The sequence below is a fragment of the Lynx rufus genome, unplaced genomic scaffold, assembly GCF_022079265.1.
Source record: "Lynx rufus isolate CCGP_SWC_20201006 ecotype Redwood Valley unplaced genomic scaffold, mLynRuf1.p SCAF_2, whole genome shotgun sequence".
Taxonomy (NCBI): domain Eukaryota; kingdom Metazoa; phylum Chordata; class Mammalia; order Carnivora; family Felidae; genus Lynx; species Lynx rufus.
In genome coordinates this window covers 51,183,990-51,256,078 of record NW_025814834.1, presented here as the reverse complement: position 1 = coordinate 51,256,078, position 72,089 = coordinate 51,183,990, and the positions used below count along the sequence as shown (strand labels likewise).

The 72,089-nt window shown below is 38.9% G+C and overlaps 1 protein-coding gene across 1 annotated transcript; it reads right to left on the bottom strand.

Moving 5' to 3' along the window:
- Positions 1-31,584: 31,584 nt before the first annotated feature.
- On the bottom strand, positions 31,585-61,656 carry FRZB (frizzled related protein). Its single transcript, XM_047086033.1, has 6 exons — positions 61,179-61,656; positions 53,906-53,950; positions 39,988-40,053; positions 35,654-35,858; positions 35,216-35,279; positions 31,585-31,763 (listed from the first exon to the last, which is right to left on the bottom strand). Exons 1-6 carry the CDS (start codon positions 61,654-61,656, stop codon positions 31,647-31,649), a joined length of 975 nt encoding a protein of 324 aa, XP_046941989.1. The 3' UTR covers positions 31,585-31,646.
- Between the last annotated feature and the right edge of the window lie 10,433 nt (positions 61,657-72,089).

Genomic DNA, 72,089 nt, shown 5'->3' with positions numbered 1-72,089 from the left:
TTAGAGTTGGAGATTTTAACACTTTGCTGTTAGAAATGGACAGGGGTGCCTGGGTGGCTCAGTTGGTTGACCATCCGACTTTGGCTCAGGTCATGATCTCAGGCCTCGTGAGTTCAAGCCCTGCATTGGACTCTGTGCTAACAGCTCAGAGCCTGGAGCCTGCTTCGGATTCTGTACCTCCTTCTCTTCCTCCTCCTCTCCAGCTCACATTCTGTCTGTCTCTCTCTCTCTCAAAAATAAGCATCAAAAATTTTTTTAAAAAGAGAGAAATGGACAGACCCAGCAGAGAGAAAATCACTAATAGTAGAACTAAGCACCATCAATCAACTAAATATAATAAACATTTATAGACTATTTCATCCAATAACAACAGAATACACCTTCCAAGTTCACATGGAACATTCACCAAGAAGGAACATATTAAAGGTCATAAAACACACCTTAACAAATTTAAAGCAATATAAATCACACAATATCTTCTGTCATACCCCCAATGGAATTAAACTAGAAATTAGTCACAGAAAGATAACTGAAAAATTCTGAAATATATTAAAATTAAAGAACACACTTTTAAACAACACATGAGTGAAAGAAGCTATCTCAAGAGGAGTTTTTAAAATATTTTGAACTAAATGAAAATGCAAACACAACTTCATAAAATGTGTGTGATGCAGCAAAAGTAGTGGTTGGAAATTTATAGCATTGAATGTACACATTAAAAAAGAAGATCTACAAATCAATCATCTAAGCTTCTGCCTTAGGAAACTACAAAAGGAAGAGAAAATTAATTTTAAAATAATCAGAAGAAACATTAAAAATTCAAGCAGCAATCATTGAACACAAAATAAAGAAAATTTAAAATTCAAAAGCCAAATATGTTTGAAAATTTAATAAAGTTGATAAGCTTCCAACCTGACTAAAATAAAAAGAAAACCAAAATTAATAATATAAGAAATAAAAGAGGAAACATCACTACAGATCCTATGGAGATTAAAAGGATAATAAAGAATACTATCAATAACTTTTTGTCCACAAATTTGATAACCTAGAAATGGACCATTCCTTGAAAGACACAATCTACCAAAACTCACACAAGAGGAAATAAACTGCCTAGCCCTGTATCTATTCAAGAAATTGAATCAATAATTAATAATCAATAACCTTGCAACACAGATTACATCAGGCCCAGATAGGTTCACTGGTGAATTCTGCCAAACATGAAAGGAAAAAAAAATTATGCCATTTCTACAATCTCTTTTAGAAGATAGAAGCAGGGAAAACACTTTTCCAACTCATTCTGTGAGGCCAGCATTACCATAATACCAAACCAAAGACATTAGAAGAAAACTACAGACCAATGGGGCCCCTGGGTGGCTCAGTTGGTTAAGCATCTGACTTCGGCTCAGGTCATAATCTTGCGGTTTGTGAGTTCAAACCCCATGTTAGGCTCTGTGCTGACAGCTCAGAGCCTGGAGCCTACTTTGGAATCTGTGACTCTGTCTCTCTCTGCCCCTCCCCCACTCACACTCTGTCTCCTGTCTCTCAAAAAATAAATGTTAAAAAATATTTAAAAGAGAAAACTACACACCAATATTTCTCATGAACATAGATATAAAAATCCTCAGTAGAACATTAATAAATCAAATCCAACAATGTATAAAAAAGAATTATACACCATAACCCAATATGATTTATCCCAGGTAGGTTAGTTCAACATTCAAAAATCAAGTTAAGGATGAACATTAAAAGTTAAAGAAGTAAATGTGATCCATCACATCAAAGGCTAAAAAAGAAAAATCACAAGATCTTATCAATAGATGCAGGGGGAAAAAAAAGCATCTTAAACAATCTAACACCTATTCATGATAAAAAGTCTTGGTAAGCTAGGAATAGAGGGAAACCTCCTCAACCTCATTTTTAAAATTAGACAAAAAAATTATGGCTAACATTATACTCAACGGTGAGAAACTGAAAGCTTTCCTACTAAGATGAGGAGCAAGGCAAGGATTTCCCCTCTCACTACTGCTTTTCAACCCTGTAACGGAAGTCCTGGCGATGCAATAAGAAAAGGCAATTAAGACATACAGGTTGGGAAGGGAGAAATAAAACCACCTTCGTTTGCAGATGACATGATCATCTATGTAGAAAATCCTAAAAAATCAACAAATAATACCTCCTTATAGAAAGCTCACATAAGCAATTATAGCAAGGTTGCAGAATACTGGGTTACTATTCAAAAGTAAATCACTTTCCATATACCAGCAGTGAACAAGTCGAATTTGAAATAAAACACAATATCATCTATATTAACACTCCTAAAAATACTTAGGTATAAATACTTAGGTATAAATCTAACAAAATATACAGAAGATCTATAGGAGGAAAATGACAAAACAATGAAAAACTATACAACTATAAAACTTTATCCTTTTTTATCTGTCCTCTCTACATGTTCCAACCTCACTTTCACTCTTTTTGATCCTCTTCCACCTTCATTTTCCTCTACATATTATAGCCTCTAGCCATATTCACCTCATCTCAGCTCCTGAAAGACCATACCAATTTCTAGGTGTCTATGCCTTTGCACACACTATTCTAATAAGCTTTCATTAATTCTATTATTAGCTATTTAAAGGACTATAACAATGTTAATACAACCTTTTGTAAACTTAGAGAAGAAGAATACAAGTGAATTATATCAGGGCAATTTGAAGAACTCACTTTCAAAGGCGGGACTACCTTCTTTCCAAAACTGCTTTGTCAAGGTCACTGACAAACTATCCTATGGTCTCCATTTGCTTCTATTTTCTGCTCTCCATTTGCTTAACCTCTCAGTAGCACTGATGACTCTCTAGTAAAGCAAACTGCTCTCTGGCTTCGTTGACCCTACCTTCTCCTGTTCTGCTTCCTCACTGTCCCTGTCTCTAGTCCACCTGCTTCTCTCCTACCAAACCTCTAAACATCAGTGTAACACACGACTCCATCCTCAGTCCTTCTGTCCTCTGCTCTGCCTACATTCACTTGTTGCACAATCTTATACATTCCCAGGACTTCAAATACCATCTATTTGTCAATGGCTCTCTCGTTTAGGTCTCCAGCTCTCACTTCTCTACCAGGCTCCAGATTCATTTATCCAACCGCCTATTTGACATTTCCTTTTGGAGATCTTAAAGGTATTTCAGACTTTACATATTCAGAACAAAACTCTATCTCCCTTCCCCTCGCCCCAAATTCTTATTTCTCCCATGTTCTTTTTATCTCAGCAAAATGGCTTCACAGCTGCTCATGCTAAAAACCAGGAATAATCTTTGATGCCTATGTTCACTTCAGGTTCTATTGTCTAATTTGTCAGCACATCTTCTTAATGCTACTTCCCAAATATATCCTGCCTCCTCCTCCCTGGAAGAAAAGGAAATACTGTACTACTAGTTACAATTCTCAGCATCTCTTGCCTGTGTTACTGAACAGCCTCTTAACTGGACATCATGTTTGTACTCTTACCCTTCCACAATTTGTTATTTGTTGAGTAGAAGTAATCTTCATAAAGCATAATCAAATGTCATTCTCTGGCTGAAGAATCCCTCAATGGCAACCCATTTTATGTAGAATAAAATTAAACCTTTTCAGCGATTGAGAACAACTTTGATGCAACCCCTGCCAATTTCTCAACCTCCTCTGGCACTGGCCTCCCTCTTCTACACTACTCTCCAGCCACCCTGGCCTTCTTTCTGTCCTGTGAATTCCTCAGAATCATCCTCTCAACCTCTGGGCCTTTGCACTGTGTTTCTTCTGCCTAGAATACTTTGTCTTTCAGGTAGTTATGTAATTGGCTCCTTCTTGTCATTTAAATCTCAGTCTGAGTCTTACCTATAAAAGTCTGTTCTTGAAAATCTTGCTGCTCTTCTTTACAAGAACCCAGTCTAGTTTAGGTGATTGTGTGTACAGTGATTCTCTAAAATGAGACAGGAAGCACAGGGGTTTTTCTGTTTTTGTTTTTGTTTTCTTTAGAGACAGAGATGGGTTGGGGAAGGGGTAAAGAGGGGAGGAGAGGGAGAATCTTAAGCAGGCTCCATGCTCAGCACAGAGCCTGATGTGGGCTTGATCTCACAACCATGGGATCATGAATCGAAATCAAGAATCAGAGGCTTGGAACACATGGGTGGCTCAATCAGTTAAGCAGCTGACTTCAGCTTAGGTCATGATCTAGCAATTCACAAGTTAAAGCCCCATGTCAGGCTCTGTGCTGACAGCTCAGAGCCTGGAGCCTGCTTCAGGTTCTGTGTCTCCCTCTCTCTCTCTGCCCCTCTCCCACTTACATGTACTCTCTCTCTCTCTTTCTCTCTCTCTCAAAAAAAAATAAATAAAAATTTTAAATATTTTTAATTAAAAAACAAAGAATCAGAGGCCTAACCAACTGCACCACCCAGGCACCCCAGGAAACACAGTTTTAAAGAAAATGAGTTCAACTTATAACCTGCTGAGTTTGAGACAGGATGCTACCAAGCAGTTAAATAGATGGAACTCGTCTTTAGGAAAGAGGTATGGTTGAATATGTAATTCCCAGTGCATTGTTTGCAGCAGAATGAATGAAAGGTTTGCCTCAGGAGATCAGAAAAGAAATATTATAAAAGGACTAATCATAGAACATCATGAAATGCCACCCATTTTATTGATGAGCATAGGAAAAGTTACCAAAAGGCCCTGGGCGATAAGAAAGAATAAGAAAGCCATTGACAAATGGCGATGCAAAGCAAAGGAGAAAGAAGTTTCCAGAAGAATAAAGTGATAAACTTTTAATTTCATAGCAGAGTTTAAGTGGAACAAAAAGAGTTCATTGCTTTTGGAACTGAGAGGTCATTGATGGCTGGAGCATCAAGCCAAGTTGCAACAGATATGAGGTAAGAAGTGAAGTGAGGATCTTTGACTGCTTCTTTATGGAATGTTTGTCTTCTTTGTCAATTAGGCCCCATGATGTCAATTAGCCCAGTCTTTCCAGTATATTCCTGTTTTCTAGAACTCACTACAATGTTAGATACCTTGTCAGCACCCCTACCTTCAACAGTACTTACCTAATGAGTGAATTAAAGGGAGACATTGTGGGAGAAGAGAGAAGGGGGAAACGAAAGGGGGGCTGTGGAGAAAAAGATAAATGGAGACAGGAAGGGAAAAAAAAAAGAGAAAGCAAGACAAGGTAAGATACAGCAGTGAGTAGACAGGATCTAAAGGTTTTCAGTTTGGGAACATCTTGAGTATGGTTATATGTGGAGGCAAAAATAACCCATAGGGAGAGTGTTAAGACACAGGAAAGAGAAAAAGAGAAAGAAAGCTCTGTGAGAGGGTGGGAGGTAGGACCAGGAACTAGTCAAAGGATAAATTTTATATTGATAATCCAACAAAAATTAAGTCTCAGTGAAACTGGCAGAATGTCACTGATAAGTCACAAATGATCTGTACAGGATAACTTTCAATTATTTAATAATACTATTATCATTTTCTTATTGGCTTGATAATGCAATTATATAGCTAATATTAATATCAGAGTTTAAATTCTTGATTAAATCTTTAATAACCCAGTTAGAGTTTGTACTTGTTCCATTAGAATTTTAATTTTTTAGAAAAATTTCTTCTTTAGCTATAAAATGCATTACCTATGAAGGTGAGGTAGAAATAGGACCAAGAATAAGGAAAGGAAAATTTAATTTTCACATCAAATAAATGGCTGAATCTAAAAAAAAAAAAACAACTGTCATTTTGCTTTGCCAGTATCAGAACGAATAGAGAGAGACAGAAGAAAGAAATAAGGTTTGCTGTTTGTTATTTAAAAAAAAAATTTCCAGCCTAAGTCTCATCTATTTTAGTCAATGTCCTTTGAGGAATGTAAACTCCCCTCCACTTCCAGAAAAGAAAAAGAAACTAAGTAGTTACTAAACTCTACTGTGGTGTTGTAGTAATGTAGCCAAATTTCTTGTTTACCAAAATTCGACTGTCATAACATTCGTCCGGTATGTTCCTACCTAGAGAACAAGGCTCTACTGATTTCTTTGTGCTCTCTTAAACCTTATTTTGGCCTCACCCCTCAACCCAAGGAAAGAAATCGGAGTTTTCTCTAATTTGAATCTTAGTTGAAGACAGGCAAAGTGGATAAATTTATTTCATGCGTAACTAGGACACAACATGAGATTCTTCCTCTCTGTTTCATAGGATCCTTGTCAGGGTTGCCCTCTAGAGATCACCATTTTGTAAGAAGACTGTGAGGCTCAGGAAGTCAAAGGAACTTGGTTACATACCACTCAATAGCAACAAAATTAGGACTAGATCTCAGGTTTTGTGACTGCTAAACCAGTTCATTTCCTACTAACCATAGAGTGCCAAAAGCATTTGCAAATATTTGTGGATACGAAATTAACTGTGATACAAAGGTAAGGTGAATCCAATCCGATTCTTCTGAAGTAAATTTCAAACTCCACTTCTTTCCCACTCAATGTCACCCTCTTTCACTAATTCAGAAATCAGTGAACCTGTTCATTGATAACCAGAGACCATGTTCCCATTTTGCTTTTGGGTCATTCTATATCATTTATTAATGCTTCCTGTAGTGAGAATGGGCACTACAAACAAAGGGGAAGACTACCTTGGTCTGGTGAATTTGCAGAGTCTTTGAATCTAGATAGAACTTTGAGACAAATGGTCTATTGAGATTTTGTGATTTGTTTTTGTTTCATGTGTAGATTCTTGTCATATGAGCAATTGTGGGTGGGTACCATGTGCCACTCCATAAGCATCCCTGCCCCAACCCCAATGACCAAATCACAGCCTCTTCTGCACCCTCTAGATTCTCTCAACCCTCATGTATCTTGTCCCAGACTTGTGTCAATTCTGACAACTCCCCAGGGATAGCCTGCCTATGGTTGGAGCAGTCACCTCCACCTGAAGTACTCTGCCTATATAAGGCCTTCCTGGGCACCTCTTCATTCCCACCCACGCCATACACACACACAACTGAAGTGCAGGGGACTCTCACACCCCAAGATTTCTTTTGACCAAACGGAGATGGAGAGCCATTGGATAAATTTTTCCACATTTTCCTTCATCCCCATTATTGCCCAGAACACAGTTTTGCATAGACTTAAGCAAATCTCATTCTGCTTAGGCCCCAAAAGCTCAGTCTTTAGAGTCTTTGAAACCCCATTCCTTCTAATTCTTGTTTCTTGGGGAGTTGTCGAAGCTAGCTTGTTGTTGTTCTTCTAGAGAGGAGAATGAGGAAGGAAAAAAGTGTGGGGAATTCAATGCTTATAAAAGTGTGCCTCATAGTTCATCCGAGAGAGGGTGGCACTGATGTTAGGTGACACAATCACAAACCCTCTTGTTCTTATATTTCTGGGCACATTCAGAGAGACAGGGAGACCCCAATACACTTTTTTAAAGTTTCCCTTAAATCCTCTTACATCCATTATAGCTTCCCCTAGTTTTCTCCCCTCAAATTTCTCTGATAAAGCTTCTCTGAAAAAAAAAAATGTTACAGAGAGGGAAGGAGGCAAACAATAAGAGACTGTTAAATACTGAGAACAAACTGAAGGTTGATGGGGTGCAGGGGAGAGGAGAAAGTGGGTGATGGGCATTGAGGAGGGCACCTGTTAGGATGAGCACTGGGTGTTGTATGGAAACCAATTTGACAATAAATTATATTTAATATAAAAAATAAATAAAATCTGAATCTTAAAAAAGAAAAAAAAAAAGCTTCTCTGCCCAGGAAGTACTTCTCAAATTCAAACCTTCCCTCTCTTCAATTTTTATAACATTCTCACCTTTTTTTCCCCTTAAACTCCCTTTCCTCCACCTCCTTCCCTGTAGCACTGACTCTATCCCCTTCTCCAAAACTCCATTATGAACAACAGTAGCACTTCTAGATGTTTTCTAGGGCTGAAAATACCTTAGGATATGTAGAATGAATTCAGGATTCATATCAGAGCAGTGGTTTTTTCCAGTGTGATCCCTGAAGCAGCATCAAGAAGCATTGGAACTTGATAGAAAGGAAATTCTCAGAACTCACCCCAGACTTGGTCAGAAACCCTGGGAGGAGAGCCCAGAGACCTGTTTTCCCAAGCTCTTTGGGTGTTTCTGATGAGAGCGAAACTTTGAGGGTATAACAGTAAGCACTGTCACGTGGTTCTCATTGAATCCTCACTGTAGATCAGAATCACCTGGGGAACATTTACGACGTAGAGATTCCTGGGAGACTAACCTAAAAGGCAGATTTAGGTGGGCTCTGATGGGGCCCAGAGTTTACCCAGAGTAAAATCACCTGATTTTACCATTCAGCCAGGGTGCGACACCACTGCAGTATCTTCAAATAAGAAGTAAATAGGACAAGAATTTTTCTATTGTGGAGGGTTTGGGAGGTGGGGAGGTGTGGGGAGGGAGGATATGGTGCTAGTTTCCTGGTTTAAGTCCAACATGTTTAATACTTTTATAACGTTAACTCTAAAGTAGTCATTCACATGAGCATAGAGCACTACTGCCTGCCCAACTTTTTAAAACTTGTTTCAGTAAAATATATAAATGGTCTTTAGAATCTCTGAGCACATGTGGTAGAACTGCTTAAAGCAAGCAGCGCTGTTCGAGCAGCATGGACACCTAGCTGGACGACAGAGCCCTTGTGGTTCACGGAGGGCTGGCTGGGTGCCTTTCCCCTTAACAAATATAGCAGGGCCCTTTTGGTTTGCACCCTGGGCGACTGGCCTCCTCACACCCTCCTCTCTGCCCCCAATGCTTTGGAACACGACTGCAATTCTGCTAATGTCTTCAGACAAAGGCATCATTTTATTCCGTTTTTATTAATAGCAGCAAGTGTTGGAGACTTTGTAGACTGAACCCGGTGGGGAGACAAGTCAGAGACCGTGTGTGGATTTAAGCATTATGCCACCTCATCAGGCCATTTTCCACTTTCTTTTCATAAGGACCAAAATAGACAATGGGAAAAACACCAATTGCAATTTTCCAAATGGAAATGAGGCACTGCTGTGGGGGTTCACCAGGAAAGTTTATGTTTAGATAAAATAACACAATCACACAAATCTCTACCTTTTCTGGTATAATTTGCCCTCATTACCACCAGCTGATTGGATTGGGGAGGTTTCTTTTAAGTAATCATATGGCATGTAGTTGGAAGTGGTAGAAAAGATTGACCAACATATTCAAGTTTCAGTGTTTTCATCTTGGTTGCATGAATTACCTTGATTAGAAAATCAATTACAATTAGCCAAAAATCCAATGTGTTATCTGGTTACCCCAGGAACATTTACTTACCTACAGTTCAGCAAAAATCACCAAAAGGCATGTGGTATTTATAAGGAACTGGAATGCCAGCTTGTCTCTATGCCCAACAACAGTAAAATATTTTAAATATTTATTTTGTGCTTGCAAGAGGCTGAATGAGCATAAAGGAAATACATGAGACGGGCACTATGGGTATCCTCCAAGGGAAAACACATCTGTTCTGTTCACGATATTCTAAACACTTGCTGGGAATGGATACTCACTGCAAAAACTACCTGCTGAGAATTCCCTAAAACCTTGACTCTCGTCTTTGAAGTTATTTGCAAAACTCGGGGAAAACAAAAGTGGAAGGAAACACTGTGGAGGCAACTGGAATGCTGGTCCATGTTTGACGCATACTGTCATACACCTTTAAAAGTGTCACCAAGCTGTCAGTGTTTTTAGACATGTACTAGAGTGCTCACCTTGAACTTTCCCCCACACCCTCTTTTGTTTTTTTTTATTTTTTTTCATTTATTTGTTTTTGAGAGACAGAGAGAGCACAAGTGGGGAGGGGCAGAGAGAGGAGGAGACAGAATCCAAAGCAGGCTCCAGGCTCTGAGCTGTCAGTGCAGAGCCCGACGTGGGGCTCAAACTCACAAACTGTGAGATCATGACCTGAGCCAAAGTCGGACACTTAACCCACTGAGCCACCCAGGCACCCCTCCCCCTCACACTCTTGATGTGCAGAGCCTGAAAGTAGCTGGGCAAGAAGTGGACAAATTTGCACACAGTGATTCCAACCCCTTCTGAGCCGGCAGGTGACCAACCCCTGTCAGAGGACCCAGGAAGTCTTGACAAAAGGCCAAGCGGTAGGAAATCAAACACACACTGTGGTAGTAGAGAGACCAGATGAGGAGCATGGCCACTGCACCCAGCCCAGTCATCAAAGAGAGACAGAGCTTCTAGGCCACGATGGTGGCAGATTCCAGTCCTTGACCTGACCCAGAGAGGTGACCTCTGTGAGGAACCCTCTTGGCTGAAGTAGCACCAAGGTGGTGATCTTTGTTAGACATGTAAAAGCATCTGTAGTCAGATGGTTTGTTCTAGCCATCTTCTGAGGCATGACTGAGGGCCTGTGAACTCTAAGGGAGATGTTTTGTTTGACTTCTTAAAAAGGACCACTTATGCACAAGAAGCTCAAAGACTTGGTGCCCCCTACTCCCCTTTTGAATAATTATTACTAATAAAATTCTAGGTGTAAGGAGTGATAAAATAGTAAAAAATAGAATTTAAAATATGGTGGGCTTCAGATGCATAGATACAGACAGATTAGTGGTTAGCACAGGGGATGGGGAGTACAGGTGAAGGGGATTGAGAAGTACAAACTTCTAATTATAGAATAAATACAGCATGGGGATGCAATGTATAGTATGCACAATATAGTCAACAACATTTACTTGACTTTGTAAGGTGATAATGGTAACTAGACTTCTTGTGATCACTGCTCAATGTATCACTACATAGAACCCCTGAAACTACTATCATATTACATGTCGATTTCACCCCAGTAAATAAACATAAAAAGAAAAGAACAATGATGGATTTTTAGGAGCCTCTACTGAAGGTGAATGGCACTGTCACCCCTAGAAGATGAAACATGAACTTCAGCCTTAATCCTTAGCCCTTTTCTCAGCAGTCTGTTTATTAGATATATTGAGCCAAAATAAAAACTGGACTTTTTCTGCTCCAAAATTATATGATCGTTGAATACAACAAAATGATTTTCTGAATTTGGTAGAATTAAAGGGCCAAAAGCAGAACACAGAGGATGCAATGCTGGAGTGAATCCCAAAGGATGTGTGTAAACTAGTCAGGATAACAAAGGGCAGGATTACTTAGACCCAGAGAGGCTATAAAAGATAATATCCTGGGATCTTCATCAGAGAGATGTAAAAATATTTTGTGCCCACAAAAGTATCTTTTAATGCTGACTATATATTGTGTCACAAAAACAAAACCTACAGATTATAGTTTATAAGTTGAAAAATACAAATGTAGACATTCTGAAAATCATAAAAACAGGTAACACTGAACTTTTACTAGTGGCCAGGCAGCACGTTAAATGTTTTCCGTGAGTTGCCTCACTGGATTGTCTAGTGGTCCTGCTAGGTAAATAACGTTATTACGCCCCCACTTTAAATGAGAAAGCTGAAGTCTGGCAGACTTGATGCTGGATTTATGACCAGCTCCTGAACTCACCCTCGTGACCATGATTATACATTATTACATGGCCTCATCGATATCACTTTCTCCAAAGATAATCAACGTATTAAGATCCCCAAGAATATTTATCACCAAAGCACATAAAATACCAGAATTAACGTCTTGAGGATCCTGGGAAGATGGCGGCATAGGAGGATGCTGGGCTCTCCGCGCATCCTGCTGATCACTTAGATTCCACCTACACCTGCCTAAATAACCCAGAAAACCGCCAGAGGATTAGCAGAACGGAGTCTCTGGAGCCAAGCGCAGATGAGAAGTCCACGGAAGAGGGTAGAAAGGGCGGAGAGGCGGTGCCCACTCCATGGACTGGCGGGAGGGAGCCGGGGCGGAGGGGCGGCCCGCCGGCCAAGCAGAGCCCCCGAGTCTGGCTGGCAAAAGCAGAGGGGCCGGATGGAGTGTGTTCTGACAGCAAGTGGGACTTGACATCTGGAAGATTATAAGCTAACAGCTCTGCTCGGAGAACGGGAGGGCTGGAGGACAACGGGAGGGAGAGTTGTTGAGCCCCAGACAACAGAGCTCAGCTTGGCGGGGAACAAAGGTGCTCGCCAGCAGTATCTCCTTAGCCCATCCTCCAGCCAAAATCCCAAAGGGAACCAGTTCCTGCCAGGGAACTTGCTTGCACCGCGCAAACACCCAACGTGTGCTTCTGCAGATCCATCCCTCCGGCAGGTCTGACTCCCTCCCGGTGCCACAGGGCCCCTCCCAAAGCGGATCTCCGAAGGAAAAGCGAGCTGAGCCTGCCCCTCCTGCCCCTGCGCACCTTGCCGATCCACCCCAGCGAATACGCCAGATCCCCAGCACCACAAGCCTGGCAGTGTGCAAGTAGCCCACACAGGCCATGCCACCCCACAGTGAATCCCGCCCCTAGGAGAGGGGGAGAGAAGGTACACACCAGTCAGACTGTGGTCCCAGCGGTGGGCTGGGGGCAGACATCAGGTCTGACTGCGGCCCCACCCACCAACGCAAGTTATTCAAGACAGCACAGGGGAAGTGCCCCGCAGTCCCACACCACTCCAGGTACTATCCAAAATGATGAAACGGAAGAATTCCCCTCAGAAAAACGTCCAGGAAATAATGACAGCTAACGAACTGATCAAAAATTATTTAAACAATATAACAGAAAGTGAATTTTGAATAATAGTCATAAAATTAATCGCTGGGCTTGAAAACAGTATAAAGGACAGCAGAGAATCTCTTGCTACAGAGATCAAGGGACTAAGGAACAGCCAGGAGGAGCTAAAAAAAGTGCTATAAATGAGCTGCAAAATAAAATGGAGACAACTATGGCTCAGACTGAAGAGGCAGAGGAGAGAATAGGTGAACTAGAAGATAAAATTATGGAAAAAGAAGAAGCTGAGAAAAAGAGACATAAAAAAATCCAGGAATATGAGGGGAAAATTAGAGAACTAAGTGATGCACTAAAGAGAAATAATCTATGCATAATTGGTATTGCAGAGGAGGAAGAGAGAGAGAGAAAAGTGCTGAAGGTGTATTTGAAGAAATAATAGCTGAGAACTTCCCGGATCTGGGGAAGGAAAAAGGCATTGAAATCCAAGAGGCACAGAGAACTCCCTTCAGACGGAACTTGAATCGATCTTCTGCATGACATATTATAGTGAAACTGGCAAAATACAAGGATAAAGAGAAAATTCTGAAAACAGCTAGAGATAAACGTGCTCTAACATATAAAGGGAGACCTATAAGACTCGTGACCTATAGGTCACTATAAGACTCATGACTGATCTCTCTTTTGAAACTTGGCAGGCCAGAAAGAATTGGCACGAGATCTTCAGTGTGCTAAACAGAAAAAAATATGCAGACAAGAATCCTTTATCCAGCAAGTCTGTTATTTAGAATAGAAGGAGAGATAAATGTCTTCCCAGAATTAACGTCTTGGCACAAGTTGTAAAAGTGTATATCTGGGCTCTCAGATCTTTTTCACTTTTTTGCTTTTTGGGTTTTTTGTTTGTTTTGGTTCTTTTCTTTTTTTTTTAATGTTTATTTATTTTTGAGAGACACAGACTGTGAGCGGGGGAGGGGCAGAGAGACAGGGAGACACAGAATCTGAGGCAGGCTCCAGGCTCCGAACTGACAGCACAGAGCCCCGACACGGGATTCGAACTCACCGACCGAGAGATCATGACCTGAGCAAAGTCAGTCGCCCAACCAACTGAGCCACCCAGGCACCCCTTTCTAAAATTTTTTTAATGTTTATGTTTGTTTTGGTTCTTTACAATTTGGGGTGCTTTTTAACAATTTTTATTTACTTTGGGGGGGCAGGGTAAGGGGTAGAGAGGATCTGAAGCAGGTCCTGTGCTGACAGCAGAGAGCCCAATGCGGGGCTTGAACCCACGAACCAAACCGTGAGATCATGACCTGAGCCGAAGTTGGATGCTTAACCAACTGAGCCACCCAGGTGGCCCCAATTTTTGGTGCTTTTAATCCTTTATTTTTTCCTCTTCATTTTCCCCAAATCGTATGCAGACTGCCAGTTGTACTTTCTGAATCTATACGTTGGGCTTAGTAGAAATGGAAACCAGGAAAAAAAAGATGTTTTGATGTTCTAAACTTTTTTTTTAACCTCAGATTTTTTTATACAACTGTAATCATTATATATACAACTTTGAGTCCTGCTTTATTCACTCAAATTATAAGCATTTCTGACATTATTAAACACACTTACAAAAACATTTAATAGTTGATTCTATTCTCTCAGGTGGATAAATCATAGGTCTGTAACCAACTCACCATCATGTGACTAAAGCTACATTTGAAGTATAAAGGTTAACCTAAATCTCTAGAGACCTAGGAACTAATCACTGGGTACTGCTCTCAGAGTTGGTACCTAAAAGGCTATTGCAATCAGTGAATTATATAGCATGTCACACTTGATCAATTTTTACCATATTAACAGTAATTACACATTTCTCGAGTTTCAGAGAGAAAGCAAATAATTGACCACAGCTGGCAATATTTTATTTTACATGGAGCACCACAGCTGGAGGAATGCCAGCCTAACCTTGAACAGGGCTTTAATTGACTGCAAACATTTAGGGGCAATGTCTTATGCTGGCTAACTTCTTTGCTAACTTTCCATTTGGTATCTGAATATTTTCAAAAGTACACAGAGGAATCACATAGACTTCACTGAGGCCCAAGAAGAACCCAGGAGCCCAACTAGCTTTATTCCAAGAATGCAAAACAATCCTGATCATGTGGGATATATCATAGGCATTTCTAAATGCCTATGGAAATTGGAAACTCATTTGATCCCCTCAGGTTTTACAGCTGCTTCAAATCGGTAAGCAAGGACAGTCATTTCAGAGTAGATGTTTTGAATACCAGTAATTCTTGCCACAAGATTTTTATAAACAAGAATGAAATAAAAAATGAGAAGAGCAAAAAAGAAATAAAAACTTTTCCTACCATGTAGGTTTACAACCTCTTCCTGATAGTCACCATATTTTACTCGAGTTAACTGATTAAACACAAAAGTGTTCCATGAGGGAATGTGTGTGTGGTGCAGCTTTATTAATATCATGCTTATCCATTCCGCATTCGTAGCTGCAATAGTTTCGTTATTAGAAAGAAATGTCAAATCCATTCGAGCCTCACAATCCATAGAATTTGAATCAAGCTATTGTATGATTTCGATTTTAATTTTCCTAAATTTCCAGTGATTGGTTTTCACAAGGCACTGTAAGCAAAAGGGAAAAAAATGATCCTAGGAAATATTTTCTAGGATACATCCTTTACTAAATACATGATTTACTAAAAATAGAGACAGAAGCAAAGAACCCAGTCTTATGACAGCTGCTTTCTACTCGACAGAACAAAGGATGCTGCTGTCTACAGTAGAGGCACTTGCGGTCCACACTTGAAATAACAAAAATAATCCTTAAAAAATTAAAATAATACAGTATGGCATACCCTAACTTAAAACATAATTAGGGATCAATTGGAATCAGCTGATGAAAATATTTTCACTTATAATAAATAGCCATATACATATGTGAATATACACACATACACTTCCCAAACTCTAGCCTGCTATGATGTTGATTTTAAAATGGATAAATCAGCATTTTAGAGCTTGTATATATTTTCACTATTATTATTTACTTTCCATTTTATAATGTATGCTCACGATGTCTATTTGATGAACTATTTGAGTAGTCTTTATGCTTTTACTTTACGATGTCTATTTGATGAATTCGCACTTTTACTTTACTTTCAAAATCTTACTTTTCACAAAATGTTGACATTTGCCTTTAAATATGCTCCAAATTCCATGGGCCCATTTTTTGTGGCCCCTCCTGGATTAAGGTGGATGTCACTTCTGCACACACTGTACCACCAGGGAAGGGCAAGGGCTTTAGGGGCAAAAGAATCTGTAGGTATTTTATCCCAGAGATTGTTTTAATAACACTTCAAACTGTGATGTCACTTGGGGCTTAAAAAAATGTGTGAATAATTTTAAGAGGTAAAATAGATGTCAAAACTGTAAGCTCTTAGTAACAAGAGAATAACTTCACACAACTTTAAAATCTGGTAACTTAGGTTCGTGTTACCACGGCACATCTACTTGCCTGCAAATGCAACCTTTATTTTATGTTACTTTTTTTAAACTCAGCTTGCACACCCGCCGTCCCTTCCCTCCACGGGTGTCAAATGGAGTCGTTGTGTTGGTACAGTGTCTTTTGTACCATCAGGTATGGGAATTTAGTAACCTTTTCACCGCCACAATTAGAAATAACAAAGAGGTATGTATTCACTCAGTTTATAAATTCTTAGCATTAATAGTTGGCCCAGGACTGCTAAAGTTATTAGACTGGTTCATATCTGGTTCATTGTGTTACCGCCTTAGTAAAATAAGCATGCAGCTAGGATTCTCATGCTCAAGGCTAGACACCAGTTTATAGAGCAAAAGGCAACAGGGCAATTTAACTTTTAGTTAAGTGGTTTTCCATTAATTGGGCCACACATTCTTACAAGCACCACTGCACACAGTTTGGTTCTGAGAAGATTTGTAAGATTTTTGTGTGTCTTTCGTGCGTTCCAACATACAGCTTATACTTAATTTAGCAGATGACAGTTATACAAGACTTTTCTTAATTGCTTTTTATGCATAGTTGGAAGAAACAGCAGGCGGCCTTTAAGTGAAGATTTTGTGGAAATGGTAAGCCGAATGTGCCCCCTTTCCTGTGTTTACTGTTGACAATTCCATGAGCATGCCAGAGCAGCTTCGGGCCATAGAAGGCAGGGTCAACCAAACTGCATGCACAACTACTTTTATCGGTATATGCAACAGAAGGGTGAAATTAGTTGTGATGTATTTGCCTTGTGTACTTACAGCAGAACACGAGGGATGGGAAAGTCTAGCCAGTTTTCCCAAAGTTGAGTTAAATCTTGTGGAAAGTCACACATTTAAGCTATGTTGTTTTCCATTAGTGGCTGATGAAAAGTTATCCATTTTCTCAACTCTGCAAACTTTCACAAAACAATACTTGGTTGGCAACAGTAAAATAAAGACTTTCTTCCACCTCATATTCATTCAAGGTTTTCTTATTTAAAGGTCATCTTTTTTTTTTTTTTAACCAAAGGCAGGCAAACAAAGCTAAGTATCAAACAAGGGTATTTTGTGGGTGACATAGTCAACAACGGTATTTGGGCAGCCACAGCATACTCAATTGCTTAGCTGCTCATCGTAGTTCAAATGCAACTGGTGAGAGATAACCCCAAACGTGTGAATAACGACACACAGGTAAACTGATGGGACCGGGAGGGCAGAGTGCAAGAAGGTCTTGGGGTGGACTCTGGCTCTGTAAGAGTCAGTTCTGAGGCAATTCCCAGGCACAGGCTCCCTGTCCCGCTGGCACAGTCTTTCCCCGGAGCCCTTTGGCACCAGTGCCTGTGACAGCTCAGAGCTTACCGTGGCATCTCCAGGAATTGGGCCATGAGATGAGCCACGGCAGGAGGGATGGGTCCGTACGGCAGCCGCTTGGCATGTCCCAGCCAGAAGGAGGAAGGGATGGGTCACTTTGCAGAGTTCAGGCTTGGCACTGTGGACCTCCCGCATGATAACACTTCTTAACGACTTAGATTTGATTGTGGACATCGCTGTTGGCCGAGGACTGCAGAAAGGAGACTTCATAAGTGAACAGCTGTCCTGCCGACTGTTCCATCTGCCCTATTTCATTTACCTCCCAAAAATTTTACAAGGAGAAGAATTTGCCATGACATTTTCTTCCGGCGCTATCAGCAAGGTCTCTTGAATCATCCCATTATAATCCTAATCTAGTTTTTGCCTCTTTTTCTCTAAAATGTTTTTGTTTTATCATTAATGTAGGCCTTTAGGGCTTAACACTCTAATTTAGTCAAGCAACCGAAAAGTATTCTTTTCAACCCTTAAAGTGCTTATGTTGGCTCATCTGTTTTGCTTATCATTTTCTGCTACTTTCTTCATGCCTACCTTTTTTTCCCTGGATTAGATTTTTACTCAAATACTACCAAGCTTCAAAAGAAGTATTTCAGGAATTATATGTATGAGGGTAGTAGAGGTCAGAAATCCCATAAAGATAAGATACAAAAACTTCTAGGTCACTGACCCTTGTTAAAAACAGAAGAATCTGAAGAAAGCGGTCTGAAATAAGATGGAAACTCATTCATACAAAATCTGCTCATGGAAAATTTCTTATAGCGTCGACTGCTGAGTTGACTCTGGCATTCTTCACATTGCGTAGTTACAGATGTCATTTCCTACAAATCTTACCTTGTAGCCTAATAATCTCCTTCCTGAATTCCAAAGTTATTTCAATACCTGTGTATTTTTTAAAAGCTGAATGAATGAATGAAATTGTTTAAGAATAATACAACTTTCACTGCATTTGCAAGTACTGATTATGTATACTGATCTATATTCCATAAGGAAGAGGTAAAAAATTTTGGAAGGCCAGCATAACAAATTACTTTCCCCTTACAGTACAGTATCTGCTTCTCACACCTTGTTGAAATTGTCCCTAATGTGGCTGACACCATGCACAAATATGGTCTTGTCAGGATCCTAAACCCTCAGATTGTGTCTAATTATAATTGACACTTAGAACTTTTCAGCCAGATTAGCCAGCACTTCTGTTCCTTCCTTATTTGCAAAAATGTGAATTTAACTCTGGGAAAACATCTCCCAGCTGAAACCTAAAGTCAAGGTCTTAATCCACAGGCAAACACCATGTTTGGCCACATTTCATGTATGTTTTAAAAGCCTGGTCTGTTCATTGATTGGAATGATTCAGTGGTAGTCATATAATTGTTTCTCACAGGCCACTAAGAAATGTAAACTAACTCTGGTAACAAAGTTAAAGTCTGATTTATTAAGACGGCATACATATTTCACATACCTAACTCATTCCTGCACACTCAAATGGGATTAAATAATGCAGAATCACCTTTAACTCTGTAATCCTGCTTTGATATCACCTTCAAAGAGATTTCAACATTGACATATTTACACATATGAAACCATATCCATTATAATACTAATAAATGCCTTTCTAGATACTCCTAATACAACTTTTGTGATTATTGCAACCTTCTGGCAGTACTTTGGCCCAGACTCCAACATCTTTCAACAAGAATCCTGTATTTCCACATATAGTAACTTTTCAACTGAGCATTTCTACTTAATCTTGTTTAGATGCTTTGTCCTGTCTCATTTAAGTAAGTTATGGGATGAAGAACCACTAAAAAGAACAGAAATAGGAATCTTATATAGTTTGGAAATATGTTATTTATCAAATATGTGTTGGTGACTCCTGAATTTGTTATTTTAATTTATTATTTACTTGTTATTTGTTTGTTGTACTCCTGTATTTGTTATTTAAATTTGGTATATAGCTTTCTCCTAAATTCTGGACTATGTAGCTTACCACCTATTCAACATCTTCCAGTTGAGTCATAAGTATTTCAAACTCAATACAGCCAAATCAGAACTTTTATTTCCCCACAACCACCCACCCAATTTTCCTCTTTTCCTAGGCCCTCCTCGTCCTAGTAAATAAACCTATCAATGTGGCCCAAGTCAGAAAATTACTTGTTACCTTTGACTCTTGTCTCTTTCCAGCTCCATACATCCAACCATCAGCTAGTCCTATGGTTCCAAAATCTAATATGCATCTTAAGTCTGTCCACTTCCCTCCATAACCACCCTAATCCAAACCACCATCATCTTTCACCTGGAATATTGCAACAGGCTCCTTTCTCTAATCATGCTCCCAACCTCATACCAATCGTTCTTATAGAATCAGTCATCTTTTAAAAACAAATCTGATCGTGTTATTCTCCTGCTTTGAACATGCTAATGGTTTTGCATATCACATTGCATAAACCCAGCTGCATTATATGGCCACCACGACTCTCCATACATGCCCTGCTAACTTCTTTAACTTATTGCCCACCTCTCTCTCCATTCCCTATTCTACTACCTCCACAGGTCCTCCAATGGGGAAGGTAATTTCCAGCTTGAGAATTTTTTTTAAAATTTTTTTTTAACGTTTTTATTTATTTTTGAGAAGAGAGACAGAGCATGAAGGGGGGAGGGGCAGAGAGAGAAGGAGACACAGAATCGGAAGCAGGCTCCAGGCCCTGAGCCATCAGCCCAGAGCCCAACGAGGGGCTCGAACTCACGGACCGTGAGATCGTGACCTGAGCTGAAGTCGGACGCTTAACCGACTGCGCCACCCAGGCGCCCCAGCTTGAGAATTTTTGAATGACCCTGCAACCCCACTGGACTGCTAGCCCCAAGTCAAGCAGAGCAGGTTCCTTCTTATCCTGTTGGAATCAATTCAAATATTTCTTCCACAGAGAACATTTCCCTAACCACCAACCACTAATTCATATTTTTTGAGCCCTAAAACCTATGCAGTTTGGAAGAATCTATTTATGGAAAGTAATTTTTTTTTAATCTTAAATTTGCAAACTTTACAAAAACGCATGATCATGGGATGCCTCAGGACCTTGGGAGAGGCCAGGACATGTGAAGGATGCTGAAGCTTAGTCTTGTTAGCTTCACACTGATTCTACCTTTATGACTACCCTTGTTCAGCAGAAAGTCACCTACTCCCTGCCACCTCCCTCTCCACCTCCACCTGCACCCCTAATATTATTGCATCTTATTTTTCCTTTTAGCACTTCTCACGATATGTCACTTGCCTTATCTGCTTCCTGTATCCGATGGTACAACAGGACAGAGACCATGCCAGAATGCCCACCACCAAACAGCATCTGGCACAGTAGCACTCAGTAAAAATTTGCCTTTAAATGAATAAATGACAAAGTGTCCTTTAAGATTAACAGTGCTAGATCAATGTAAAGTACTAGATAAATTTAAATTTGCATGTTATTAAAGAAGGCTTGTTTTCCTTCTCTTTCTTCCCTTATAACCCATGGGGGAGGGGAAGGAAAAAAAAAAAAAAGAGGTTAGAGTGGGAGAGAGCCAAAGCATAAGAGACTGTTAAAAACTGAGAACAAACTGAGGGTTGATGGGGGGTGGGAGGGAGGGGAGGGTGGGTGATGGGTATTGAGGAGGGCACCTTTTGGGATGAGCACTGGGTGTTGTATGGAAACCAATTTGTCAATAAATTTCATATATATATATAAAAAATAAAAATAAAAATAAAAAGAATTTGTTTACAGCATCGCAAAATTCCTGGTGCAGAGGAAACAATTGTTATGGCCTTTTTATCTGCAACAAGCCTCAGGAATTTTTTTATGAATATACTTGTATTGTCAAATCGGTTTACACATACAACACCCAGTGGTCATCCCAGCAAGTGCTCTCCTCAGTGCTCATCACCCATTTTTCACTCTCCCCCACACCCCATCCACCCCTTAGTTTGTTCACCGTATTCAATAGTCTCTTGTGGTTTGCCTCCCTCCCTCTCTGTATCTATTTTTTCCCCTTCCCTTCCCTCATGGTCTTCTGTTCATTTTCTCAAGACCCACATATGGATGAAAACATATAACATCTGTCCTTCTCTGACTGGCTTATTTCACTCAGCATAATACCTTCCAGTTCCATCCACATTGCTGAAAATGGCATGATTTCATTCTTTCTCATTGCCAAGTAGTATTCCATTGAATATATAAACCACATCTTCATTATCCATTTATCAGTTGATGGACATTTAGACTCTTTCAATAATTTGGCTATTGTTGAAAGCACTGCTATAAACATTGGGGTACACGTGTCCCTATGCATTGGCACTCCTGTATCCCTTGGGTAAATTCCTAGTATTGCTATTGCTGGATCATTTTTGATTTTTTGAGGAACCTCCACACTGTTTTTCAGAGAGGCTGCACCAGTTTGCATTCCCACCAACAGTGCAAGACGGTTCCCGTTTCTCCACGTCCTCACCAGCATCTATAGTTTCCTCATTTGTTCATTTTAGCCACTCTGACCGGTGTGAGGTGGTATCTCAGTGTGGCTTTGATTTGTATTTCCCCGATGATGAGTGACGTTGAGCATCATCTGTCTGTTGGCCTTCTGGATGTCTTCTTTGGAAAAGTGTCTAATCATGTCTTCTTCCCATTTCTTAACTAGATTATTTGTTTTTCAAATGTGGAGTCTGGCAAGTTATTTATAGACTTTGGATACTAGCCCTTTATCTGATATGCCATTTGCAAATATCTTTTCCCATTCCATTGGTTGCCTTTTAGTTTTGTTGATTGTTTCCTTTGCAGTGCAGAAGCTTTTTATCTTGATGAGGTCCCAATAGTTCATTTTTGCTTTTAATTCCCTTGCCTTTGGGGATGTGTCAAGTAAGAAATTACTGTGGCTGCGGTCAAAGAGACTGTTGCCTGCTTTCTCCTCTAGGGTTTTAATGGTTTCCTATCTTACATTTAGGTCTTTTATCCATTTTGAGTTTATTTTTGTGTAGGGTATAAGAAGGTGGTCTAATTTCATCTTTCTGCATGTTGCTGTCCAGTTCTCCCAGCACCATTTGTTAAAGAGACTTTTTTCCATTGGATGCTCTTTCTTACCTTGTCAAAGGTTAGTTGGCCATACATATGTGGGTCCAATTCTGGATTCTCTATTCTATTCCATTGGTCTTTGTGTCTGTTTTTGTGCCAATACCATACTGTCGTGATGATTACAACTTTGTAGAAATCCTCAGGAATTTTTAAGACCACAACCTAATTTCCAGAGACAAAAAAAAAGGCAGTTTTCCAAGAGGGTTGGTTACCTGGGTCAAAATCACCATCCTCTGTGTTTTGGAGGAAGATCTCTCCCTCAACATGGCTTCTGACTATTTGACACTAAACAGGGGCCAGGGTATTAGCATTCTCCATGGAGCTCTGGACTTTTTCTAGGCTCAAGCCTATCTTTGCATACAGTTGCATGCCATTGTCTCATTTATTCATGAGGTTTTTTTAGTCAGCCTGGCCTCATCACACAAGACATTTTCCCACTGTCCAGGCTGTGGCTCTGAGAAAAGGATCAAGTCAAGGGCCTGTGGTTTGTCTCCAAGGAGGGCTAGCACCTGAACCCAGGCATATTTGAAGCTATCACATTCCTTCCTGAGTGGAAAGGAGAAGAGTAGGACTTCTAACGATACCAAGACTTATTAAGATAATATCCAATCTAAGTCTAAAATACTTATAGATCTGCCTATTTAAGTGTGAGGTGTTGAACAAGTACTTTTAAAAAAGTATAACCTTTATAATTGTAGCTAAATATTTCATGTAATTTGACATTTTATTGTGCTAAAACCTGCAGTGGAAATTGCCAATAGCAGAAATTATTATTAAATTCTAGAATTATCTTACAAAGAGATGATTTAATGTCTTCCAGAATACTCTTTTTTAATGGGATAGATAGATGATAGATAAACCACTATCTTACATAGATTATATTAGGTTTTACCTGGACAAGATAAAAATTAGTGAGGTTGAGGGGCCTGACTGGGTGGCTCAGTCAGTTAAGCGGCCGACTTCGGCTCAGGTCATGATCTCGCGGTCCGTGAGTTCAAGCCCCACGTCGGGCTCTGTGCTGACAGCTCAGAGCCTAGAGCCTGTTTCAGATTCTGTGTCTCCCTCTCTCTGACCCTCCTCTGTTCATGCTCTGTCTCTCCCTGTCTCGAAAATAAATAAATGTTTAAAAAAATTAAAAAAAAAAAAGAATTAGTGAGGTTGCTCTTAGGTCTAGAATGCCTGAAAATCTTGTCTGCCTTCCACTGAAAGTCCCTAAAAGTCCTCAAAAAAGAATAAACTACACAAACCCAGAAATGAACTCAAGGTTCTTTTATATTTATACGATACATTCCATTTGTTGAATGGCTCAGGATCTATGCCATTTATTTATGACAGGTTCAGCAGTCAGCTGGCTATTTCATGGTTAAATTAACCTGAGCTAGGTTAATTATGCTGGCAATTGAACCTCATTCCTATGCCTTGCAGATTGAGCCTAGTATAACTATATTCGCCTCTAAGCTACAGTATTTCAAACACAAACTTCTGGCTGGGAGCAGTTTCAGAATCAATTTACATTCAAATAAAAAGGGACTCCAGTGAGAGGCACATTAAGATGTTTAAGTTATGGGGCATGTGGGATTCATCAGGCAGGGAACGCAGTTGTAAATCAAGCTTCTGGTGAATGGGTTAAGCACACAAGAGGGTTTTAGTACATGCGCAACTCTTCCTAGTATCCTTTTTTTTTTTAAATAATATTTTTAAAATAGCAACTGCCAACCATATTTATAGTTTTTCATTATTACAAGCATGCCAGCTTTAAAAATAGCGGCTAATTAGCAGTAGGAACACATTTCAATACACTAAACTAGAATGAATGGGAGGGGAGGTAAGAGAGGAATGAGACCAGCAGTTTGAGGGACTTTTAAAAGAATTACTCTTTGTTCTTATTTCTTTTGTAGATTCTACCATCTTGTATTATACATGGATTTTCCCTGCTGGATCATCCTAAAGAATGTGCCTTTGCAGGCAAACAACAACAACGAAATATTACTGGGTGGTCAAATGGGCCCTATGAATAACTTCTTAAATGGGGCAACTAACGTCTCCCTTTTCTGGCTTCCTTCAATCCCCTATTCTCTAGGCAACTTCTAGGGCCTCTTTCAGTTCTAGATTGATACTAGGAAATGGTAATTTGATATCTTTCCCAAGCTCTTGCATTTTATTCCTGAAGAGAACAATATCCTACCCAATAGATTACTCTCTAATGGTAAAATTTTAAGGCAAAGTCCTATTTAAGCACAAGCCGAAACTCTCAGTAGTTAAGTCTCTTTGCCACCAAAATTACCTATTTCCATAAGTCCAAAAAACTATAAGATAATTGAAACTAGTTAGTGAGAATTTGATTAGACCCACAAAGGTAGGCAAACTACAGCCCAGAGGCTAAATCTAGCCTACCTCCTGTTTTTTGCAAATAAAGTTTTATTGGAACACCACCATGCTCGTTCATATATGTATTATCGGTGCCTGCTTTTAAGCCTCAAGGGCAGAGCTTGCAACAGAGGCTGTATGGCCCACAAAGCCTTAAATATTTACTATGCAACCCTTTACAGAAAGGTGTGCCAACTCCTGGATTAGGTTGTTCCCTTTTGCGGCTAGCTCACAGGTTATCTTCTATTTTTCCAGTATGTGCTAGTCCAAGCCTTTATGAGTTATCCTTATTTCCCAAGTTTCAGTAAAAGCTGCCTCTGTTTAGAGAGCCCTCAGTGTGCAGCCTGGAATGCAGAGCCTGCACTTTTCAAATATAAACACTTTGTCTCGATATAATTTTAGTACTTCTGGAACTCCCTAGGAAATGAAAAACACCAAGAAGCTCCTCTGACAAAATTCTGCTCATATTGAGAACACATATCTTTGCAAGAGGTCCCTTCTTGCTCACCTAAACAATGAACAATAACCTTTCTGGGGGACCAGAATTTTACCAATACCATTAAAAAAACTGTTGGCTTACTTGTTTTGCTCCTTTACGTGAAATTACCTCTTAGTTACCATGAATAACAGTAAAGTATAAAAACCCAGTTCCAAAGTTGGAAGAATAAGTGAATCAATTTGGAAGTTGACATCTGCATAGAAATAACCAGTGTAAAGATGTTATGCTTTTTATAAGTTTACCATCCTTTATATTAAAAAGTGGTTGGAGAAGCACTTGAGTTTTTTGATTTCCAAAACAAATCATATTTGGAAGAAAACAAATTTTTAAAAATTTTTTTCTAATGTTTATTTATTTTTGAGAGAGAGAGAGAGATCGCATGAGTGTGGGAGAGGCAGAGAGAAAGGAAGACAGAATCTGAAGCAGGTCCCGCGTTCTGAGCTGTCAGCACAGAGCCCGACTCGGGGCTCAAACCCACAAACAGCAAGATCATGACCTGAGCCAAAGTCATACGCTTAACTGAGACACCCAGGCACCCAAGAAAAAAACAAAATTTTACCAGTGATAATAGTATTTGTAGAATTATTATGTAGTTTTTTCAGAATCTTTTTTTTTTTTTTATGGAATGAGTATTCATCTGGTCTCCTGACCATGCTACTGTCTAAGCACATTTGCTAAGGAAGAGGAAGAAAAGAAAAAAGATTTCAGTCTTCAACCTGAGAATGCAGGAAGGAGATTTTTGTTGGGTTTGTCATCTTAAAGATGACAGAGGGAGAACAGAGCAGGATGTAGGATCTCTTGGAAGCAGCCTTTTCTTCTTTTGACTGGGTAAGCACTCACTAGAGCCCTATTTGAGAACTGTGCACCTTACAGAGAAAATTCCAAAGTAAAAGGTCAAATAATTCTGATATTTATTAAGCCCCTACCATGCTCCAGGCAGTGCTCAACAGGCTCTGCCCAGCTCAACTCACCTGATCTTAAAACTTGGAGAGCAGGCTAAACAGTCAGTTTCAAAGAAAGAATCTGAACCCAGGTGCCCTAACTCCAAAGATCCTTTCAAGGTGTGATAAGGGGACCATTTTGATGATTGAATGTTTCTAAGGAGGGAGTGTGGAAGCTGTGGTTTCGAGCTATTGGTATTGGGTACACAGGAGAAACTAAAGACAAGACTGCCTGAACTAGTGATTTGAAAGAAATTCAGATGAGCTTCATGGATATTGACCAGAGGCTTTAAAGAATGTCACTCTCTTCCATTTGCTCCATGCTTGATTTTCTAGCAATTCTGAATACTTCCTACAGGACTGTATTTGATTTAATGAGCAGAACAATATGAAAAGAAGCAGAATAGGTGAGAAGGAACAAGAGGCAAAGAGATAAATGTGCACAGACAGGACAACGCAGCCTTTGTGGGTATATTTCGGAGCTTCGTGGTTCTTTTTAAAGCTTTGATACCTCACTTGGAGTTATAAGTCCCAGGGAAAGAGTTTTTCAGTAGGCATTTTGTTTATATTCATCTATTCTTTTGTCCAGTTGTCATAACTATTTACCTCAAATTCTGTTCTTAATACTAGTGCAGGGATCCTATCTCTGAGAAGCCCTGATTCCCCCAGAGTCACCAAAATAATGTAGAGATAAAATTAGAGGGAACGAGATCAACTTGATTAGCGTTATTTGCCATCCAGTATAGACAAGAAATACTTGGTTCTCTGTTTCACAGACTGTTTACCATCCCAAGCTATCCTAAGCTTCAAGTATCACCTTGACCTACCCTTGCTGTTGCCTCAAGTTTTCCTAAGACCCAACCCTGCAATCCCACTCAATCCCATTTCATGATGTTAAGTGTGGGTGGAGGGAGTGCTGGCTGTTTGGAAGGGCAGCCTCAGCACTACCATGCTACTAAGACATGCTGTTCCCCTTCACAGCCTGGAGATTAGTGGGCAGTTCTGTTCTGCATTTCCTTTCACTTCTGATTTAGCCTTCTCAGCCCACACATCCTTCCCTTTCTGGACGGGCACACTTCCTTGAGCATGCCCTTCCCTTCTTCATAGTTCCTTGACTTCTCAACACCCGCCATTCAAAGTAGAAACAACAAATAATGGTTACACTTTACCCAAAGAAACCCCAGCTTTAGGTGTCTTTCAACGTGTTGAATCCCCGTCATAATAAAAATATTAATGAAAGAAAAGCAAGAGGAATTAGGTCATGTAGAATCATTTTCTTTCTCAGCTGTGGAGGATGCTGGTGGCAGGAGGGATTAAGGGAAGTTCTAAGAATGAGAAAAGAGAGTTCTCAGTGGAAAGCAGCCAACCTGGTTTTATTTGTAGTAACCATCAACCTTCAATTTCAACTTTCTTCCTGACCTTGTTAAGTACTTTCAACGCCATACTTCTCTCCAAATTCAAGGGAAAACGGACACTTAGAGGGAAAATACCTTTTTTTCCCCTCCTGAGAATCATGTAACTTTAGTAATGCCAAAACAAAATAAACTATTAATGCCAAAACAATCACTTTATTCACTTACCTGCTCATCCTCTACAAGAATCATTCCATGAAATTTTAATTTTATAGGCAAGGAAAACTGAAGAGCAAAAATGACAGTACTTGGGATCAGATTGGAACTATATTACATATGCTTTCTGGCATTCAGTCGGTAGACCTCAGTTTAAGAAAAAATTTTAGTAGTCCACTCCGTGCCTGACACTATGCTTTTTCATAATGTCAGGATGTGTTGATCTTTCTCAGTATTTGCAATGGTTGAAAACATATAACTTAGGAAATAGAGTCTGAGGCCCAGCTCCGCTCCTTCCATAACTTGATTTTTTCATCCATAATATAGAAATACCTACTTCACAGACTTCCAAGGGTTATATGAGGTTATACACATGCACGTATTTTGTATAGAACTCTAGCCACTGTTAGATATTATTACCCAGAGAGATAACTATCAAAAGGTACAACTATACCATTTTTTATTAATACAGCTGGGAACCATATTCAAAAATTCTATCAGATTTCACTAACAGTATTAGAAATCTCTGCTTTATCTCATTTTTACCATCTTCTTGAATGCTCATACTAAGTAATAAAATTCACAGTCTAAATAAATACCAATCTTGAAATACTTATTTGTCATTTTACTTGCTGAAAAAATAATAGCAAGTAATTTCTTGCAGAAGGCAATAAGTAGTGCTATTTACTCACAGTGATTGTAATTTTTGTATTTGCCTTCTTAATACATAACAGATGTGGAGACCCATGGATCTGTCCCACCCCACCTCCAATGCTCAGTGCAACATATGGCACCGAGTCAGATTACACTCTGTATGTGACACAGTAAAATACTCACATATCTGCAAAGAGACTCCAAGTTTGCTGTTATTTTAATTTTTGCTATTCAGCACGCACCTAACATTTTGTTCCTGTTACTTGGCTGGGGAAATTAAAATCCTGAAGGTGAACAAAAGTTTTCAAAGAAATTTTAAGTGAATTTTATAGATCTCAAGGTCACTGACAAGGATGCATATAGATTAAAATTTTAGTGGCTTTCAAAGTGAGTACCTGTCAGAAAAGCCTGTAGAGAGGCACTAATAAGATGCATTTGTATTATGGCAATTGCAGAGTAGAAATGATTTTGCGTGCAGTCTGATTAGAAACATGACCACCATAAAAATCATGTTATCTCCCAAAAGAGGCTTGCACATAATTAATGAAGACATTGCAACTATCAAACTGAATGCCAAAAGTACTTTATTCATGGACCTCATACCATTAGAAACTTTAACTGACAGAGCCTCACACAGATAAACAAAATCAACCATTGCCAGTGCAGATCACTAAAGGGAAGGTGGTAAAGAACACAGCTGAATCCCAAAATCTAGTCCTCTTTTGTTTATAGTTGTATATGTACTGTGCATAAATTGTGTCATTCTACGCAGGAGCTAACTTACGGCCACCACTGCCCCCCGCCCCGAAAAAAATACTTCAGGGGCTTGGATACGTCTGTGGCTTCGGTTGTACATCAAAATATTTCATCACTTAAAATTCCTCTTACTGTGCTTTGGAATAAGCGATGACATTGTGTGGATTTGAGAAATCAATTCTTTTAAATCTCCTGCAGTCCATTCTTGCCCTTCTTCCCACAGTGAACATGAAAGATGCCTGAGAAACACGGGACAAGGCAGAATTGTACTTTCCACTCTTCAATCCTTGAAGCTCAGTTGCGGCATCAACATCAGGACGAGAGATCCCAAGGTGTAGTTCTTCCCTTGCGGCACTTCACTCCTGCCCTGTGACACCCAAACTTAGCTCTTTAAGGCTGTAACAGTAGCATCTAGAACGATATGCACCTGCCCCAGCCATCTGAGAATAAAGCGGGTGGCCAAATTATCGATAGCAACCATACAGCAGCTCAAAAGAGCATGCGGTCTTCATAGAGGCAAGGTTGGAACTCTTTCTTGTGGGATTCCAGAAACTGTAGGGGCTTGGACATCAGCCAGAAGGTTGAGATGGTCACTTACTTTCAAAAGAGAGAATTTAGAGGAATTATTATTTACCATTTGTGGAAATGTTTGTTCTAGACTGAATTTCATTCCCACACGATTGTCCGTGTAGAAGGAAGCACAGCACCATTTTGCTTCATAAATGTTTTATTTTCAGTGTACCATATCTTGGAAATCTGTTCTACTAATATCGAACACATAAATTGAAGGAAATGAGACATCCAAGTGATTGGCACAAGCTATGAAGAACTTGCTAGAGGAAGGAAGGAAAAGCATCAGTTATTCCCCAAGGTCCCTGGGCACACTGCAGCTTGGGTAGCAAGATTGTGCATTTGGTTCAAAAGTCAGCATAACCTCTCTCCTGGGGCACCTGGGTGGCTCAGTCAATTAAGCGAAGCATTGGACTTCAGGTCAGGTCGTGACCTCACGGTTCATGAGTTTGAGCCCTGTGTTGGGCTCTCTGCTGTCAGGACAGAGCCTGCTTTGGATGCTCTGCCTTCCTCTCTGTCCCTCCCTTGCCTGCGTGCTCTTTCAAAAATAAATAAAAATATTAAAACAAAAAAGAATAATCTCTCTCCTGACAACCGTAATTCCTTTTATTAGGCATATTTTACTGAGCATTAAACAGCACAAATCCAAATGATCAAGTACAGGCCTGTAATTCAGTCCAGCTTGGGTGTGAGTGCACAAACACATACACACGCTCACGCACACAGGCACACCCTTGCACATTTTACCATGCTGCAAACTACAGCATTTTATAGAGCTATGTATCTTCCAAAAATAATACCCTGGTGCACATGCATACATACTTTCTTTTCCTGGTCAACACATCAAGTCAAGATTTATTTTAAAAGATGCAAAAAAAAAAAAAAAAAACTTACACCAATGGGTTTATTTAAAGGGAAGCAAACTTAACAGAGGTACGCTGATAACAGCAGATGTCTAGTTACAATTCACTTCCCTAATGCTGATTAATATATTCACAAACAAACCAAATGTATTGTCAAAAGAAAAATGCTACTGTTAACACCCCAACAGCTACTGGTTTCAGTTGTGCTTCTCAATCAGGCAAAATGTTCCTTCCCCAGCTCCTAGCACTATTTATTTTGCTTCCTGCCAATCTTGCAAATAATTTATCTTGTGTGTCGTTTCCTCATAAATGGTTCCTGGTGCTTGATTGCTTTGCCTGTGTGGCATTTGATTTCAAACTGCCATTTTACCTTTATAAACATTCAGAACTTTTAAGCGTGAGGAGAATGCCCAAAAGGCATGTGAAAATGAGGCTGTAATTAGATGAGCAGACTAGGTTTCACAGCATATCTAGCTCTCTGTGTATACCAGAAATCTCTCTTTGCATCCAATATTGCATTCCCAATCTGGGTGCAGAACAGCATATTAACATTTACTCCAGCAAAAAGGCCCTGGTATCAACATGTTTAATTTATTATTATTGCAGAGAATAGTTTTCCCAGGATTAGTGAAACAGAATACATATATTTAAGGAGCTGCACTCAGAACACAATAAAGAAAAAAGAAAGAGGGAAGAGAAAAACAGAAAATGAAAGAGAAAATAGAAGTAATATCAGTTACCACATGATTTTTGTGGTAAAAAATAGAATATGACGTGCAATAGTGCAATTTTCCTTTGCTAGTCCAGCAATGCAAGTCTTAATAGGAAGTCCACTGGTGTTCTTTCTGCATTTCAAGATTTAGTTGCGTGCTTGCCGGGGATTGGAGCTCTTGCCAGGCTTCTGACTCTGAGTGGAATCACTATGGCTTGAATCGCTTTTATTGAGTCCAAGATGGCGGAGCTTCATATCCCAGCGCTGTGAAATTCAAAACAGAAAATGCTAACGTGCATGTATCACCAGGGTCATCATTTCTATTATTCTAACAACTAAGTAAGACCTCAAAGTCAGAACTCAAAATCCTTTTCCAAAAGTAGAAAATTCATATCCCAGGATAACAAAATTGATGCTACGTGAACATAATTCTCTGATCATAAAAAGCACCAAATTGGCCACCTATAATATATCAGTTATGTTTTCATATCAGACCTTAAACTTAAAATTTCCACATCAAATGGTGACAAAAATATCTATCAAAATCTGCAGGTATTTCCGGAACTAACATACACAAGTCTGGCACTACACAGGGGATCACCAATGGAAGATTTACACAGAGAATTTGAAGGGCTATTCTTCATCTTCTTCTTCTACAATACATCAGAACATAGCTTTTTAAAACATATGTGATTTAAGCAGTGAAAAAAATAGAAATTTGGGGGGGGGGGAAATGAGATCTCTTAAAAACATATTTCCAAGTAATATCTACCAAGTGCGACAATCACAACAGATAAGGTCCTGCACTCATTCTGTTTTACAAAGCCAACATTACCAATATTTCTAATGACCACAGTCAAGTTCACTAATATTTCATAGTAACACTACCAATAGTATTTACATGTAATATAATAAAAGGAAGTTATATTATTGGTGTTAAAGGTAGTGAATAAGGACCACAGCACTACTTCTCAAATTTCAATGAATACAGAAATCACCTGGAGATATTAATATTGCAGATTCTCATCCAATAGGTCTGGGCTGGGGCCCAAGATCTTCATATGTAGCAAGCTCCCAGGTGATGCCAATGTTGCTGGCCCCAAGACCACACTTTGAGCAGCAAGGAGCTAATGTCAGATGGCCCAAGCCCAAATTCTATCAGTTACCGTGCAAAGTTTCTTGAACTTATTAAACCTCATTTTAATCATTAGCACATTGGAATTAATAATAGAATATACTTATAAGACTGTTCTGAAGATTAACAAATGAAAAATATCTGAAGGGCTTAGCATATAATTATCATTTTTTAATTACTAAAAGTAATTCTTCATTTTAGCATACTTTACAATCTTATTGTTTTTCATATTAAAAAACAGTCTGATTCTCAGCTGCCCAAGGCAGACCAAATATTTTGATTTGAACAACCTGCTCTAACAGAGACTTAGGTAGACAACCATCTGTATGGCAAAACCAAAAGAAGGTCTTTATCTCATTCTTATTCTATTCACTGAGCAAAAAGAAGAAAAAAAAAATCAGCTGAAAAGGGAAAATCCATAAAACTCTTTTTTACATCCTCAAATTGACAGGAAAACTAAACTAAGGATCTCAATAATTCTAGCCAAAAGAGATTTTCCTACCCAAGATATTTAGCCATGAGTATCTGCAATATCAATTAAAAATTGTTGGGATTCCTGGGTGGGTCAGTCAGTTAAATGTCTGACTTCAGCTCAGGTCATGATCTCATGGTTCATGAGTTTGAGCCCCACATCAGGCCCACTGCTGTCTGCACAGAGCCTGCTTCAGATCTTCTCTCCCAGACTCCCCCTGCTTGCGCTCGCTCTCTCAAAATAAATAAATTAATTAAAAAAAAATGTTCACATTATTGATTTAATTCTTCCCTTTAGCATGTTTACATCCAGACTGAGATATAAAGAATTTCACAACAATTCTGTGAGTCCCCTGTAGAAAGCAATGGAAAATGTTTGCCTAAGAAATAGGATAAACAAGCCATGTGTCCTGGGTCTTTACATGATGGTAGTTGTTTTGGTACCAAAAGAGAAGCAGCAAGCAAGCCTCGTTACATGCTTTGCAGCAGGGATGTTGAAAGCTCTTCCAACTGGTACAGGAATTTAGGACAAATTCCTGTTCTGCATTAGCAAGCAGAAAACCAAATTAAAAGAACAGTAAGAGATTCCAACTTACTGAAGAAGAGCCACTTTTTAATAAACACCAAAGTAACTGAAAATAGATACAAATGGAGAATTCCCACAAGTCTGAACTTGAAATACATCTCACTTTTGACAAATATACCAGGGAAAAAAAGAACTTACTGAAGGGTAGTTTCTCCCTGCAAAATAATGCCCTTTACATTTTTGTAGGTCACTTCAACTCAAATGTGTCTGCTGTGTCAAGTGCCAGATGTATAAGATAAACTGCTCAGGGGTGTTTAACTTACCCTGTAAATGTTTCCCAAGCCTTCAAACTCACAGAAGTTAGAGGATGTATTATGTTTGGTACAATTCCCACTCTTTCTTTTCCCTCCCTGCCCACAACACACACACACACACACACACACACACACACACACACACACACACACACCCTTTTCAATTCTTTGCCAATATGCGCATACGTTCCTTTCTTTGGAACAGATTAGCTTAGTATATAGTAAGAAGAAAAGAAATGAAACCTTCTAACCTTCTATAATAAGGTTATATACCGTGATTTTTAAAATTTTTTTAAGTTTATTTATTTATTTGGAGAGAGACAGCATGAGCTGGGGATGGGCACAGAGAGAAAGAATCCCAAGCAGGCTCTGTGCTGTAAGCACAAAGCCCAATGTGGGGCTTAACCTCATGAACCATGAGATCATGACCTGAGCCGAAATCCAGAGTCACTCAACTGACTGAGCCACCCAGGTGCCCCTATTGTGATTTTTTAAATGTATCACTTACAGAATCTAAGAATCAGTGGTTTAAAAACAAAGCTACATTACTGCTCTAAGGACCTAATTTGGTCAGATGTCTTATACACAGATGAACATGGCTGCATTTTGTACAGAAGAACTGGTGTCTACGAATTGGAACAACATTGGTAGTTTCCTACCCATCCTTTGTTCTCCCCTCTTGACTCCCAGAACTGCAATTTATGCCCAGCTAAAAAACTGCATTTGCCATCCTCTCTTGCAGCTAGAGATGGATATGAGACTAAGACCTAAGTAAAAATTGCTAGATGGGGAACTTGGAAACTTCTTTTTACCTCTTTTTTTTTCTCCCTGAAATGTAGGTGTGATACTGGAGGTGGGAAGCCATCTTGAGACCTCCTGGTGAACATGAGCATGGAAGCAATGCCCTTAAAAATGGCAGAACAGCAAGCTAGAAGGAGCTGGAGCCCTAATGATAATGTGGAGCTACCCAACCAGGACTGGACTGACTATAGCCAGACTTCTCATTGTGAGAAGTTAGGCAACTGTAGTTAAATCTCTGATACACTTATAGAGAATTCACTCCTTAAATGAAATTGACATTAAAGACAAACTCAGTCATTAGAATTTGAGATACACACACACACACACACACACACACACACACACACACACACACACACAGAGCTCAGGTTTTAATATTTCTCATGCTGTTAAGGGCAGCTATTGTTTAAATGACAAATGTCTGGTTTTCTACTTTATGTATCACTTTGAACATAAAATATAGGCTTACCTTAACTTTTTTACCAAGTCGATCCTTCCATTTCTCAGCAATAGAACCTTCCACCAACAGTAATCTGTATTTTTTAAAGAAGCAACCATTTTTGAAAAATTAAAAGATATTACTGAAAAATACAAGGAATCGTTGCCAAGAAAGATTTACTGTTTATTCTACAATAGGACAGCCAGATTTTAGAATAGAAATTCTTAATAATTTGTGAGTCATAGACTCCTTTAAGAAATGATGTTATGATCCTTCTCCCCAGAAAAATGCACACCCACAAATTGCACACATATACTTTTCTATCCAGTAAATGATATTGAGGGACCCAAATACAACCTATCTGTAATCCCCTAGGAGTTAGATCCCCAGGTAAGAACTCCAGAGTAAGACGTCTAGAGAAATGAAATAAAGAGATGATAGGTATAGCAATTATTCTGAATGAATTACCTGGAGCGTTCCTCATCTTCATAGCCCATGATGATATACTCCTCATTAACATTAAGTGGAGGACACAGGCAGCCAGAGCTGGTGTAAAGGTTAACGTTTTCCCTTGGAATGTTTACCAGAGAAGCTTTTAGAATCTCCTTCACCTCAACTACTACAGTCACATCATGGCACTTGGTCTTTACTTCTTTAACTTTAGCCCGAATGACTGGATAAAAGAAAATAAAGTCGATATGGTAATATGATACATGATAGATGCCCCATTCAAATAAGACAGGTAGACTTCTTTCTAGTCAATTCATATCCACTTCCTGCTCAACAAATGGAGAAGAAAAGTCAATCAGATGTTTGCCTTAGACATTAGTGAATGACACACTACACAACACACCTGCCCCCTTTAATGTTCAGCCCTGATCCCCTTCCAATTTGTATGTACATATATATTTGTGTATACATATATACACATGTATATGTGTGTGTACATGTGTGCATGTACTTCATAGTGAAAAATCCATTTAGATAATCAAAGGTTGAGTGAATCTGATGTGATTTGCCTCCAAAATTTTATTTGGAATGTGTGCATGCATGTAGTTTCGATTGCTACCAACAGAAGTTTATATTAATTTCACTATATGTAAAGACCTAGTACTTGAATATGCTTTGTTTACTTGTCAGTATTCTATCAGATTCATAGATTTTCTAAAGAGTTGGGGTCTTCAGTGCTTTCAAGTCCTGTTCTACAGTGTCCCCCAACTGTTTCCACCATCTTTCCACCTCCTTACCTTAGTGACTCTTTAGACATCAGCTCCTTTCTTCATTTCAGAGCAAATTATCTTTTATATTTTCCTGTGAGTATACTACACTTTCTTTTTGAATAAAAACTGCTACCACTTGACTTTGTTTCCTCCATCTGCTTTGAAGTCAGACACTCCAACATTTCTTCCTCTCATGTGGTACGGACAATGGTCTAATGTGTCAATTGCATTAATCTACCTCTCTCAGTGGAAATGCTGGCACCCAATTTATCTCACAAGAGCCAGCTTCACTCCTCAACATAAAGATGAACTGCCTTAAAAATAACCAATTTTGCTGCAAAGTCAAAGTATTTGTCTCAGAATCTAGAAAGCACAGTTCTGTGTCTAATCTGGGTATTCTGTCCTTTGGAAGAGCCAAATTTTTTAGATTCCTCCTTCTGATAAATGAGTTATCCTTTTTTTTTTTTTTTTTTGAAAGAGGAGTTTGAAAAGCCTACAAAGAAGTAAAAACATCAATTAGTAAGAAGCCAATGGCTTTTGACCAGGCTCCCCGGCTGCTCTAGTTTAATATCTAGGGATGTTATATGGAAGAAGACACAATATATCCAAATTAATCCACTTTTTGAAAGCCTCTTAGGAACAGATCTGCAAACCACTTTCATCTGAGTTCCTTCCCATGTATTTTAGGGTCTTTTGGACTACACAGGAATGGAAAAAAGTAATCCATGAAAACATAAAGCTAGTTAATAAACCATTCCCCTCATCAATGCCCCAAGTCTATATGGAAACATTCAATAACATCCCACCAGTACAATATATGTATGATAGAAATTAAATTGCAAATTCTAAAAACTTCAGGACAAAATCTCATTTTTGCTTCTCAGGTATTTCAGTTTCTGGAGAAAAGTATGAGAACTTACAGCAAACAAACACAACTACCCAGCTGTCCCTGCTTGGTGAAACTTGTGAGTTAAGAAATCCCTTATTAGTGTTCTCTCTAGTCTGTATTTTAACAAAAAGTAAGATTGCCCTTTTTTGAAATGTCATTTGGGGGAATCAGATGATAAATTGACAAGCCCAGCTAGCAGGCATTTTTTTGTGTCCTGGTTTATGTAAATGTGCTTCATAGCATCCATCAACTCTTAGAGATTAGCAAACTGTGCAAATGTTCTCAAACTAATGATTTATTTACCCAGTGTGTCTACTATTTTCATTAGAAATTTTTAGCACATGTACCCACTCCAAAACAAATATCTCTCTACAAGACTTACTTTATTATTCAAGTAACTTTGTTAAAGCTCAAGAGCTTTTACTGAATTAATCTGAATGAAGCACAGGTCATCTGAATTATCATTTACTCCCGCCCCAACTTTGTTTTCTCATTAGACACAGGCAGATACTTATGACAAAAATCAACAGATTTTAGAAATTAAGTTGCATTTTCTTTTCAGCATTCTTCCTTCTATTTAATCATTTGAGTGCCTGACTTCCCCCAAAGATGTTCCACATTAAGCTGCAGACACATGAAATCCTTCAACTTTGGGCAACCTGGTTATTGTTTGGCCATGAAAAAGAAATGATCTCTCTCCCATTAAATGTGATCTGTATTCCATTTTACGTTATACTATTCCCTCAGCTACTGTGTCAAAAATCTTCTCTTTCCATGACTTGTAAGCACTAGTTTTTTAACTTTTAATCAAAACAGCAGCATCAACCATTGAAGCACTAAGAAAGTAAGATAAAGTAAAAATCAATAAGAAAAGTAAAATAAATACCAAGTAAACAAAATTCCCTTGAAATAACATTTTTATTATGATTTTTTTTACTATAACTATACTTAAAAGTCCATAAAACATTTTTCAATCTTGAAAACCTAATCTCCTAAAAATCAAGACCTCCATTTCCCTGTGATTTTTCACATTGGGTTTTAGAAGAATGGATCCTCCAATTAGCAGCCAGGCATGTGACTTCTCAGAAAAACAACCTTTCAACCTTGCAAGCCACCGTTGGCTAAGAGAAATTAGATTCCTCTTAAGATGAGTAGTAAGCAAAAAATAAAAATTTATTCCATTGAAGAAAAACTTGTAAAATGAGTACATTTATTTCAAAGAGATTTACCTGAGAATTTTCTATTTTATACTTTCTAATACATGATATTTTCATAGATATCAAAGATTACTCTTACAGAGTCTTACCAATTTCTCTCCTTCCTACTCCCAACAGTACAGAAATAAATTTGCTATATATGTTCTATGTCCTCTAAAATAAGGCCTGTAAATTTGATAATAAAATTCTCATTTTAATAAAGTTTCCTTTAAAAATGTATTTAAAAAAACATTTTAATGTTTATTTTTGAGAGAGACAGAGACAGAATGTGAGTGGGTTAGGGGCAGAGAGAGAGGGAGACACAGAATCCGAAGCAGGCTCCAGGCTCCGAGCTGTCAGCACAGAGCCTGACACGGGGCTCAAACCCATGAGCTGTGAGACCATGACCTGAGCCAAAGTAGACGCTCAACCAACTGAGCCACCCAGGTGCCCCTAAAAATGTATTTAATTGTCATGTTTATTCATTGACCCCACATCAACAATCATCTTCAGAGATATAGTCACATGACCTTTATTAATCTTATAGATGCCCAGGAAAAAAATCACAATAAAATGCCTATGGATTACAGCAAATGTTTTTTGTCCCTTGTTGTATCAACTGGAAAATTCTGAGTTGTCTAAATATAAGAGTAATTGATATTTGTGACTCTGAAGCATGCCAGTACCCAAAAGTACATTCTAAATAATTTAAGAAAGGACAACTTACATTCAATAATCACTGATAAAATTAGGATAATAATACATCTCATGGGGCAGTTGAGGAAACTATAAAAGATAGTGTATAGAAGTCACTTTGCACAGTACCTGGTACAAAGACAGGAGGCTTTTTCCTCCATTTAAGTCTGTTGGCTACATTTAGATGGGTGGCTCTTAGATTAATATTTTATCAAACTGTCACATTTCTAGGTCAAGCTAGACAACAAAACATTTCCTTAATTGAATACCAACAACTTCTGTGTTACTTTCCAGCTCTGTCAATGTGTTCCATGAGACAGACTGATTGGAGAAACCAAGTTGTCCTCTGTTAACCATCCATCCCTTATGCATGAAAGTGCTCCTCTGTTCACCCCAGTGAAGCTGACTTGGAAGCAAAACTGAAAACCCATGCAGCCCCAAACATTCAAGCTCAAATCCTCCTCAGCCTCTCAGAGAGCAATCTAGTTTGAAATGCAGCTCTGTGTACTTACTTAATTACATGGTTCTAGATGCCAGCAATGCTGCCCAATATGATTCAAAATCAAGCATTGGTTAAGAATTTTGCCCATCAGACATTTTAATTGTTTGGGACAGGGGACTATGTGCTTAAAAGTTGTCTTTGTCTGGTTTTAAGCCTTATTCTTAAACTGCTCTAATTCTCTCTCTCTCTCTCTCTCTCTCTCTCTCTCTCTCTCTCTCTCTCTCACACACACACACACACACACACACACGCACACACACACACACACACTACTTTCTTAGCACAGCAGTTATCCTTACCATAGTTGTAATTGTTTCGGAAATAGGTCTTCTGTGTAGCTCTAATAGGCTTACACTTGCAGCGTTCTGAAAAATACAACATTTTAGCTGTCAGCAAAAATTCAACATGAGCTTTCTTTTGTTCATTCACATTTTTGGTAAGGTAGATCCAAATTTGGTGGCGAGGAGGCTCTTAGTAATTCTATGTGTTTGATCTCTTTCTCCTGGAACTACATTCATGTTTATTCTGTTTACCTAGCCTCTTATTTAATGTGAGTATGCTCATAAGCTCCTACTCTTCAACAAACCACCCGAATCCTAAGGAAACCCTGTTCACTACCATGCAAGAACAGATCATGACCCCTGAATCCCCCAAAAAAGGCATTTAATGCCTATGGAAACAGAACCAATGCCTACTGAAAGGCAATTTCCTGCTTATGCTCAGGCAACTGGTTTACCCCTGTGGGGTACCAACTGCATTCATATATGCTTTACACATTACATAGCACTTTTCCAAATACTATTTCCTGCATCTAAAAGCAACTCAAGGGGCGCCTGGGTGGCTCAGCCGGTTAAGCGTCTGACTTTGGCTCAGGTCACGATCTCGCGGTCCGTGAGTTCGAGCCCCGCGTCGGGCTCTGTGCTGACTGCTCAGAGCCTGGAGCCTGTTTCAGATTCTGTGTCTCCCTCTCTCTCTGACTCTCCCTCGTTCATGCTCTGTCTCTGTCTCAAAAATAAATAAACGTTAAAAAAAAATTTAAAAAAATAATAAAAGCAACTCAATGAGATAAGCATGTATTATTACAACCCAGTGAACTCAGTGAAGTTCTTAAGAGAGGCCATGAGCCCCATGTATAGGCAGAATAACTGCTATTTAACTCAATGATATTTTTATACTTACTGGAAGAAATTTACTAAGTACATAATTTGAAATGAGAAGTTCCATACTTTTCAAATCTGCAATAAACAAAGGGGTGTATATATCTATAAAAATTAGTGTATTTGTTTTCTTTGGGTAAATACCCAGTAATGGAAATGTTGGGTCATCTGGTGTTTCTATTTTTAACTTTTTTCAAGTAAGTGCTACATCCAGTGTGAGGCTTGAACTCACATTGAGATCTCACTCCTGAGATCAGGAGTTGCATGCTACCCTGACTGAGCCAGACAGGCACCCTTTTATTTTTAATTTTTTGAGAAGCCCCCATACTATTTTTCACAGTGGCTGTACCAATTTACATTCCTATGAAGAGTTCATGAGGGAGAGATTCTTAAGATGAGACTATTTCTGAAGAAGTAACTGATATAGTCTTTGATTTACAAACTATCCTCACCCATATACAGAAAGGGATTTGTACTTTTTCTATCATTTAAAAATAGGTATTTTTCAAATGTAATGCATGTAGATAAATTATCTACATATTTGGAATTCTTTAGAAATTTTCTCATACTCTAATAATTCTTGGCAAAACTATACCAAATATCACTGCATTGAATCTAATATGATTCAATGATGTTGTTACCATATAATTTTGCTTGAAGCATAGACAAATGGATTCCATAACATTCCCAGAGATTTTTTAAAAATTTTATTATAAAGTGATTTAGGAAGATTTCAAGTAGGTATTTACATAACTATATATACACAACTACATGCACATAGGTAGACCATTTCCTAATAGCTAATAGCGAAGCAGTTACATTCTTGGTGGGACTATATTTGATTCATCTACAGTGCACTTATATCTGCTAGCCTCAGAGGTGGCAATACCATACCATATATGTGACCCTTGCCATGCTTCCAATCCCTTTCGCTATAAACAATTATCTGCCTAGTTGAAGCAACTAGTAGCTCAATAAAATAATAAAGAGACATGGAAATTTATATCTACAAGGCTCAAATATGGAAGAACTTCCTTTCACCTATTTATGCTAGCTCAAACCAAACGTATTCATACCTAAGTGTATTCATGAAAAATATATCTTAGATCAAAAAATTTGGAGAATTATTCTTCTTCTCAAGTTCAGTTACTCACATCTACATATATATCCCCCAAAGCCCCAAGAACTGGGAAATTACAAAGAAACCATAGAGGGATATACTGTTTGCATTATTAATTATGTTTTTTGCACCTGCCACCCTAAGTAAGATAGCAACAGCTTTTTTTTTTTTTTTAACTATCAACAGTTGATTTCCCAGACTTTTACAGAGGCAGTAATACCATTATCATTTCTTTACTTTAATTTGCTAATAATTTTGCTAGGAGTCTTCCTCTCTCAGCTTCCAAATGCATAAGGTTTTTAAATTTTGGTTTCTACAGTGGTAAAATAAAATCTATTATTTACTGAGCTTTGCACAAAAACCGTTAGATATTGATTAGCTTACATTCCACCACTGAGAAGAAAAGGTCGTAAAGGAACTGCCTTGGTGTTTTTATCCGGAGGAAAAAAAATATATGAACAAATTAAGGAGCTGGCTGCAACAAAGTAAGTGACAAAGAATTCTTCAAATGTGGGTAAGTTTTTATATTAACAATTCACTTGCCTCAATGTCTAGAACTGAATGTAACATCACGAATTGCAGAACAGCACATCATCCTACATCTCACAAGCATCTACAGGCCTCCATCAGGAAACCATCTTTGGCAGCTCTCCCTCAAGTTCTTGCTTGGTTCTCTCAGGCACTCTCTCCTAGCATCAACGGTTTCCTACTTCTCTGCTAATGAAACTGACGACTGTTTATTATACTAGTACAAACATGAGTTTATCACTCTCATACAAATATTAGTTTGCAAAATTAACATCCCTAAGCTCCACAGAATCTGGTTTGCAATTCAGAGATGTCTCCCAGTGCACTGCAGTGCCCGAGCCACAAACAGCCTCGTGGTCTCAACAAGAAGGCATCTTATTAACATAGTTCAGGGAGGAAAGTAATCACATCCTTCTTTATTCCAATTTTTATTCATAAAAATAGGCTCACTGAAAACACATAATTATGATAGTATTTTTAAAGAGTCAGATGGTTTTATAAAGTCTAAGGAATTCCAAGTACCTGATACAATTGTCAAATGTGATTCTCAGTGGACCTTCCCTACTTAATGCAATCTGTTCAAGTTAATGCTTAAGTGTTATACAACTCTCTAACCGTGACCTTTATTTGAAATTGACTACCATTGGGTCTCATCCAGAGCCATAAGACTGTAACTAACTTCTCTTGCCAGATTCCAAAACCACTATAACCTTTCATGTCCAATGACTTTGGAATACCACTATCTAGGAATTAGTATCTTTCTGCTTTTTCTAGGAAAAGATGTCTTAGGTCTGTGTGTAGGATTTATTGTCAAAAAGTACATGGGGATGCAAGAAAATATAATTCTATTTGCATTGCAGTTTCCATTGTAATTCTTTCAAGATTGGCTCATTCTAATCAGTTTAAAATTTAAATGATTTTAATTTGTACCAAATGTATTATATGTTTTAGATCTTGGCATTTGACCCTTGAAGCCCACTTGTCCCGTTCTGTCCATTTTAAGAAACATAGCAGCAAACCACAAATTTTAAAACAAACGTAAAAAATAAATTTTTACTATTTGAAAATCTATATTCTTAACTATAACTTCTTTACAGAGATCCAGATCTATATTTTTAAGATGTGCCCATAAGTATGCCCTAAGGTGATTTTTAAACATATCTTTTAGAGTTACCAGGAGAATTAAATGAGATAATACACATCAAATACACATTTGACGCATCAAATGGTCACATATGTGACCATTCTAATAAGTATTAGAATGCAAGAGAATATGACAACACGATTAAGGGCACATGGATTTGAATCCCAGCTCCATTTCTTCCTAGTGGTATGACCTTGAGAAAGTTACCTCGGGCAAAACCTATTTCTAAATTAATACTGCCTACCTCACAGGGTTATTGTTAAGAATTTAAAGAATAATTCACTTAAGGAATTTGACACAGAGACTATTACTTAGTAATCATTCACCGACTGTTAGCTCTTAGCAATAGTAATATATAAACACACCAAAAAGATCTTAAGGTATTTTATGCAAATTCAAGAGCAGCAGATAAAATAAGAGACAATTTTCTAACAAAAAATCATCTGCAAGTTGATTTAAAGATTAAAGTTTAAAGTTTATACTTAAAAGTTTAAGCTTAAAGATGAAAATGTGCTGAATTTTTCCCTAGAGATAGAAACTTTTATATATATTACATTTGGTTGGGCGGGTTTAAAAAAATAGAATTTAGAAATCACATTGGTATTATGCTCACACAAGGGTACACTATTCCACAAAAAAAGAATGAAATGATGCACAGAAATGGATAAATATCAAAAACATTATGCAAAAACAAAAGTAGCCAGTCACAAAAGAGTATGTACTATATGATTCCATTTACATGGATGTGAAGAACAGACACTAATCTATGGTAATAAAAATAACACCTGTGCTTGCCTCACAGTGAGGTGGGTGACTGGGCACAAGGGAATTCTTAGAGATGATGGAAATATTCTTTATTTTGAGCTGGGGGATAGCTACATAGGTATATACATTTGTCAAAATTCAGTGTGGCATACACTTAATTATGCATTTTACTGTAAGTAAATTATACATCAATGAAGTACCATTAACATAAAAATTCATGAGACCTTCCTTTCATATTTCCATAAACTGAAGTGTGCCATGACTTAGCAGCTGTTCATTACATGTTTAAAATAATATTTATTTCCCAATCATATGCATAAGGCAAAGAATATATTAGATTTTATTTTGGATAAGAGCAGTATGTGGAAAATGCAATGCAGTTGATTGGTGAACCTAGGTAATATAATAAGGCTTTAAAAAGCAAAAATAACATTTGCTCGGTTTAGCTTAAAAAAACAAACCTCAAAATTGTAATAAAGGTCCCTATTCATAGTAATTTGTGCTTTATAAAAGGGAACTGTTTAAGATTGAGAGGGCTAACACTGTATTAATAAGAAAAGGAAATTTAGTTTATTCCTTTAGGATTTATGTCTTTGGAAATTTTTAAATAAACTTTCCTTCACAACATTTATGGATCCAAGAGTCATTCAGGATATACGAAATATAGTCCATGAGATTTGCCCATTTTCTCCCATGAGATCTGAAGTGTTATGTTCAGTGAAGTACTATAAAGAGGTCAATTAACAAAAACATAAAGTGGGCTCCATAGTCTTTTAGAACATCATTTACCCCTCCCAAGCACATAGAAAAGAGGTGACAGAAAAGGAAGGTGCAGTCCCTGCTCACTCCCCTCACCCCATGTCCTGGGCAGGCATATGCCTGGTACAAGGAGGTGGCCATTACACTTCTTTTTTTTTTTTTTAAGTGTATTTGTTTATTTTGAGAGTGGGGAGGGGCAGAGAGAGAGAGCACAGAGCCCGACGTGGAGCTCAGTCTCACAAACCAAGAGATCATGACCTGAGCCAAAATCAAGAGTCAGACTCTTAACCGACTGAGCCAACCAGGCGCCCCTGGCCATTACATTTCTAATGAACGGTGGGGTGGATGAACCAATAAACTGACTATGAAGTTTCAATGCTGGGGACCTGGGAAAACAATGGTGCCACATACTAAAAAAGTTACAAGAAGGAAATCTGTAATAAAAAGACAGCTTTAATTATTAACTAGGTTGTAATTGAAGTACAAATAGGCGACCTAGGTAGAAGTGTTTATTGAAGGAGAAATATGGTGCTGTACCTGTGACAGGGATAAGAACTGGAGTCACAAGAGTGATAATTAAGCCTAGTTGCTGGATATACTCCAAAGGGAAGAAACCGTTATAAGGAGAGAGCAGTAGAGGCCAAGCACAAAGTCTCAGGGAATGCCCATGGTTAGGGGACAGGGGAAGAACTAGCATGACTTGGGTAACAGTTCAAGGAGGAAAATGCTTAGGAATAAAAATGGGTCAAAGTGTCAAATACTGCGAAATAACGAAAAAAAAAAGCATATACTTGTAAGGAACTATAGAATTGTAAATATTCTTTTTATCTATCCTAATTTTTTTTTTAATAAATGGCAGAAGTTGCCCCAAGTTAATTCAGCTGCTAGAGTCAGTAAACATTTGCACCAAAGCAAAAAACTAAATTCCCCAAATTAGGAGGAAGTCAAGGGGAGGAAAGAAGTTTGGAGAAAGAGAGAGAATGAATCTCTACCACCCCAGTCAGGCACAGGCCATCCCGCAAAGAGGGCACCCCCTCTGGGGCACGCCTGGCAGGTGCAGGCAGTCAGAAATCTCTAGTTACTCAGCAGCAGCCACTCAAACTTAAGAGTTTCTCTGAAGCACCTCAGAAATAGGGGCAGAGAGACATTAGTCAAACCTGTGTAGGGTACCCAGCTTACACTAGGGGATACCGCTAATGTTTCCCTAATTCAAAAATATGTCACACGGGAACTCCAAGGTCAATACAGTCTGACTTTATAATCAGAAACAAACCAGAGAAGTAACTGGGTTAGGCTCATGTAATTCATTAGTGTCAGAATTTACCAACTATACCTGCTCTCTGGAAAAATTTTTGTTTTTCAAAAATAAAAACTCGTAAGGTACGCCTGGGTGGCTCAGTCGGTTAAGCATCTGACTCTTGATTTCGGCTCAGGTCATGATCTCACAGTCATGACAGCCAGCCCAGCTTCGGGCTCCACACTGAGCATGAAGCCTCCTTGGGATTCTCTCTCTCCCTCTTCCTCTGCCCCTCCCCTGCTCACGTGCGAGCTCACTCTCTCTTAAAAAAAGAAAAACACTTCAAAAAAAAAAAAACTCACAAATCGGTCACCACCACAAAGTAGAAAACTGGGAGAATTCTTTTTCAGAATCATTTTAATAATAAAAAAATATCCTTTCATTGTATCATTTGAATACCTGCCTCAATTTTCTGGTTGATTTGACAGACCAAATGACTCGGTGGAATAAAACTAAAATTGTTTTTCCCCATATGCCATGTTATGGGAAATAGACATGATGTTCTCCTTATTAGGACAGTGGGTTTACAATAGTAGAGCACACTCACAAACTGGAAGCTGTTCAGACAAAGTCATTATCTCCAGTAAAAAAAAAAAAAAATTGTTAAGCTTCCAGGCAAAGGATAAATTAACTAGAGTGAAAGAATTTCTTTTCTAAATTCCAGGCAGAAACAGCTTGACACTTTTGAAAGCTGGGTTATGTGGGTTACAATGTTTTTGTATCTTCTCTATATTCTCCTTTACCAACCTCAGCAGCTACATTTTTCTAAAGCATAAAATTTTGACTATGAATAATTTGTATTTTCCTTATAGAACATGTGAATAAGTCAGTGCATCTTTCCACAAGCAGAATAAACTTGGTTTTGCTTGTTTGTTTTCATCATTCCCATTATACCAGGAAACAGGAAAACATTTATAAAAGAGGAACAGTACACACGAAGCCCAGGAATACTACATTCATTCTAGGTCATTTTTTTTTTTTTTTACACATTGAACTATTTTTGTATATTATTTATAGTGTTTTTGATGTCATATCTTTCATTTACACACTAAGTGCTATATTATTATAACCATAACCTCTGCACCGACTGATACCACATGTATGCACTTGACTAAAACTTTTGACTTACCTGTTGTACTATACAAATGAGCTTTGTGGTTTTGATCAAATTCAACAGTAGACGTGATCATTAAAACAGAAACATTGCTGGGCACCAATAATTTCCAGCTGATTTTATGACACTCCAAAACATTCTCAATTGTATCAAGAAGGTAATGAAATAATTCTAAATAAATCATTTTCATTCACTTACGTTTTTTAAAAGTTGTTTGTTGGGCACATTTGGCAGACATTGCCTCTGGTCAGACACTTGTCACTTTGACAAGATTCAATGGAAATCAACAGTGAAAACTATCGCAATCTAATGAAAACTGATGTTTCAAAGTTATTTATGACTCAGTAAAATAAATGCTCCACTTCCACATATAAGACACCTTACAAAGCAGGACACACAGACCCAAATCAGTGCAAACTACTAGAGGAAAGTGAAATCGAAAAGGTATTTATAACTAATTGCAGTTAAAATGTTCTTGTAAGAGCAAATGTGGCATTAGTCACAGAAACAAAAACTAGAAACAACCCAAATATCCAGGAACATTAGGATAAAGTGTGGTATATTCATATGATAGAATTCTACACAGCAACGAAAATTCAGAAGTACTGGTATGCACAGCATAATAAGTAGCAAAGAAAGCCATACACTATACACACACACATATATGTGTGTATATATATATATGTATATATATATACATATATATATACATACATATTCATAAAAGATCAAAATTAGACAAAATTAATGTATGGTATTGGAATTTCTGCTAGCAGTTACCTTGGGAAAGAAAGGTGGAAGTAATAATTTGGAAGAGGCACAAGGAGACTTCTGGAATGCTGCTAATAGTATAAGTCTTGATCTGTGTGATGGTTTCACAACAGTGTTTACTTTGTTACAAGTCACTGAGCTGCATGCTTATGATTTGTGTTTTTGAACATATAGCATACTTCATTTGAAAGCTTATTTTATGATAAGATGAAGTAACTAGATTCTACCATGTCTTTCCCACTGAACACAGCTACAGAATGCATGAAGCAACTACTTAAGGATTCTGAAAAGTAAATAATAGAAAGATTGGGGAAGAAGACTGATATTCTCAAACTGTTCATTAACTTCCCCTGCTCTAGTATCCTCCAGCCTAGTTGCAACACAGCCCATAGCCTATAAGTGGGCATGATACAGATGGAGTTCTTTAGGAGAATCCCTCTACTTCTGACTCAAGAAGTGAGAAAAGGGTCCTCTACTACTCCATTCTCTGGTATCCCATCATTCAAGCAATCCTGGGGCAGTGCTGACAACAGCTGCACCAAGGGAGGCCCTCAGGAGTCTAAACTGGTGACATTGGAGAACGTTCCTTTCTCATTGGACGTGTAATGTCAAGAGATTGGGGCAAAGCCCCATTGCTTTGTCCTCCACCATCTGGCCTCAGATGTGGAGTCAGTCACAGGAAGTACATCACAGAGTGGGATAAATAAAGCTCCAGATTTCTGGCCAAAGGACCAAAGAGGAGCCCCAAGGGAACTAAAAAGTGCTGAGAAGACCACAGACAGAGAGGAACTTAGAAAAAATTCCATGGAATTGTTTATGAGCTGGTAGATTCACCTTTGGGTATGTATGAATCGGACACTGAACAGTATACTGTAGACTTTGAAAACTAAACTGTGGGATAGATCATTGCCCTGATCTCACACTGGCCCCTGGGTAGGATGCACATGGGATAGATCTGAAAGGCACTTCAAAGACTGACAGTGGAACAGATACTGAAATCACAACCTACAGAAGACAAGTCAGAATTTGCTGCTTAAACCCAATGTGCTAAAATAAAAACATCAACATTATCGGGGCACCTGGGTGGCTCAGTCGGCTGTGTCCAATTCTCATTTCAACTCAGGTCATGATCTCACAGTTTGTGGGATCAGGCCCACTTTGGGCTCTGCACTGACAGTGTAGAGCCTAAAACTCTCCCTGCCCCTCCACTGACTGTTCTCTCAAAAAATAAACAAACATTAAAAAAATATAAATCAACATTCTCTATAGAACTTTAAATGAGAACCAAAGTCTTAGAACATAAATAATCCAAATGACCAGGATGCAATTAAAAAATTACTCTGCATATGAAGAACCAGAAAAATCTCAATTTGTATGGAAAAACAATCAGGTGACACAAATGTTAAAATTATCCAACAATAATCTCAAGGCAGTTCTTACAAAAATTCTCCAAAAAGTAATAGTGAACACCCTTGAAATGAATGGAAGGATAGAAAGTCTCAACAAAGAAATACAAGATATAATGAAGAACCAAGTGGAAATTTTGAACTTTGAAAATTGCAGTAACTGGAATAAAAAATTCACTAGATGGGCTCAGTAGAAGAATAGTGATGATCAAGTCACCGAACTTGAAGACAGACCAGGAGAAATTATAAAGATAGAGAGGGAAATGAGCAGATCTTTGGGGACCTGTGGGACAATAACAAAAGCTCTAAGATTCACATCATCATAGATTTGGAAATAGAAGAGAATGTGCTGTAAAAATAAATCTTGGAAGAAATAGTTGCTGAAACCTTCCCAAATTTGACAAAAGCCAAAAATTTATAGACTCAAGAAACTCCATTAACCCTAAACAGGTTAAAACCAAAGAAATCAATGTCCAGGCATAGCACAATCCAACTGCTAAAAACTAAACACCAAGAAAAAAGCCTTGAAAGCAACCAGAGAAAACTGACACATTATATACAGGGTAACAATGATTTGAATGACTACCAATTTCCCTTGAGAAACACAGAAGTAAGTGGAATAACTTTTTTAAACACTGAATGAACTGCCAACCAGGAATTCTATATCCAATGAAAATACCCTTCAGGAATGAAGGTGAAATCTAGACATTTTCAGATAAAGGAAAACTGAGAGAATTTATTGCCACCAGAACTGCTTTAAAAGAAATGTTGAAGGAAGTTCTTCAGGTAGAAGGAATACTGGAAATCAGGAAAAAACAATAGAAATAGAAACATCTATGTAAACACAGTAGGCTATTCTCTTTTTTTTTATTTTGAGAGAGAGAGAGAGAACAAGGACATGAGTGGGGGAAAGGGGCAGAGGGGGAGAGAGAGAGAGAATCTTAAGCAGGCTCCACACCCAGTGTGGAGCTCAACACAGGGCTTGATCCCATGACCGTGGGATCAATCATGACCTGAGCCGAAATCCAGAGCTGGACGCTCAACCAACTGAGCCACCTAGGCACCCCTATTCTCCCCCTAAGTTTTTTAAAACATTTTTAATGGCTTAAAGAAAAAATACAACTACATATACTGTCATTATATATATATATATATATATATATATTCACAAGATAAATGTATAACACAGAGAGATACATACACATGTGTGCATGAGGAAGAGAGATTCAAATAATCCAACATGAATCAGGATATAGAACACAGGAATGAAAAAGAGAGGGAACAAACAGAAACAAATAATAAAATGGTAGATCTAAATAAAAACATAACAATAACCACATTAGATGTAAATATCTCAATGCACCAACCAAAAGACAAAGATTGGTTAAAAGAACAAAAAAACCAATTCCAACAAAACAATGACCCAATTATACTAGGTCTACAAGAAATTTGTTTAGAACATAATAATGTAGGTATGTTAAAAGTAAAAGGGTAAAGATACACCTTGTAAATACTGATAAAAAGGAAAATTGAAGTAGCTATATTAATATCAAAGAAAATAGATTTTAAAGCAGAGAAAACTACCAGAGATAAAGAGCGACATTACATTATGAAGGGTCAATTCTCCAATAAGACATAAAAACACTAATTGTGGGGGCGGTTGGGTGGCTAAGTCAATTGAGTGTCCAACTCTTTTAAAAAAATTTTTTTTAACATTTATTCATTTTTGAGACAGAGAGAGACAGAGCATGAATGGGGGAAGGTCAGAGAGAGAGGGAGACACAAAATATGAAACAGGCTCCAGGCTCTGAGCTCTCAGCACAGAGCCCGACGCGGGGCTCGAACTCATGACCTGAGATCATGACCTGAGCCAAAGTCAGAAGCCCAACCAACTGAGCCACCCAGGAGCCCCCAGTGTCCAACTCTTGATTTCAGCTCAAGTCATGACCTCATGGTTCATGAGTTCGAGCTCCATGTCTGCACTGTCAGTGCAGAGCCTGCTTGGGAATATCTCTCTCCCTTTCTCTCTGTCCTTCCCCTGCTCTCTCTCTCTTGTTCTCTCTCAAAATAAATAAACAAAAATTACAAAAATACTGTGAATGCACCAAATAACAGTTTCAGAATACCTGTACATGAAAAAAACAGAACTGAAAGAGAAATAGAAACATCTATGATATTTGGAGATTTATTCATCTCACAATGATCAATAGATCTAGTAGACAGAAAACAGGCAAGACTATAAAAGTACTAAACAACAGTATTAACTAATCTAATTGACATTTAAAGGACATTCCTCCCAACAATTGCAGAATATATATGTATATTTTTTTTCACCAAGTGTAAACAAAACATTCACCAAATCATATCCTGGGTCATAGAATAAACCCTAACAAATTTAAAAGAATCAAAATTATACAAAGTGTATTCTCTATAGTAGAATCAGAATAACATAAAGCAAAGAGAAAAATCTCCAAACGGCAGCAAATTTAACAGCACAATCCTAAATAATTCATAAGTCAAATATGTAGCCTCAAGGGAAATTATAAACTATTTTAAAGTAAAGAATATTAAAATAAAACCTATCAAACTTTGTGAGATGCAAATAAAGCCATTCTTAGCATCAAATTACTATACTAGACAAGAATAAAGGTCTCAAATCATAACCTAAGCTTCTACCTTACGGGAAAAACAGACAGCAAAGTAAATCTTAAACAAGCAAAGGAAGGAAATACTGAGGAGCAGAAATCAATAAAGTTGCAAATAAATAGAGAAAAAAATCAATGAAACCAAAAGATGGTTCTTTATATTCAGAATATATCACTTCTGGAATAGGTATGTGCTATCACTACACACCTATTAAAACGGCTAAGATTTAAAAAATAAAAAACTGAAAAAACCACATTTCAGAGAGGATGCACAGCAAGGGGAACACTTACACACCACTAGTGCAAAATTGAACAGCCATTTTTGGAAACAGTTCGGCAGCTTTTTTTTTTTTTTACAAAGTTAAACATACCCTTACTATCTAACCCCAGTAATTTTATTCCCAGATATTTACCCTAGAGAAATGAAAACTTACGTTTATACAAAAACTTGTACACAAATGTTTATAGTAGATCTACCCATGACTTACAAAAACTTGAAACAGCCCAATTATCCTTCAAGGACGAATGGATAAACAAATGGTAATAGACTCAAGTAATAAAATATTTGGGAATTAAAATGAATCAACGATTGCTACATGCAGTAACAACTTGGATGAATCTCAAAGGCATTATGATAAGTGAAATAAGCCAATCTCAAAAGGTTACATACTCTACCATTCCATTTATATGATCATCTCAAAACTACAAAGCTATAGTGGAGAATAGATCAGTGATCACCAGTGGTTAAGGGTGGGAGAAGCTTGTAATTACAAAGAGATAGTATGAGGAAGTTTCTTTTGAGGTGATACAACTGTTCTGTGTCTCGACTGTGGTAGTGTTTACACAAGTCTATATATGCATTAAAATTCATAGAACTCATAAAATCCACACAATTTTTAGTGGCCAAAAGGTCAATTTTATTATATGTTCATTTTTAAAATAAAATATAAATTATTAAGTTTACTTTTTAAATGTTTTATTTTTATTTATTTATTTTTGAGAGAGAGAGAGAGCGAGAGCACTCACAGGCAAGTGGGGAGGAGCAGAGAGAGGAAGGGAGAAAATTCCAAGTAGGCTCCACGCTGTAAGTGCAGAGCCCAATGTGGGGCTCAATCTCACAAACTGTGAGCTGAAATCAAGAGCTGGATGGACGTTTAACCAACTGAGCCACCCAGGTCTCCACGTTTACTGTTAAAACTTAGGGTACAGGGTGGTGCCTGGGTGGTTCAGTCGGTTAAGTGTCCAACTTCAGCTGAGGTCATGATCTCACAATTCATGAGTTCAAGCCCCACATCGGGCTCTCTGCTGTCAGCACAGAGCCCGCTTCAGATCTTCTATCCCCCTCTCTCCCTCTCTCTCTGCCCCCCCCACTCTTTTCCTCCCTCTCAATAATAATAAATATTAAAAACAAAAACATAGTGTACAGATGTCCCCAGATAAGACTTGAGTATCTAGGTTACAAAGACTAATTTGACTACAAATGAAAACTAGGAAGATAGTGATGTACTCACCACTGGCCCCTCTACAGTTTCCATTACTAGAATCCATAGGAAAATCTGAAAGTGATAAAATAAAGAATCATAATTCATTCATTATTATTTTGAGAATTCCCATATAAAAATCTAATTCAGTCATCAATTTAATTAAATCTAATTCAGTCATGTCTCAAGGAAGTGGATTCTTATTAGTGCCATGAGCTTGGCACTCTATTACTTATAGGTCAAATAAGGACAAGATCTATTTTGTGTGACTGAAAGAGGATATGCTCTTTTGAGTTCTCCTTAATTGTGCATAAAATTTCAGGATTTAGTAAGTTTTTGAGTCTCACGCAATTTCTGACACCATGAAGTCCATGCACATATTAGGCATTCACCCAACACTTGGGTCTTGATGACTAAAAGAAGCCAACACATCTCTTCAATAAATAGATGTATCACACATTACTAGCATATATTTAAATTCTTGGTGCCTAAAGAAAACATTCAGAAAACATTCTCATGCCCTTTGTTACCTGTAAACAGTTCTTCAGCAGAAAGAAAGCATACCATGCAGGGACCAGTGCAATTAATAGATGTGGTAATAATTGGAAATTGTCAAGGACTCTTTTCATGATCCCATAATCCAAGAAAATGGTAATGATGAATGATAAATAGTAATTTATATTATAAAGTTCTTCGGTGTTCTAGTTAAGAAAGCAGCCTCTAGGGGAACCTGGGTGGCTCAGTCAGTTAAGGTCTGACTCTTGATTTAGGCTCAGGTCATGATCTCACAGTTTGTGAGTTTGAGCCCTGTGTCAGGCTTTGCACTGACAGTGCAGAGCCTGCTTGGGATTCTCTGTCTCTCTCTCTCTCTCTCTCTGTCCCTCCCAACCCACCTCTCAAAAATAAATATTTTTAAAAAAGGAAAAAGAATAAAAAAGCTGCCTCTAGTGAATAAGAGTGCCTCAGCAAAACACCCTGCTGAGACTTGCTGAACTTAGCTATCCATTCTTATTGCTACTTCAACTCAGTACTTTTATATAAGTTTCAGATTTGTATTAATACGTTATGTTAAATAACTTCAATATCTGTTTATCCTAACAGAAAATAACATTCTTCTTCTGTCCTTTTTCTTCATAGGATATATCATGAATAAATTTTAAAAGGAGTGGTTAATACCATGTTAGGACAATAGTACTCAAAATTACTATTAATCAATTACATTCTCAGGCTTAGTAATCATCGTCTGGTATTTTAAAAACTCTGTACAAGGAAAGACAGTGACCATCAAATAGGCAGGCAACAAATACTTGATTCTAAAACATTAGGTTTGACTTAGTCATATACTATTAATTTAATGACTTTTATTCTATGCAAAGACTTTATTCATGATAAATGTATCCAAGTGTTAAAGTAACATGCCAATCAATGGTTTTATTTCTGAATAATTCCAATAATCATAATACATATATGACCTATACCAAAATGATCTTTCTATAAATGAACAAATTATATACCACATGTAAAATAATTGTTTAGTGTCGAAATGTCGAAATAAAAATGAAAAAAATCTCTTAGGAAAAAAACAACCCTTTGATATAGTTGAATCTAGGAAAGTGGTTTTACTACTCTCATTCTTACAGAAAAATGTTTCTTCATTTTTAAAAATGCTTAGAAGTCATTTGGTAGAATTAAAGAGAAAAAAGTTATCTGGTCATAAATAATCCAAAAAAATTGTTTTCATAAAGTTAAACTTAGGAATTCCAACAATATCATCCTAAGTTAAAATAGCAGGCATTATTAGGTTGTATGCCTCAAGAATTTCTAGTAGGGGTCATAGAAGTTTCCAGAAGAAGAGTCCTAAAGGAGCTGGGGAGGGTTGGGTGGGGGGTGCGTTCCACATAGAAAATCACGTGTGTAAGAAATATGGAAAGAAATTGCAGTACTCACCAAGGGACCTGCAAGTCTTCCAGTGTGGCTAAAATAGAGAAAGTTGTGAGCAGAGAGAAATGAAGCTAGAGAGGTAGGAAGGGATGAAGTCACAAAGGCTAGAGACAGACACCAAAGGATTTTAAACAACAGATTGACATTTCAGAAAGATCACCCTGTTGGAATATGGAGGGACAATACTGGAAGTAAGCAAGCTGATTATTACCCCGTGGCCATAATCCATGTGACACATGTGGAGACCCAAACTAAGAGAGCAGCATCAGAGAAGGAGGGAAGGAAACTGGATTCAGAGTAGATCCATAACACTTAATACCCATTAAATGTGGGGGTGGGGGGGGAGGGGGGCTGTAAAGAATAGGGTAGAATCAAGGATGACTCCCAGGCCTGGAGCATGGGTATGCTGGTGCCTCGTAACCATATAAAAAAAAATACTCAAAAAGAATAGGCAGATGAGGGGAAGGAAAGGAGGAGTTCACTTTGTGGCATGATGAGATTGAAGGGCTCGGGATTAGATGTGAGAATCTGGAATGTACTCTTATCTCAAAAGTGTAGTGAAGTAGTTATCTCTTATCTCTTGGAATCCCTGTCCAGAGCTGTCTTTTATTCTCTTAAGCTATATATAAGTGAGCTTTCAAAATACAATGGACAAAACTTGATCCATTAACTGCAATCTGACAGTCAAAAGACACAGATACTCTCAAAAGTTATGAATCACCTCTTTCTTCTTAAGACAGTAAGTGTATTGGAGAATGATTTCTGGTTTGAATCTTCTCTCTCTTAATAGCTTTATGACCTTGCACAAGTCACTTATATGCCTCAGCTTCCTTTTCTTCAAAATGGGAATAGTACCCACCAGGTAGTTATTACAGTAAATTGAAATGCATAACACACTTAAAACAGCAGATGAAACATGCTAGTGTTATTAGTTCTTATTCTGGTTGCTGCTAACAATCCCTGAGAGGACATGTCCTTTCCTCAATCACATTGTTATTAAACACTTACATTGTGCTTTGCCATTCATCGATCACTTCACATGAATAGTTCTCTTATTCTTCTCTATTCACAATGTCAATCTTGAATGACTTGCTCAAGGTCTAACATTAATGGCAAAGGTGGAATACCAACTAAGGGTCTAGAGCTCTAAAACTGTGCAATTGCAGAAATATAACCAATTCTTAATTATTCAAAACTGTATGTCTCTTCTTTCTATACACCTAGCAGAAAGAGAAAGGCCAAATAGAACTTAAGTCAGTTTTGCTATTTATAGCAACAACTATTTGGAAGTCTGATAGGAATGAAATTTTAAAAAATGAATCATTAAGATTTGGGGGCTACATAAGATTTTATTACCAGAAATAATTAGGTTAGCTGTGATGAAATACCGTAACTCTCTGAGATAGTCTCTTCCCTACCCCACCCAGAATGCCTTTCAGTATTTTATGTAATGAAGCATCTTTAGGGGTGTCTGGGTGGCTCAGGTGGTTAAGCGTCTGAATCTTGGTTTCATCTCAGGTCACAATCTCACAGTTTGTGAGTTCAAGCCTCATGTTAGGCTCCGCAGCTGGCAGCATGGAGCCTGCCTGGGACTCTTTCTTTCTCTCTCTCTCTCTCTCTGCCCCTTCCCTGCTCATGCTGTCTCTCTCTAAATAAAAAATTTTTTAAAAATCTTTAAAACTGTGTTCTCTCCAGTCTTAATCTAAAATTTCCATTTCTTCTTTCCATTCCATTTTCCTCCTATCGCACTAAATAATTTTTCCTTCTTGGTATTTGGCCCCTCAAATATTTGTAGAGCAGGGCTGAAGAAAAGGCTGCCTGTTTCTCAGAGAGCAGAGATATGACTAAACAGCAGTACATGCATGTGAAAGCTGGCATGGTCCAGGCAGCAAGAGAGGGCCTGGCAAAATGTGTTGAGCAAGAACTGAGGTGACGAGCTAACACTACCGCAGAAACCAGCAATGACTGAGGATTGATTATAAAACCCTTGGCATGGTGAACCCTGGGTACTGAATAAATAGCTGGGAAATATCATACATAAGTTTTCTTAAATTCTTGATCTCTACACATCCAAGATCAACTATTTATAATTAACAGACATCCATCAGACTCATTCTCTCTTCCTGTTGCTCCCAAAGGGATTTGTTCTTGATCCTGAGGTCCAGGTTAATTTGTGTAAAATGAAATATTAAGCTTGTGTGTTCAGAAGTAAGATCTGCTTGTCCAGTTGGGTCCCCGTGTGGAGCTTGTTTTCCAGAGCTGAAGTGATAAAAATTCTAGGCTGTATCTGCATTGACCAGCCTACCGTTTCAAAAAAGAAAACATCATTTTGATACCACAATGATAACCATGGCGAAAAAGCAATAGCAGCAGCACCAATCTGTTAGGGACGATGTCCCAGGTACCATGATCTTTAACTTCATCTTCACCATGCCTGTGGGATGTAGGCAGTGCTGTTGCCATGATACAGATCAGAAAACTTTAAACCAGAGAGGTTATATAATTTCCCTGCAATAACACTTGATAGGAAGCAGAGTCCAGATTCAACACCTGGCCTGCCGGGCTCCTACCCACACTCTTTACTCGCCATACAATACTGAAGACAGGACTAGAGGTCTTAACTGGCAGAAATGAATCCTCCGATAAAGCAGTTGTGCATGAAGCCACAACTCCATAGTAAATATACAATGTGCAAAAAGAATACATTTAATGTGAATTTGTTGGTAAGGGTCAGGATAGGATTTTTTTTTTTTTTAACATATGCTGGCCCCTAGTATTTCAAAAGCAAAAAGTAGTTGGAAGCACTGCCCCATTTCAGCACGTAAATGGGCCTAAACTTGTTTGTGGAATCCTACTGTGCTAGGAGGGAAGAGACCCATGTGAAAATGGTAGGACTTGCAAATCCTCTTGGCATTGAAGGAATGTGAAGGGTGGCCTCTTTTATTCAGGGAGACCTCATTTTTGTATTCGGCTGGATTCTAGTCATAAAACATAAGTGATTCTGTTTATACCTAGAGGAAGAAAAAAAGCTGCTTCACGGACTATCCTATCCCCCTGAACCAAGCAGTATATTGCATCGTAAATTAAACTGGCCACATATGGTAGTTACTAAGTAATTCCAGGTGTCCAACAGTTTGACCCAGGATAGGGAATGAAATTTTCAGCAAGCTGGCCTTGGAAGCCAGGGGATCCTTCGGGTTAGAATCCACCTCTCCATTCCCCATCCCCACCTCCCCTGAAGCTCCCACCTGCCACCAGGGCCAAGGACTCACACTGAAGGTTGTGGTAAAGGGAGGGAAAAGGGAGACCATCACGAAAATATGGCTCCTACTGCCGCCTACCCCTACCTATTTTTCCAGCAAGGATGCTGTCAACAAAGCAGCTATTATGGCCTTTGAAAGCAGCTCAGAAATCATGTCCCACTTAGTGACAAATTGTTTCCATGCATGTCCTATTTGAGAGCTTCAATGAGGCAGTTGTTCTGCATTTGGTCCCCAACGATAGGTAATTCAGGGACACTTAAGGAAGCTGCTTCCCATCCATATTGACCACAGCGTTTGAAAGCTGTTCATCTTGCCAAACCTCTCTCATTTGAGGTCCATCTCGAAGAGAGGTTTCAGAGCAAGTCTTTTCCTTTAACGGGAGGAAAGCATTTCAGAGTGAACCATAGCCACCTCATTCCAGGTCATTGGCCTGAGCAAAGCACCAGCATTTAACAGATTCTAAGTGTCTGGCAAACCAGGGCAGCAACTGACCAAGCTCTTCCAGAAGCTGCACAGACTGTGACTCAAGAGTGTTCTTTGAGCCCAAAGATTAAGAAGAAATACATTTCTTTCTGCTTACATTATACAGCCAGTTATTCGTTCTTGATTAAAACCAAGACGACTTAATAGGTATATTCAAAGAGTGATTAAGTGAGGGGACCATGGAAAAGCTTCTGGAATCTTCCTGTTCAGTTTTGGTTTTACAGCTATTTGTACTCTCTGCCTCTCCACTCATTTTATGGTAAGCATGTCAATGTGCACAGAAAACAATTTTTCCAAACCAATTCTCTGACAGCCAAGAACTGTTACCTAGAGATGGACTATAGGCATGAGCTTAGGTCAAGTGGCAGGTCAAGTGGCAGGAGGAAAAATCTGACGCCCAGGAAATGAACAGAGGAGGCAATCGAGTCAGCACATTTAATAACAGAGTTCATCTGGGGAAGGTATGAAAGAGAACAGACCATAACAAATATGAAATTCTATGAAGGGTGAAATTTGAGTCGAGGGGTAATTGGTAGGAGTGCTATTAAGTGAGAATTAAATGAACCATAATGAACCAGGTTTAGCTGGGGTCTTCAGAGTTATGACTGTCCTAATTAGACCAAATACTAGTGAGAAAACAACTTGTGGTTGATTCCATTAAATGCAGAACTACAATCAAGCTTTACAGTAGGGAAAGATGAAAATGAATGTGTGGTTGGTGCACACACAGCACAAAGGGCATGAAATAAGGTATTAAAGACATATTTGCAGGGCATAACAAACAGTAGGGCAAGAGGTGAGATTAAAAGTAACATTACGTGAGCATATGATGATAGCACACCTTAAATATAACTCCTTTCATCCATATGTCACTTACAAAAGGACTTGAAGGCATGTGGGAATGTGAAAAGAGCCCAGCAATTCACTTCGCCAGCTCTGTGGCTGGGAGCAAGTCACAGAAGCTAATTAGCAGTGCATAGCAATGTTTCACAGCTGTTTCAGTCTGGAATGGAAGAACAATTTATCTCATTGAAAGGACGAAGAAATTTAAGGTGAAGGTAATTGCTCAAATTGGACTTTGAGCAAACACATATCACTAACATCTGTGGGTTGGAGTAAGATTACTGAAATTATCTAGGCATTTTTAATGATTAGAAGAAAATGGTGCTTCAGTTTTTCTGTTTTCACCAATCTTGACAAGCAGCTACAACAGGAAAAATACGGAAAATGCGTGATTGAGAATGCAAGAGAATCCGGCAAGAAAGTTCAGTGACTGTAAACAAATTAAGAAAGTAAAAAAAAGAGCATCACTATGCAAGATGTGGTTACTTAGACATGGAAAGCATGGAAAGCGCAGGGTCACCGTTGAGCACAAGTGTGACGGGGAGTGGAATGAACTGCAAGTTTTAGAAAGACGGATAGCCTATCGGAATGGAGTGCATCAGTCTGGAAGAGAGAAGAAAGAAGTGGTGCTCCAGAGAGGAGCGATGAAGAGAAGCGACCCCAAGGGGGGGGGGGGGGGAGGCAGAATTAGAGAGTAAAAGGCGAGTAACAAAAACTCCGAGAAGTGGGGTAGCTAGAGGTCGGGACGGAGGCTGGGCCAGAGCCGGACTCACCCGCTCCGTCCGCGGTAACGATGGCCTCGGGAGAGATGCACACGCCACGGTCATAAACAGGCAGCTCCTCGCAGGCCAGACTCTCGGGCCACGAGTGGCGGTACTTGATGAGGATGGGCTCGCAGCCCTGCCGGGCCCGCTCGCACACAGACTTGCAGGGCTTGATGGGCTCGTGCTGGAAGTCAATGGTGCAGATGGGCGCATACATGGCACAGAGGAAGAAGAGCAGATCCGGGCTGCACTGGGTGCCCAGCAGACCTTCGAACTGCTCAATGGCCAGGATGGCGTTAGCCTGGGTGCTGTGGTGCAGGTGGTTGGGCATCTTGGTCATGTTCCAGGGCAGGGACTTGCACAGGGGGATGCGCACGGGCTCGCAGGCTGCAGCTCGTGCTCCGGGCACCCAGAGCAGACAGAGCGCAGCCAGGGCGAGCAGCCCGGCCCGCAGCAGCAGCATCCCTCCTGGACCGCCGCAGACCATGATGCCGGCAGGACGGGGCAGGGTTCAGCAGTGCCGAGGACGCCGACAGGCCCGCTTCGCGGTCCCCTCTTCCCCCCTGGAAGTGGACACAATGATCTGGGAGCTTCTCCTCCCCCGACGATCTCAGTTTCTTTCCTTGGATCAAATTCCCCCAATGGGGTCCCACGAGCTCCGCCGACCTCCGGCCGCCGCCGCCCCTGCCTCTCTGGCTGTTCTTTCCCGACGTCTAAGCCTTCTGGGGCAGCAGCATCTATTTATTCCTCGCTCCCTCTGGCAGAAGCGTCAGATTCGCAGATGAATCAGATTAGAGGAAAACAAGAGGAAGCGAGGGAGAAATAAAATCAAAAGTAGAATTCAGCTGAGGCAGTTGGAGCTCTGGACTGTCACGTCCCCTGGATTATGAAAAGGTGCTAACAGAAGCATGAAATTCTCCAACGGGGGAAGGAGGGGCTGGGGCGGGGGAGGGGAAACCAGAGGGAAAAGACTCCTAATGGGGGAGGAGGGTGCTGTAAGAGTTTCAGTTCTTGTAGGCTGAGCAAAAAGATCCAGTTCTTGGTGGGAGTTGACGCTGCTGCAGCAGCGACCGCCGCGGGCAGGAAGGACCAGCCGGAGGAGCCTCGACGCGAGAGGTCTGTGCCTCGGACCCGCTGCGCTCCACTTTCCCACCTCCGGGCCAGAGAGGCAGCCCCGCCCCCACCCCCCACCGCCAACCCCTCGGTGCAGTCCCAGCCCTCCAATGCCAGCTCCTCTTCCTGGGATGGGAGCGGAGGTGGGGGTGGGGGGAAAGACAAGGTCTGCCGGTTGGAGGCAGAGGGGAGGGAAGCCTCGAGAAGCAGCCAGGATGCCGTAACGCAACACAGCGCTGACTTGAGACGTGCACCTCTTTCCCATCCCCACGCTGGCTCCAAAGAAAAGCCCCCAGACCCTCGCTGAAAGCCCACCCCAATCCCTGACGGAGGAGCACCAAGTTCCCCACTTGGGAGCCCACCCAAGCACCCTCACTCCCTGGAGACAGCTCTTCAGGCAAACTACCGCTTTACCTCTGCGCATCACCAGCTCTGCACAAAGTCAGACTTCAGGAGGAAGGACTTCAGCAATGTCACTTTAAATGTCCAAGTCACAGAAAACACAGCCCCCTGCATGCAGTGGTGAAGGTTTAGCAACCCAGAGTTCAGGACTACAGAAGTCTGCATTATGAATAACAAAGTGGTGGGCGGGGGAGGGGGGGCAGCCTTTCATAAAAAGGAAAGAAATCTGTACATAATACAAGTAGGCCACCAGAAGCAAGAAACAGGTTTTTTAAAAAGCATTTTTTTCTTTGCCCTGCAGAATTAGAACTTTGGAGTTTTGCTTCTTAAGGTGAAGAGTGAAAAACTACCTGCTTTGAAGTATCTGGTTTTTGTTTTGTTTTGTTTTCTGATTTTACTCACTAAAATAAAATGGCATTTATTATTCAACTCTTGGGACCAAGGATTTCACCTAACACTTGAAAGAAATGTGTAGGAAAATTACACCACACAGGTAATAATAATCATGATGATGATAACAATAAAACCCTTCCCATCCAAATTAGCTCAATCTAGAGAAGAAAATAGAAACCAGATCCCCTCCTGGTCTTCTCTGTCACTAATGAGCCACATCTTTTCCTTCCTCTCCCCCTCTGCCTTCTCAGGGCATATTGTAAATGGAATGACCTATTGAGGCCCTGCACCCTGCCCTTTAACCCAGCAAAAGGATTGTAGAATGTCAGAAAACACAGCTTTCATTGAGAAGAGAAAGAAACCTTAAAACAAAACAGGAAGTCACCTTTGCCCTGCATCATTGAAATATTTCACTGCTTTAATCCAGACATTTCTCAGAGTCAACAAGAAGCAGAAAAATGATGCCCCCGCTTTAGAGCACACAGGGAGTTGTGGGTGTCCATTCCCCATCACTGACCTGATGGCACTTACAAAACATCAGTGCTCACTTGAGTTTATGAAATTTTATCTCTAAAATGACCATAAAGAGCAGTTTGTGACTACAGTAAATTTCTTCAGAAGCAAGTTTGTTCCACTTAGGAGAAAACACAACAGATGGTAGATAGGGAGTCATTTTGTTAGTACAAACTTTGCCTGGTCTGCAATTATTTCATGTAATGTAAGAAAACAAAGCCAAAATTGTATAAATGAATTAGATGAAAGATGCTATAGCAAGTAAAATTTGGGGGGAAAAAACAAATTTGAAACAGTCAATATTAGAACATTTGGGGGAATCCATATTTTAAAATGTAGGTGGAATTTTCAATAAATTAGAAGAAGGAAGTGAACCATAGATGCAACAGATTGTTTGCTATATGTGTTTCCCTGTTTGCCATAAGTCTTTCAGTATAAGAGGAAACAAGCTAATTGTTTTTATGGTTCCACAACTGTCTGAAATAAAAGCTTACTCTCCTTCCCCTTCACAGAAGTTAATTATCCACTTTGTCTAACATGTCCCCTCACAATTTTAGTCTCTAATCCAAACTTGTCTTTATCAACACCCAAAATAAATTTCACTGCCTCCCACATGTCTTTTTGAATACACTGCCTGGTTTTGTTCATTTTTCTAGTTAGTTCCTCTTGAACTTTATTCATTTGTGCAAATTATTCTTTAGCACCTGTCAATTTATTGCTTTAAAATATTTTTCTTTTGTTATTTCATCTGGGCGTGCCCTGCCTTCCTAAATAGTATGTATGATTTTCTTCAAGAAGAGAATTCATCCTCTATGTCTTTTGAAATAAGCATTTGAGAAATGTGAGCTGATGGAATTTGGAATGCAATATTTTAAATATTAAAACATAAATGTCTAAAAACATATAATAAATAAATGCCTTAAAGAGAAATAAAATACAAGGGCGCCTGGGTGGCTCAGTTGGTTAAGCGTCCAACTTTGGCTTAGGTCATGATCTCACGGGTTCGTGAGTCTGAGCCCCACGTGGGGCTCTCTGCTGACAGTTCAGAGCCTGGAGCCTGCTTCAGATTCTGCGTCTCCCTCTCCCTGCCCCTCCCCACCCATGCTCTGTCTCTGTCTATCTCTCAAAAATAAACAAAATGTAAAAAAAAAATTAAGAAAAGAGAAATAAAATACAGTTGGAATAAATAGAGTGAAGTCTGAAAACCAAGCTATGTGATCATGAAGGAAACACAAATTAGATAAGGAATACAGTCTCCACTAGTAGATGAGCCATGCCCCTAAAAGTGAGTGCCTTCCAAAAGGCCCACATTTACAGAAATTAAGGGAAGGTTGAAACCTGATTCCTCAGAGGAAACGGGGTCGTAGGTAATTTGTTTCTCTTATGTTATTTTAAGGTTTAATTTAACAAGCATTGAACTGACCCTGATCCATTAGGACCCTGATCCTAATGTAAAAGTGCACCAGGGCTGTGTGATAGCCGCCTTGTTTTAGATATCTCTCCACATCTGTTGAAAAGGCATTAAGGTAAATAATCTGCATGGAACACATAAGTGGCTGTAGAATTGAAGCTTTTAAAGGAAATTTTGATGGGCAGAGCAACAGGGATCTTTTAAAACTCACTCTCTAGAACTAAGGATGAAAATCACAGATTTTTACAGTGGGTTTTATGTTTGAGAAAGTTATGAAGGTGGCAAATGCAAACTATTAGTGTACCAATACCCCACTGAAAAATATCTTATGAACCCTAGATTTCAGGACCTTGAAAGGCTCCCCAACACACATCTCGGGCCTTTCAAGGGGGTGAGGGCACTTCAGAGTAACCATGTGGCACGTGACTCTCTGAGAGGCAGCATAGCACCCATCTCCAGCACCTATTTGGGACTGTGAGTCAATTCTGGGCTCAACAGCTGCTTGGAAGTACCCCCAGACCTAGGCATGGCCAGTCTTCTTAGAATGCATGATGGCATTGGCATTTCATCTAACTTCCTGACAAGGGTTCCAGTGGTGATTTCAAGGAAAGATCTTCCTGTATAGAATTGTTGAATCATTATATTGTACACCTGAAACTGATATAACATTGTATGTTAACTATACTGGCATTAAAATTGTTTTAAATAAAAATAAATATGGACAGGAAAAAAAAAGAAATAAAAGATCTTTCACTGTGAAATAGCCTTCTTTCCAAAATTTAAATTTGACCAATTTCAAAAAAAAAAAAAAAGAATTTGTGATGTATTTTGTCAACAATTTAAGTATTAATATGCTTTTTCATCTGGTAAATACACTTTACACTTACCCCAGGTTTGTGCTTGTAAGACAATCTACATCTGTCCTTTAAGAAAATGTGGTTACATCGTTTTGTTTTGTTTTGTGTTTTTGACATCACACACAAGCAGGGGAGAGGGGAAGAGAGAGAGACAGACAGAGAGAATCTTAAGCAGGCTCCATGCTCAACGTGGGCTCAATCCCACAACCCTGGGATCATGACCTGAGCTGAAATCAAGAGTCAACCACTCAACTGACTCAGCCACCCAGGCACCCAAAAAAACGTGCTTACGTTTCTTCAAGCAGGGCTGATGTGTGCAATAATTAACAACTAGTACAGCATGGGCATCCATCAGTCAGAATGACTGAGGCCAGTCCCATTCTGTACCAACTGGGGATCAGCCCTAGGTACCCAGGGAGCAAGAGAACTAGTGTTTATTGAGTGCCTACTATCTGTGAGGCATATAAACCATACGATACTTTACAAGAGGTATTAATTCCAAAGATGAAGAAACTGAGGCTCAGAGGAAAGAAGGACTTACCCAAAGTTCTCACAGCTAGATAAGGGCCAGTCAGAGATGGGACTTGAATCCATGCTCCGTCCCCAACTCCAACAATCACACTTTTTCCTAAGCAGAAAGGATTTGGGAATGGGAAAGACCACGGCTTTCTGTGGACCTAGGTCTTAGCCTGAACCCTGTCCACACTGCTTATCAGACACTGACTGTGCCCGCCACCCCCCCCACCCCCCACCACCCAGGAATAGAATGCAAATCCTTATGCTTCGAATGGGGAGACCTTCCTGCTTCATGGCCTCATTCAAGCTGTTCTGTGCACCTAGAAATTCCTCAAGTTCCACTTTAAGAAGATATTACCTGTCCAGTCTCCAAACAATCCAGAAAAGCTTCCCACCTGTTAGGTACATCAACATTAAGGCAGTGACTCTCAAACTGTGACCTGCAGCAAAATCCCCTGCAGGACTATTGAAAACACAGATTGTGTGGGCCTCATCCAGAATTTCTGGTATGGTGGGTCCTCTGGGGGTAGGGCCTGAGAATTTGCATTTCTCATATGTTCCCATGTGATGCTGATACTGCTGTCCAGGGACAACACTTTGAGAATCACTCTTTTGAACTAGATATGAAGCCTTGATTTGCCTTAGTAAACTTTGCATGCTATAAAGCTTTCATTTTTATGGAAACCAATTTGACAATAAACTTCATATATTGAAAAAAAAAAGCTTTCATTTTTTAATCTCCTGCCTATCTTTTCTTACGAGGAACTTGGAAACATAATTTCAATAAAGCAGCCTAATATATAAATTATACTCTGAAGGGAGGCCAGGGAGGAAGACAGGACTAGATTTGTCTACTAGTTACTCAAAGGTCAACCTCAGAGCCCCAGTGAGAGTTGACAATACAATCAGCTACTCTCTGACCCTAATGTACTTTCCTAAAGGAAAATAGCAACACTCCACCCCCACTGCTACAAAAGAACAATAGATCCACTTCAAAGAAGTTCCAGAAACAACCATAGTATCTTAGTAATGGAATGAACCTCAACAATTTAGCCTACCCACCTGTTCCTCCCCCCCTAAGCTCCTAGACTTCCCTATCTTATTTGGGGGGAAAAAAAAAAAAAACCTCAGAAAAATAACTTAGGTAAATCCATGAAGTCAGTTAATGGCAGTTAACAGGCTCAGTTCAATATTCTTTCCACTTACACCATCCTTCTCTGTTGGAAGTGTGTTTTCCTTATATTTGGAAACACCAACGCCTATATACAATATGTATGACAATTAAACATAATGGTATTCAGCTTTCACAATCCCTTAAAATCATCCAAACCTCCCAAACAACCCAAATGGACTTGGGGTCCAGAAGGGGAGGTAAGGGACACATCCAAGAGGACCTCAGACTGTAGTGCTTCCCCTGTCTAATGTCAGTTGAAACCCAGATGAACCTGAATTTCTTTCAAATCTCCCTTTGACAAGATTTAATTACAGATGATTTCTAGAATACCCTTTTGCCATCTTACTCTAGAATAGACCTGCATGTTTTGCTACGTCTTTCATCTTATATATTTAAAATCTTTATTTACTCCTCAGTTCCCCCTCTGATGGTGATAGAAGGGAAGTCAAGTGGCACAGAGGTCATTCCAACATGGGCTTTTGGCTTGAGTTATGACTGAATAACTGAGCAACTGACTGTGACCATCACGGCCAAGTTAGAAAATGGCCTTAAAATAATCCCCACAATATTAGAAATCCTGCAAAACAGTAAGAAGCAATAACCTGGCCAGTTCACAGTCATCTGAGATTTGTTAAATGTGAGTCATATACCTCATGTTTAACCTGGAAGATGAGTCACTCTCCTCCATGCACATATAAATAATGAGAACATGAATCTGCCAAATTAGCAAATATATCAATTACTAGACCCAATGAATTTTTTTTAAAGTCTAAAATTGTTTCTTCAGGTTTGAAGGATAAATGTCCATCAGAATATCAGAAATTGCTATTGAAAGATTTCTAGGGTCAAAATGAGATATTTCAAAATAATTTAGCCATTGGAAAAGGCCTAAATCTTGACATGGATCCTCCTAGTATTAACAAAACCTTTCTTGAGACTAGGCTTATTATCTCTATATCACCAATCAACTAATTTACCCCATGTGAGAATCCTGGCCCACTGACCTTGCTAACCCAAGAACATTAATCATCTTGTTCAGTCTTTCCCCCATGATCCTTCCTCTTTTTTTTTTTTTTTATTGCTTATTTATTTATTTTGAGAGAGATTGAGAGCATGAGCCGGGGAAGGGCAGAGAGAAAGGGAGAGAGAGAATCCCAAGCAGACTCCATGCTGTCAGCACAGAGCCTGACACGGGGCTCAATCCCATGTACCATGAGATCATGACCTGAGTGAGAATCAAGAGTTGGACACTCAATCGACTGAGCCACCCAGGCGCACCCCCATAATCCTTTCTAATTGATGCCCTGACCCTCAAGATGCCCCTCATCTACTTTACTCTTCCCATCACTGGCTAATAACCCTACCTCTAACACTCTTTCACCCTTTCCATTTTTCCTTCATAAAGAACTGGATCATGAGGAGGCAAATGCAGATGTTATTTTATTCTTCCTCTGTATCTTGTTTTGTTATTATCTGTCTGAAATTTGTCCCTGGGAAATCTATTTTTCCTCACTCAAACTTGGGCTCCCTTTTTCATGTATTTATTCACTAAGTTGGAAGCAGAAAAAGCTGGAATTTCATCAGACCAGAGGTTTGAATCTTGTAGACTATATCATAATAACAAACACTTATACAGCATCTATTATGATTCACGATATGCCAGGCACGATTAAAGCATCTAACTCATTCAATCATCATAACAGCTCTATAACACAGGAACATTGTTACTCCCATTTTATGAATGAGGAAGCTGAGCCACAGAGGAAATCATTTCCCCAAGAACTTACGACTTCATCAGAGGTCATAGCAGGATTCCGATTCAGACAATCCAGCTGCAAAGCCCGAACATTTCCACTTAGCACTGCATCGCTCTACGTGAGAAGTTGCTCCTTCCCTAGACGCAGCACCCATGGGGAGCGGTTTGGTATGCTTTTATTTCATATAAATACTCTACCTACTAAACTGCATGACATTCCTCAGGTATCTATTTTTAATAACAGTTGTGTTAAGATATAATTTATATAAAATATAAAAGCTTTACTCTTTTAAAGCCTACAATCCAGTGGTTCTTAGCTCATTCACAGAGTTATGTAACACCATGAATCCATAAAAGGAACCATACCCATTAGCAGTCACTTCTCATTTCCCCTTAATCCCTTCAGCCCTAGATAACAACTAATCTACATTCTGTATTTATAGATTTGCCTATTTTAGACATATATATGCACGTCCATAGAAATGGCTTCTTCCACCTCCTATAATGTTCTTAGTTTCATCTATATTGTAGCCAAAAGGGGGGAAAAATCCAAATATCCATCAGCTGATGGGCATGTTTGTTTTTTTTTTTTACACTTTTGAGCTATTATGAATAATGCTGCTGTAATATTTGTGCACACATTTTTGTGTGGATCTATGTTTTCATTTCTATTGGGTATATACTTAGGAGTGAACTAAATTGCTGGATCATAAATAACTTTATGTTTAACTTTTTGAGGAACCGCCAAACTCTTTTCCAAGTCACTATACCATTTTGCATTCCTACCAGCAATGTAAAAGGTTCCAATTTCCCCACATCTTTGTCAACACTTACTATAAATGTCTGTCTTTTTTATTATCACAATCCTCATGAGTGTGAAATGACATCTCATTGTGATTTCGATGTGTATTTTCTTAACGACTATTCATAGTAAGCATCTTTTCAAGTGCTTATTTGCTATTTATATATCATGTCTGGGGAAATCTCATTTCAGATTCTTTGCATTTTTTAATTGGGTTGTTTGTCCTTGATGATTTTGCTTGTTTTGTTTTGTTTTGTTGTGTTTTGTTTTGTTTTGAGTTGTAGGAGTTCTTTATATAGTCTAGACACAAGTCCCTTATCAGATAGATGATTTACAAATATCTTTTCCATTCTATGGTTTGTCTTTTCATTTGCTTAACAGTTCTCTTTGAAGCACAAAAGTTTTCAATATTGATGAAGTTCATTTTTTTTTTCTTTTGCCCCTTGTGCTTTCTATTGTTACATCTAAGAAGGCTTTGAGTAACCCAAAATCACAAAGATTTAATCTTCTGCTTTCTTCTAAAAATTTTATAGTTTTTGCTGTTGTGCTTAGAGCTATGATCCATTTTGAGCTAGTTTTTGTGCAGTGTGAGGAAGAGGTCCAACTCCATTCTTTTGCATGTGCTTATCTAGTTGTCTCAGCACAATTTGCAGAAAAGATTATTCCTTACCCATTTCATTGTCTTGACGTCTCTATCAAAAATCAAGTGAACATAAATGTAAAGGATCATTCTGGATTCTCAATTCTATTCTACTGATTCTCTTGATATTCTGGTTCATTCTGATGATAATTAGTGAAGGCCTTAACACCAAGATTGGTTTTATTTAGGAAACGTTGTGTAAAGCCTGTCTTCTTTGAGCAATCTCTCAGAAATAATAAGGCAGACAGGAAGATTATAATTTTCAAATCCCGCCCTGAGTGTATGACTGATATGTTATTAATTGAACACAATGGCAAATAATGTTTTGAACCCAAAGGAAAAGCATCTGGTTATACCCACTACTTATTATAACATTATGATGTAGGATAGTCTCTGGAATAATTCTAGGAGAGAATTATACCTTCTATCTCTAAATAAAAACTTGTTTTTACTTATATCCTTATAAGAAATAAGATTCTAAGGCTATATAGAAAATATTTAAGAACTATAGTTAATAATAAGTAATGTGTTATTTTGATTCTCAGTATTTGCTATCAATCTGATCATGTACATTGTTAAAGTGACAGAGAAGTGAGAGCCTCTCCAATTCCTTGCTTGACCTGATGAGGTTTAGGATTTGATAGGATTTTGCACATAGGTCTTCTGGGAAACCACTCCCTTCCCCCTAGATACGTGTTCTATAACAGGCAACGTGGTACTTGGGAAAGTTTCCCAGAGAGAGAATCAGGGAAAGATCTTACATAGAGTTAACATCACTCAATTATTCCATCTGAGGTGAAAAGGGAGATAGGTACAAAAAATTAGACATCTCTTGGTCCTGCCAAAAATAAAAGCCTGGCAAAGTTACGAAAACAACAACACACATGAAGATCAGTTAAGGCCATCCAGGTATTTCCTAAGTACAGAATTTCTGTAAATCTGCCTCCTTTTCTGATGGAAGCTCAGATTTTGACTTTTCACTAGTAACTGCCAAACAAAAACATTTTGAATTTTTTTAATATTTTGCAACAGTAAAAAATAGCATCCCTTTTCTTAGATTTCCTTTCTCACCAAATTCAAAACTAAAGTGATTTTAACTTGTGAGCATAATATAATCTGCTTTGAATGAAAACAGTTTATAGTTCTTCAAGAGGGCCTTGGAGGCAGGTGTCCATTGACATCCGTTTATACTGTTATAAACAATATAAATGTTTTCATGTTTTTTATTACAATAATGATGATGGTGATTAACACAATGACAACATAGCTATTAAGGTCTAAAAATCTGTGCCCAGTTGAACCAAACTGGACAGGATTCAGAAGAAACATGAAATGTTTCTTTT

What these genes read in the sequence shown, in the direction of transcription:
- FRZB (XM_047086033.1), bottom strand. Translation starts at nt 61,656, where the DNA reads ATGGTCTGCGGCGGTCCAGGAGGGATGCTGCTGCTGCGGGCCGGGCTG. An exon ending in CGTTACCGCGGACGGAGCGG is followed by an intron (nt 53,951 to 61,178) that starts GTGAGTCCGGCT and finishes TATCACTTTCAG; the next exon opens with ATTTTCCTATGGATTCTAGT. An exon ending in GAAGATGAGGAACGCTCCAG is followed by an intron (nt 35,280 to 35,653) that starts GTAATTCATTCA and finishes TAAAAAATACAG; the next exon opens with ATTACTGTTGGTGGAAGGTT.